Below are 72,089 nucleotides of genomic sequence, written 5' to 3' on the forward strand. Positions count from 1 at the left end.
AAGATGGCTCGTTAACTGCCAGACAAGTATTTCAGAGACAATGTTCAAATTCCAGTAAAAACAGCCACAGCTAAAGCTATCTCTAATCTAACTGGACCAACAACACATGTAGAAGAAAAATTTAGCAGCTCTTGAGATAAATCAATTGCAAGAACACCCTAATTTTTCCTTACTACACTCAGCAAACAATCATTGCCTGAAGCCAATAATTTGTCTTAGACTAAACAGGCTTTACTTTATTTTTGCATTGTTACCACATTATCCTTACAGTTGTAAATCCCTGTTAAATAAACCATAAAGTTTGTCACTGGCCCAAGAGTTAGACACATAAGCAATCTATACAACATTATCTAGATTTTTTTTAACTATGGCATAGGGCCTGAGGCCAAGGAAATTTGGAGCTAAACTGGCCCAGTGTGAGGGAGGATGGCATTTAAGGGAAGAGTGTTGGCAGAGAAGTAGGATAAATGTGTACTGTAGACCTACTTCCCTAGAACCCAAACAGCTGAAAATTCAAATAACGAGATTTTTGCTCTTAGTCAAGGATCTCTGCTCTTCATCCTAATAAAGAAAAAGGCATTTCAAGAGTGTGAAGTAGTGTCTGAATCACAGTAAAGCTTAGATTTTGCATAATTTTGTCTTGAGAATATTTATCCTTTGAAAAATAGTGCTTTATGATGAAAACTCTCAATACATCAGGCAATTCAATTTTCTAACCTACAAGCCACCTTATAAACAGGGACTATATAACTTTGTTCATCCCAATATCTAAACACAGGCCAAACACAAAATGTACTTAAATGTTCATTGGAATAAAACAAAAATGTGCATTATGATTCCATTTTTAAGAAAGAAAAGAATCCCATAAATATATACATACATGTATATATATATATATATATGTGTGTGTGTGTGTGTGTGTGTGTGTATGTATGTATGTGTGTGTGAGTGTGTGTGTGTGTGTGTGTGTATATATATATATATATATATATATATATATATATATATATATTCATATGAGCTTGAAAAAATGTTGCCAGATACACACTAAACTATTACCAGGGAGTAAACTTGAGGCAATGGAGAGAACTGATGTTTTTCTTTAATATATAATATAGTAGTTATGGTGATAAACTCTGGAGTCAGACAAGGTTCAAATGTCATTTCTACCATTTCTCATTTCTCATGTGTCACTGGGCAAGTTCCTTAACCTCTTTGTGCCTCTTTCTCTCATCTGTGAATGGAGATCACAATTGTTTCTATTTCATAAGGTTAAGATGAAGATTGAGATAATACATATAATATGCTTAAGGATATTTAACCCTTAGCAAATACTTGATTAATGTGGGCTATTATTTTGTTTGTTTCAAAATAAATAAAAGGAAAATACTTTATGGCAAAACAGTTGAAGAGGAACCATGTTATATTACAAGAAGAGGAGAAAAAAGAAACAGAGAGGGAAAATAACTATCAATTTCATCTCAAAGAAACTTCTCTTTCAGCCTTCTGACCATTTGATCCATGCTTGGTGCACAACTCTTATCTCAGGTTTTCCTTTCACCTTCCCCTGGGGATTTCTTTTGTCTGTCTTTTATGCTGAATTACCTTTTTCTGTGTTTTAGTTTCTTCATATCTTTTGTTAGCTCTCTCATTTTAGTAGGCCATACCTGCCACTATCTTTTTAAAAAATAATACACGTGAGGTAAACTTCTTTGAGATTTTGTATGCCTGAAAACTCTTTTAGTATATTCTCACACTGAACTGTGCTAGTTTAATTAGGTATAAAATTCTAGGTTGAAAATCACTTTTCTTCAGAAATTTTAAGACACTGTTCCATTGTCTTAGCTTCCAACTATTCCATATTTATATTTCAAATAAATATCATTTATTTGAAACTTGAGTTTTCTCTCTGGAATATTTTGGAATCTTCTCTGTCCCATGTGCTTTGAAAGTTCATGACTGGACTAGCTCTTTAATCCATGTAACACTGAGCAGACCCTTTAAGTCTAGCAACTGTGTCCCTAAGTTCTGGGGTATTTTCACATATTTTTGATAATTTCCTCCCCTCTGTTCTTGGTATTCTTCCCTTCTGGAATTTCACTATTTTCCATCCAATTTTTTTCTTTTCTTTTCTTTTTTTTTTTTTTTTGTAAGAATTTTATTGTTCTAAAATTTTTATTGAGTTTTAAATTTTTTTCTTATGATATCTTTAATTTCTAAGAGCTCTTTTTTGTTATTGTTTTGTTCTCTGAATGTTCTCTTTTTAAGAACACATAGCATTTGTTTTCTTATTTCATGGATATAAAATATTCACCTAGATCTTTGAGAATAATAATAAACAGCTGGGATTTTTCCCCCAGTTTTTCTTTCCCTGCATGATTCTGTCTCTTTTAATTTATTGTATTGTTATAGTTTCTGTCTTTTTTATATTGAAGTCTTTCTTCAAAAGTCTGGTAATCCCTTATAAGGTAGATGGGGTGCGGGGAGAAGCTAGAAGAAGTTAAAAGGATCCCCCCTACAGATTTAAGAAGGAGTATTTCCCTTGCCACCCCTCTGATATGAGACTCTAGAACTTTGAGACAGTAAATTTCTGTTGTTTTAAGCTTTAAAAAAAAGTTGGGTGGGGCTTATGGACTCTGGAAGAGGATGTGGTCAGATCATATGACTAAGGAGTGTCTGGTGTATCTCTAGGTCTTTTCTTTAGAGCTGGCCAGAGTCCCCAGATAGGGTTTCTTCATTTCTTGCCTCACAGAGGTTTGAAACCTGAGGGTTGGCAGAGGAAGAGAACCAAAGGACTCAGCACCCAGAATATAACCTTTTAACTGATTACCCAGATGTGGGATGGTGCTCACCTGCAATAGTTGCTGGTATTATTGGACCAGAAATCCACTGTTCCTCTCATCTGTTTCTGGAGTGGGGAGATTAGAAAAGGGGAACTAGGGCTCTAGGAGCCTCCAAAAGACTTGCTAAGTATCCTTATCCTTAGCTCTTAATTTACACTTTTTAATGTATAATACCTTCAATTTCTTGGTCATTGAGTCTTTCAGAGATGTAAAAATTCTTATGCTCCTAAGATCTTTGTGCTCTTGGCTTATGGTATAGCTTTTCAGTTTTCTAAATTCAATTATTGTTCATCCATCTACTTTCCAACTTGTGGCTTTCTCCTCTCCCTTTTAGCATAGATTTTTGACTTTAAAAACATGCCTTTACTGCCATATTAGTGGTGTTTCAGAAAGGAGAATGTAGGCAATTGACTTCAACCCAAAATCTCCAACAATGTTATTTTTAAATGAGAAAAAGTCAGCAGGATTCAGTGATGGATTGTATATAAAAGGTGAAGAAAGAAATCTGATGTAATTCCAAGATTTCCAGTCTGGGTGATTAGGGAAATATAGTATCATTTAGAGAGATAGGGAAAAGGAGAGAGGAAACAGATGGGGTGGGAGGGTAGCAGATGGTTCTGTGAGTTTAGACATATTGAAATTGAAGGGATGGGAAACATCCAAATGGAGATGTTATGGAGACAATTGAAGAGGCATTAATGGAGCATGTAAAAAGGTGAAGGCTGGCTATGTAGATTTGAAAATAAGCTGAATTCGAGTTTTATTAAGGTAAGGAAGAGTAGGTAAATATTGAAGAAGTGAGAGCTTAGAAAGAATAGAAAAGACCCAGCTTGAAGAATAAGTAAAGAATAGAAGAAAAAGAAAGTTTTTTCACCAGAGAGAAAAATAGACATGGTTAGAAATGGAAGATAATCAGTATTGTGTACAATGTGGAAACCAGTGATAGCGTGTACATTTGAACAATCCGCAGGCCAGGAAGTGACTGAGTCCCGATAAAACTTCAGGATAATGCAGAAGCCCCCAAAATGTCATTTGAGATGTTAATCTCACAGTAGGAACTGAGGAATATGGACACCAATGGGACCTCCTGTGATACCAGTGCACTACAGTGAGGAAAAGGACAGATGGTATCAGAATCCTACAAGTAAGCCCAGAGCAGGGTCAAGAGCTGGAGAGAAGAAAAGAAAAGTGGTTGGTGGAGATTCCAACAGGTAGACAACAGGTGTCTCAGAGGTACAGGTACAAAGTTCAGAGATCCAAACATGGAGAAAATCAGGTCAAATCACTGAGACAAGGGCTGGGGATATGGCTCAAGCGGTAGCGCGCTCGCCTGGCATGCGTGCGGCCTGGGTTTGATCCTCAGCACCACATACCAACAAAGATGTTGTATTCGCTGAAAACTAAAAAATAAATACTAAAATTCTCTCTCTCTCTCTCTCTCTTTCTCTCTTAAAAAAAAAATCACTGAGACAGGGAAATAAACAAACAAAAGAAAGAGCTCAGACAAACAAATTACTACCATCAGAGGTGGGGCACCAGCAAAATTAGCTTACAGAGAATCATAAACAGAAAGATCTCTAACAGCTTCCCTCTCTAGGAGCATGCCTTAATCCCAGATGGGAGCTAGAGTGAGCTAACACTGACAGCTAACATAAAGGCAACTAATCTATTAAAATGTAATACTCTATAACCCAGAAAGTCTATCTTGCTATTTACCCTAGAAAAATACTCACATCTGTGTACAAGAAGTCTATTCAAAGATGTTCATTGGGACATTGTTAGCAATCAAAGATTTGAAAACAACCTAATGGCCATCCAGAGGGGAATAATTAATTAGGGGTACCCAAACTGAAAGAATACATAGCCATCAAAATGAATGAGATAGTACTCAATGTCTGATATGAGAAGATCTCCAAAATTTAACACTGAATTGAGGAGGGGAGTGGCATAATATGATGAACCATATGAAACCATTGGTGCATTTTAGGGAGAGTGAACAAGAGGGAGAGAAGAAGAGACATGACAAACATAGAGGGGTTCTGGAGGACAGAAAACTGGCAGATCATTACGGGTTATCCCCTTTTGACTCGTTGCATTCTGCAGCAATACCAAGTCCGAGAAGAACTATGAAAAGGCAACAGATGTGAGAATGTGAGAAGAAAGGAGTTGTCACTGGCCTTCAGGAGAGTGCTATACTGGCTGAGCAGTAGAGGTAGGAGAAACATTGGGGACCGGGAAGAAGATGGAAGGTGACTGATTGGGTGTGGTCTCTACACCTTACAACTTGGCCTTTAAGGTTAGCAGAGGGATGCTGAAGCTGGCACATGGAAAGGTACAATGAAGACTTTTTGACTAAGGGAGATCTGGGCATATTTGAATTTGAAATCAGTAGGGAAATGAACATTGGAAAGAGAGTAATTGCAGATGTTATAGAGACAACAAGGATGTGGGTTACAGAATGTTGGTGGTTGAAAGAGCTCAGACCTCATTTTGTCCCCATATTTTACACTCCAGGAAACTGAGGCCTAGTGAGGTGCTGTGAGAAAGATTATGGTTTTAAATCCAGACTGCATCTCTTAGTAGCTTAGAAACTGCTTTAAGGCTGGGGTGTGGCTCAGTGGTAGAGCATTTGTCTAGCATGCATGTGGCCCTGGCTTCAACCCCCCAGTACTGCAAAAAAAAAAAAGAAAGAAAGGAACTGCTTTGAGCCACTACTTTCTCATGCTCAGAATAGGTATAAAAGCTGACCACTTCCCACAGTTGTGAGGGTTTTTTATTGTTATTATTATTAATGAACTTATAAGAATCGACCATGCCTGTCATTCTTTTAAGTACTTCACAAATATGAATTAACTTAATCCTCATAATAACCTTATAAGATAAAATTATTGATATTCCCTTTTTCATGTCCCTGAAACATAGGCCTACACATGGCTAGAAAGTGATAGACCCAGGATTCAAAGCAGACAGCTGGTTCCTATGTCCAAGCTCTTACTCAAGCTACTGACTCCAATTTAAGTCATGAAAAGTCCATGACATGATGCCTCACATGTTGACGAGAAGTGAAAAAAATAGTCACATTTATTACTAGAGAAAGAGCTAGCACTAGAACTCAGGTGTCCTGGTGCCCAGGTTCATTCCTTTATAACACATTGTGTGGGTGACTTTATTCAGAACGTCCCTAGAAATAATGGGAAAATGACAAAAAGAAGCATCCACTATCTCTGCAGAAAAACCAGGCCCAAATGACTCTGAACAAGAATTTCCCAAGCACAGGGAAGGATTCATTACTTGTCGGTCAAACCCATACCAGGACATGTTCTGAGCTCCTTCATTTCACTGGAATTTGACTAAGTCGAGTATTGCTTAACCCAAGGGGATTGCAAGTCAGTGTGTGCCGGGTTCTGTTCATGACTAAAAGGCTCAGGGGTTACTCCAGTTGAACTGGGCTAACTGGGCTGTGCAAAACAACCACACAAGAGACACAAATACCTTTTTCATTGGGGTCACTGTGATGGCTCCTCTGACCTTAAGGGTCCACAGAAAGAGAGAGAGAGCACGTTCTGACCCCTTTTATTGAGGAGAAGCTATTCAAATGAGGCAAGGGGTCAGGTTTCAGGGGGCTAAGTCTAGCTTCATGATGTCCACTGTCAGCAGGTTGACTGACATCTGGGTAGGCCACACCCAAGGGCCTAAGAGAAGGGGACACACACAAGGCACTTCCATGGAAGATTCTATCCTCAACAGGGCAAGGGGTAATATTACAAAGGAACAGGTGAGCGTAGCTCTACCCTGGGGCTGTAGGAAGACACACCCATGCACGAGACACCAACTCTCGAACCCAAGAAGGGTGGGGAAAGCTCTGCCACGTTTCTGTGACTGAGCGCCTCAGCACCCAGCTGGGGAGTGTGACTCAGTCATGTGCAAGGTTGATCTCCCACAAGTGTGTTTTAATCAGCTTTTTCGCTGCTGTGACTAAAAGACCCAATCAGCACAATTGTAAAGGAGGAAGGGCTTAGTTAGGTGCTCATGGTTTCAGAGGACTCAGTCCATAAGTGGCTGGTTCCATTCCTTGGGGCTCAAGGTGAGGCAGGACATCATGGCGGAAGAGTATGGCAAAGGTACGCAACTCACATGATGATGAGGCAGCAGAGAGGGAGTCTACTCACCAGATACAAAATATATACCCCAAAGCCACACTCCCAATGGCCACCTCCTCCAGCCACACATGACGGGCCTCCAGTTACCATTCAGTCTATCCCACCAGGGATTAATTCACTGATTATGTTAAGGATATAACCCAATCATTTCTCCTCCAAACCTTCTTAAATTGTCTCAAACGTGAGCTTCTGGGGAATACCACATTTAAGCCATAACACAGTATTTAGTAACCTTTCTACTTACGTAAAGAAGTTTCACTCAGTTTTGTAGTTGCAACAATTTTATATGGTGGCAGCTTACCATGGGCATCCAAAAACATGACATCATAGCTCCAGACCATGCTGGCTTTCCATCAGACTGGTTCATGCAGCTCAGTAGCAGCAATCAGTCATCTCCGTTCAACAGCTGTGAAGTATATTGGTAGCATCACTTTAACTTCTAAGTAAGGAGGTCTCCACTGTGTGGAAATGGATATCCTCCTCAGTAGGCTCTGTAGAAGAGCCAGAGGTGGGGTAAAGGTTGTAGTGAGCAGCCAGGAGGTCAGTAAAGCACAGGCCAACTGTGGGAAGGGAAGTTGTCCCTCTTTCCGGGAAGGGCCATGCTATCTTCTTCATGGTACATTTCTCCAGAGCATATTTTGGCTTCTAAAAAAACAACTTCTGCTTCCAGGGAGATTTTCTTCAAAGGTTAGGACTCAAAAGGCTTCGGTTGAGACTTCATAATGCATGTGATGATGAAGACAATTATAAAGACAATTACAGATCGACAGCTGCAGGATCTAAAATGGCCACTACTCTTCTCTTCATTTGTGCCTGCAATAAAACTCATTAAGAGCTTAATGAGAATTTAAGGATTCTTTTCTCTATGTTATTCTGAAGATCTGGCACTAATTAGAAGCCCAGAGTTGTTTCCCCAGAGCCTGGGGCAAAAAAGAAGAGAAGTAAGAGTAAGATATCCATTCTTCCAATTAACACTTACAAGGGCTACGATAAGGAAGGTTCTGCACTAATTGTGTGGAGGTGGAGAGGGTGAGAGTATGTATAATCACTACCTTTCAGGACTTTATTTACTGCACATGATAAGACATGGAACTAGGTTCTCAGATCAGTCAAAAGCAAACCTGGATTCAATTCCCACTGCATGCACCCTGTGTGACTCTCTCAGATCCATTTCCTCACTATGAAAAGGAGGGTAATGTAGGCCTGTCCTCATAGCATTGCTGTAGGAGCTAAACAAAATTGAGTATTTAAAAAGTTCTGTGGTGTGCCTAGTGCACAGTTGGAATTCGTTATGTGTTATTGGATATTGCTATTATTAAAAATAATCCAGAGCAGATGAAAATCACTTCAATCATGAATATTCATAAAGGTAACAGTTAGGTTTTTGAATAGGGATACACTTTGAAGGATTTGGACTTCTGTGAGATTGGAAGTTTTACAAAATATTTGAAAAGAATAATATTTATGTGGTCTCCCAAAATTATGATTATTCTTCTCTTCAATGCTGTGGATATGCCACCCTGCCTCTAGACTGTCCCATGTACTGTCTACTCCCTGGGCTCTGGACCTCCATGGCCATCTTTCCTAGGGTCATCTCCCCTCAAACACAAAGCAGTTTTCCTGGATCTTTCTGCTACCCTGGCCACAGTGCTATCTATGCCACATTTCCACTCTTCACAGTTAGCCTTAAAATTTTTCTTGAAAACTCGCCTCTCTTATGCAGAACTTAACCTGTTTTCTGGAACAAACCAATGTCACAAATTAGATCAAAAATCTAGATAACGACTTTTCTCTGTCACAGATATTTCCATTTCCCCAGGAACATTTAGGGGTGGAGGAAAGAGATGTTAAGAATTCTTTGTTTGGGCTGGGATTGTGGCTCAGCGGTAGAGTGCCCCCCTAGCACGGGCGGGACCCGGGTTCGATCCTCAGCACCACATAAAAATAAAGGCAATGTATTGTGTCCATCTACACCTAAAAAATTAAAAAAAAGAATTCTTTGTTATTATTGTTTATTATTATTATTATTATTATTATTGCTATTATTATTATTATTGGCCTCTTGCTTTGTGGCATGGAGGAGTCCATGAACTTTTCTCTGGACCCAGATGTCAAGGAAATGTAGTGATGATGCAGGGGAAATGACAGGCACCACCAGAGGACCAGCCTCAGGGCCTCAGGGGAACAGCTGTACCAGCTCAGCTCCAGGCTGTCCCTGCATAGTGCCAAACCCCAGGACACACCTGAGTGTGGCAGAGTAGCAGGCCAGGCAAAGGGTTAAGGAGAAAGAGTGTGGGGGGATGTCATCAAGTCCCTTGGTGCTTTGGGATCTATTTTGCGCCTGAACCAGAGTCTCATTTGACATTAATGGAATTGGAAGCTGGAAGTTTCTTTGGTTGTTTGGGACGTGCAGCAGCTGGCATGGAAATGAAGAGGGACCCAGCATCATCTGAAATAAATCCGGTATGTGCAGGAAAGGAGGGGCTGCCCCACAGCTTGGAAGGAAGGCGGTGTCCTCCAGTAAGGAACTCTGTGCCGGCATCTCGTGTCTTGACCTGGCTGCCCAGCGTCTGCGGTTTTCGAGCCTAGTTATTAGCTTCACATGAACCTGAGGTTGGAAAACCTCCACCATCCTGGTCTGGGGAAGCAGGAAGGGAGCCTGCCTCTTCTTCATATCTTTGTAAAAGTTGGTCAAAGCTGTCTAACGTCTGAACCCTCTTAGTTCAGGCTCAGTACCCTGACAGGATTTAGCATAGCCACCCTTTAATCTGGCGTTGAAATAGTTCTATCACCGACTGGGGATGTGGCTCAAGCGGTAGCACGCTCGCCTGGCATGCGTGCCGCCCGGGTTCGATCCTCAGCACCACATACAAAGATGTTGTCCCACAGAAAACTAAAAAATAAATATTAAAATTCTCTCTCTCTCTCTCTCTCTCTCTCTCTCTCTCTCTCTCTCTCTCTCTCTCTCTCTCTCTCTCTCTCTCTCTCAGAAAAAGAAAAGAAATAGTTCCATCCCATTATAGTTGAATGTGAGATCACAGGCTTAGGGAATGTAGAGCACTCACCCAGCATGTGAGAGGCCCTGAGTTTAATCCTCAGTACCACACACACACAAAAAAAGCACAAACTTTAAAGTATCACCCCACTGGTTATGAGGAGAGTGTGCAGCCTTTCATTGGAGGGATCCACATGCCCTCCTGTTAAGCCTTTGGCCTAACTCCCAGTTTACAGCATATCCAGAGACTGGAGAAACAGGTCCCGCCAGGAGGAGCCAACCAGGCAGATCCAAACTATGGGACATTCCACAGGAGAATAATTCCAGTCTCTTCAACAAGTTAGTAGCATGAAAAAAAAGGTGGGAGGATTGCTCAAAATTTAAAAAATTGACATTTTAGAGCTATAAAAATCCAAAATCAAACCCAAGACAAAACAAGCTGTGGGGTGAGACAAACAGGGTTCACATCTTGTTTTGACCATGTAGCCTTAGACCAGTTGCACAACCTCTCTGAACCTAAGGGAGTAAGTTTCAGAGATATTAAGCAACTGATCTACTTCATAGAACTATTGTTCAGATGAACTGGGAAAATTCTGGAAAGCCTTTAGCATAGAGTGTTTGCAAACTAAGTACTCAAAACCATCAGCTCTTGGAGATTAGTGGGTTGGCCTTTGCCTGCCTGTGGAGCACCCTGGGTCTGGGGCCATGGTGGCCTACCTGCTTACATACTTACCTACTTTCCTGCTTACCATGATGGGCTTCTCCACATTGGATGCCTATAGTCATGCACTGGGGACTGTGATCTCCCCAGGCACTCTCCCCATCACATCCACACACTTCTTAGGGTGAGGCTAGAGCAGCAACCAAGGTCTGCTTGTGAGGAAATAGTAAGAACATGTTTAGCAGTCACTGTTGGGCCCTGCCCCATCCCCTGGAACTTTCCTATTTCAAGGCAGTTGCTGGCACATACATCTCTCTACCTCAGGGCTTTCTCTACCTGTTGGAGCCTTCCCTGATCTCCAGAAGTGGTAGGGAATAAACACCCCTCTGCTTCCTCCCCTCAGGAGTTCTCCACCAGTGACAGCCATTGGAGAATAGGTGTCCAACACCCTTACCCCTCTGGTGAGATATCTCTGACACAGAAACAGTGGAAATAGTGTATTCCACACTGTGTCTGAGAATTTGGCAGCAAGAGTAAGTTTTTCTCATATCCACCAACAAACTGGATACCCTCTAGACTAGCTTTATTTGCCTTCCCCTGAGTTATCCCCTACATCTGTTGCCTCTGTTTCCAGGATGATCACCCAAATAAACTACCTGCATGGAAAGCTGTCTGAGGGAACCAAAACTAAGATGGCACATACATGAGTTTGGATTGTACACTGAGGGCAGTGACAACTGATGATGTACTGACTAAACTATAGTTCACAGTGTTCTTCTAGAGATCTGAGCTATCTTGCTCTTGCCTTTCCACCATCAGTGTTAGAGTTTGAATCCAATCAGAGCAGCAAGCGCCATGCCTCATTCTCCACAGTTACTCCCAGAGCAGCACCGGGCACAGTGGGCTCCCTCCAGCCTCCCCTCCACAACAGCCTCCTCACCTTGCTTCCCACCAGGAGTGATGGCTATGAAGCTGGCACCCTAGAGGCCTTGGTTACCCAGAGACATGTTGGCTGCTTGGAAATGCCTGAAGTTTAAGCATCCAATCCTGCAGAGGGCATCACTTCTGTAATAGAAAACATCTAGAAGAGGTGAAGCTCTGGACAACACCTGACTGACTGCCTGTGAGTTCTGAGCCCGGGGATCAAAGTTCAAAGATCAAAGTTCAAAGCCTCAGCAACCTAACTTCTGCAGGATCACTGAGAAAGCCCTGGAAAAGACCCCCAAAGACTGCACTGCTTCTATCAAGAGAATCCTAAACTCTCTACCTTGCCCATGAACACCTGTGCCTATGGACATGCTGAGGAGGCCCAGAACAAGTCAAGAAGCAATAAGAACAGGCAGCAGGACAAATGGCAGCAAGGCCTTGAGCACCGCTCTTGGAACTACTTCAGAAAGAGTGAGAGTCCAAGCTGGCATTATGGTAGAAGTGGAGCCGAGTCCCTGACACTCTTGTGTAACGTTCTGCTCCCTTCTCGCGAGATGTAGTCAGAATAAACAGACTGAACACACTGTTCTATTGTCCTATATTCCTGAAGCTAGCTACTCCAAGATCTATGTCCTTTACCAGGCTGCAAATTGGTAAAAAGGAAGCAAGCTTAAGATCAGCAAACCTCTTGCTTCTGTCCTTTAGCAATCATGCAGATTTGCTTTCTTCTGCTATTAAAACACAAAAACAAAGAACTGGGGGATAGCTTAGTGGTAGAGCACTTGCCTAGCATGTGTGAGGCCCTGGGTTTGATTCCCAGCACCACCACCAAAAAAAAAAAAAAAAAATTCTATGACATGGATTGTGAGGCATAGTGGCTCACATCTATTATCCCAGCAATTTGGGAGGATCAAAGTTCAAAGCCTCAGCAACTTAGTGATACCCTGTCTCAAAATTTAAAAAAAAAAAAAAAGTCTGGGGATGTAGCTCAGTGGTAACGTGGATTCAATTCCCAATACCAAATAAGTAAATAACCCAGAAAGCAAACACATGCCAAAACTTGCCCTCCAGAACTCCAAAAGAGATCATAGAGTTAAGATTGGATGTCATCAATATAACTTCTGCCCCAAGGAAAGTAATAACTAGGGTCTGAGTGGTCACCCAAGTACACCAATAGAAGCTCAATCACAGGTCAAAGGAACCCTCTGTCCTCACTGCTTTGCCAAGTAACCTGAACTGCCGCAGTCTGGCTGGGCACAAATCAGGAGCCACTTGTCAAAAGAAACTAACTTTATTTTTAGAACCACACAAGCCAAACAAAACAGCTCCTCAGGAAAAACCCTCAGAGCCCAACTGCCACCACCGTCTTCCCACAAGCCTCTCAACCTCCCCCCACTCCTCCTGCTCTTGAGGCCTATTGGCTGGGTCGCGTGGGCGGAGCCAAAAAAGTTCCCCAATGAGCAGCTCCGTAGTCTGAAAGGGCGGGGAAACAGCCCAATGAGCATAACTGCAGAGGAGCCAATCAGCTAGATATTGCTGGGGCTGCTGTGAGCCAATCATCAGCTGGCAGTCTGAAAGTTTGCTGGGGCCCCTTCGGCTGTGGCTCTCAACACTGAACCAAGTCTGGGACCCTAGGCCACCTGAACAAAGAATCCCATTGCTAGGCAGAGGGCCAGAGTAGTAATAATGTTTTTGTTTTGTTTTGTTTTAAGAGAGAGAGATAGAGAATTTTTTAATATTTATTTTTTAGTTTTTGGCGGACACAACATATTTGTTTGTATGTGGTGCTGAGGATCGAACCCGGGCCGCACGCATGCCAGGCGAGCGCACTACCGCTTGAGCCACATCCCCAGCCCCAAGTAGTAATAATGTTATCTTGGTATTTCTTGGCATTGTATTTGATGAGAAATACAAGAAAAAACAAGGAAATGAGCTGGTCTCTTCTTTGGTGTCCTCTAAATTTCATACTGATGTGATTTTTCAAAACCCCAAAGACTTTCCCAGGGCAGGGTTACTTCCTATCTTGGATCAGCTGAAATGTTTTAAAACTCACAGCTGATGGTTGATATCTCTGGAACTCAGGAACTGGCACTGTCCAGGCTGACATTAGTTCTGTGACAACAGCTGAATCTTTGCTCTGAACTACCCTGAACTCTAGAACATCTGATTCACCATACTCCTCTCTACCCTGGTCTTATGCTCCCTTAGCAGCTAGAAGCTCATATCTCCATTTCTGGGTCCACAATTTAAATTTACCAAAAAAAAAAGAGAGAGAGAGAGAGAGAGAGAGAGAGGCAAAAAATCTGGCAGGCATTAGTAAGAGGAGAATTTTTCCTTTAGGAGAAAAATACATATTAATTATATGCTGAGTGACCATTAGACCAGATAGAGACCATCTACTAAAGGTTAAATTTCAGTGTAAATGAGATAGAGGAGGAGAAGGAGGAGGAGGAGGAAGAGGAGAAGGAGGAGAAGGAGATAAAGGAAGGCAATTTTCTAAAGACGTCTTAAAAAGTATTATAACTAGATTGATATTCCCAATGGGAGAGAAAATATACAAAAAAATTCTTTCATCTAAATTAATCCATTAGCAATGCATTTTAACAAATTTATCCACTGACTGTATTCAGAGTAGCATAGGCATGTGACAGCCTGATTTTAGCATTTAATTCAATGATGTACTTGCAGAGTATATTTAAAGGGAAAAGATACAGATTTCATTCAACAGAACTTTATTATTCTCATTATTATTGTTACTATTTGGTACTGAGGATTGATCCTAGGGGCACTCTACCACTGAACTGCAACCCCAGCCTCCCACCCATTTTTTTTTTTTTTTTTTGAGACAGGGCCTTTTAAGTTGCTGAGGGCTTCATTAAATTGCTGAACCTGCCCTCAAACTCCTGCCTCAGTCTCTCAAGTTGCTGGGATCACAGGTGTGTGCCACCACACCAGGCTCAATTGATCTTATTTGGCAGTTTATACAAGAAGCTTCAGAATGTTTTTTTTTTTCCACCTGCTTTGCTTCAGTGCTTCTAAACTAGATAGGTCTGCTGCACTGTCACCTTCACACCCAATGTATAGATAAATACAGAGAAGAATAATCCCTGGAAGGAAAATGAAGGTTCACTGTGCTTAGTTTGCATCCAAACACATAATTCACATTGATGAAAAGCCTCCAGTGATTGCTTATCCATTACAGATCAATTGCAGATGAGGCTTTAACTTTATTAGAAGCATAATTTAGGAATCCTGTAAACACTTAAGATTTAAAACCCACCGATGGAAAGCATAATCATTAACCTATGTGTGAAATTAAATCTAACCCTAAGGAATATTTATGTGCACATTGAAACTCCACCTGAGACTTTTCCAAGAAAATTATATACTAGGGGAGTATAAGGCAATTTAACCAACCTGGCTCCTGGAAGCTACCATCCTATCCTAAGGAGTGTCACCTTAGTGTTTGTCATCTGCTTATTATAGTTGGCTGTGGGAGACCCACTAGCACATGACTGAGTCCATTCCCCTAGGGTTCGCGTGTCTGTGTCTTCATGCCTGGGTGTGTCTTCCTACAGCCCCAAGGGAGGAGCTACGCTTACCTATTCCTTTGTAATATTACCTTGCCCTGTTTGGGATAGAATGTTCCATGGAAGTGCTTTTTGTGTGTCCCCTTCTCTTACTGTGCCCTTGGGTGTGGCCTGCCCAGATGTCAGTCAACCTGCTGACAGCAGACATCATGAAACTAGACTCAGCCCCCTGAAACCTGACCCTTTGTCTCATTCGAATAGCTTCTCCTCAATAAAAGGGGTCAGTGCGTGTTCTCTCTCTCTCTCTCTCTCTGCGGACCCTTAAGGTCAGAGGAGTCGTCACAGCCCACAAAGAAAAAGGTATTTCTGTCTCTTGTGTGGTTATTTCTCACAGCCCAATTAGCCCAGTTCCCCTGGAGTGACCCCTGAGTGTTTAAGTCTCGAGCAACCCGGCAGTTGGCCCTCAGTATCCTCAGGTTGTGCACCCACAGATCCAACCAACCATGGATCGAAAATATTTTTTTTAATTGTCTGAATATGTATAAACTTGTTTCTTGTTATTATTCCCTAAACAATATGGTATAACTACTCTTTACATAACATTTATATTATATTTATATCATATTGTCCATTATAAGCAATTTTGACATGATTTGAGGTATAAAACAGCACACATGTAGATTATATACAAATACTATGCCATTTTATATCAGGATTTGAGCATCCATAGATTTTGGTACTAGAACCAATCCCCCACAGATATAAGTGGCAGCTGTATAAAACATCCAATGTGGTTACCTAGAGCCTATTTCAAAAAGAAACTGATCCGCCCAGTATTAGTTTGTTTAAACTTTAAGATTTATTACTATTAACTCTCAAATGGTTCTATGGTTATCTATATGTAGCTACTTACAACAGAGTGCTACTGTGGTACTGGTTCCCTGTTTGATTCTCACGGTAGCTGGTGAGCTATCAAATAAATTGGTCTTTCTCTACCAAAAGGCACATTCTTTACCATAGGCAACCACCTTACAAGGTGTGGGGCTAGAAGAGTGTGGATGACTCTGAAAGTCCATCAAAACCAAGGCAAAGCAGCTAAATCACAGTCCTATGGACAAAGGTAGGCAAATGTTTATACCCAGCAAGAAAAACTCCTCTCTTGCTGGCTTTGACTAGATAATTAGTCTATAGAAGGCTTTAAGGAAATTTCGAGAGCACCTAAATCTCTCTGTGATACCAAACTCATACCTTAAAGCCCTGGATCTTGTCTCTTGTCCTTTCAAATGTAAAATTTTCTTTTATTAGAAAGCAGGAAAATCCACATATCTCATTATGAATGTGTATTAACTTTCTATAGAATCTAAATCCACTAAACAAGATGACTTAACAGTTTTGCCCCAAGGCTAGTTTGGAGTGAATCAAAAACAAAAGCTGAGATTTCTGACTGAGAAATCTGACTTGTAGCTTTTTGCCTCAAAGCTAGGCTCACCCTGTCTTGACGGAGGGCAACTCCTTATACCAGGTGAGACAAGTCCCAGCACTCTGAGCTTGTGCAAGGCAATTCTATGGGAAGTGCCAGGTCATGCTGCCTGTGGAGCTGCGCCAGGCTGGGGGTTTACTGTCCTCACATGTGGAAATAGCACACAGGGGCTGTTAGCCCCTGCTCTCCCCCTTCCCTCTGGGGTCTCACCACCTTCTCTTTTATCTGTGCTTTTGTCTTAATAAATTTTACTCTGGGTACTATCTTCAGCTTCAGAAAAAAATGTGGCTAATCCTTTCTGAGCTTCATCTTGAGACATTTATAAACTTGTATTCTCATTCCATATTTGTGAATTCTAGTACAAATAACACCCTGTTTATTATTTTTGCATTTAATAATGTGTATTTATAGTCATTCTTGAACTGCAGGGGAGTGATTATTATAAAGGATTATGGGTAGTCTTGGGAATGGTCAGGTTTGGGTAGATAAGAGCTTTTTAATGTTAATGTGTGCCAACTCTAGTGGTTAACGAACTACATCTATGTCTAAGTCTATAAGTGAGATTAAATTCTCATTTTTCTCTTAATGGAATTAAAAATTTTAACCATGATGCTTATAAAATCCTTTCAACAGATGAAATTTTTTAAAAATGATAGTTCTTCAGCACTATTGTTTATTCAGGTAAGTAGACTCAATTAATTAACCCTCCTTTATCCTCACTGGATTTTCTATACTTAGGTGTAAAATTCTTTTTACACATAGAACATATCTATTTCAATGAATTTCTGTCAATGGGCAATCAGGACTATCCCATGCACATGTGGACATACAGCAAATCTTCCTTAGGAGGAAGAGGACACTGGTCCATGCCTTGGGGGAACTGATTACTTGCCAGGTAGTGTTCTAAGAGCTATAAATGGAATCAAGCTCTTCAATTTTCATGAATATTATTATTAACCCTATTTTACAGAGCAGGAGGACACTGAGTAATCTATGGAAGTCACAAAGCTTGGAAGTGGCCAGGAATAAAAAGAGAATAAAAAATGGCCAGAAACACATTTTCATTTCTTTAATTATTTCCTCATCAACTAAGCTGGTTCCTCAGTAAAGACTTATATTCCCCACAAATATAATTTCCCCAAGTTTAATAATAGTAAAGCAAAAAATGAGAGCAGAATCCTTCTGTTGACTCTCAAGACTTTCCAAAAACCATGTTATCCCCTTAGCAAATGGATTTTGCAAAAATAAAAAATATATATTTTAAAATTTCTCTATGAAGACATGATGGAAACATATGTAATCTATGATCATGAGCAATTAAAATCTGACAGTGAGTCTTGTTTTTAAGTATAAAACATAAAATAAAAATCACCCATAGCCCCACCATGCATAAATCACTACTCACCATCCAGTCTTTTCTTCTGTTTTTTAAAAATGTAGTAAATAGGCTGGCTTTGAAAACAGATTTTATTTGGATAATTTATTCAAGATATTTTTCCCTTGTCTGGGGTGGGAGGATCCTATTGTCTTCCTGCCTTCCCTCAATGTAGTCCTTCAAAGGAAACTGAAATCATTGATAGAAAAATCAAATGAAACTTTGGCCACTCCACTGCTTCTTTTCCTATTTGAAAAACATATACTCTGATTCAAATTAAAGATTAGCAAAACTCTCCATAATTAGCATGCATTCCCTTATTTCCAAAGATGACTTAGCTATTCTTGATGACTAGTCCTTACAAGGGTACCTGCAATGAAAGGGTCAAGTTTAAGACTTCTCTAAATCTCTGCTCTCCATCTCTGTTAATGTCCTTCCTGGTGTTAGACATTTGTTTAATGATCAATAGTGGTTTCTATTCCTACAGCTGTGTTTTTCAGAGAGTAGCATAACCAAGTCAATGTTTAACTGGATTATTTGACTCTGGAATGGCAATGCAGGAGGTAAAGGGAAGTCTCCATGGAAACCAACCTTCTGGGAAGTAGCCAGGGGGTTAGTATGTGGTGAAACAGAGCAAGAGAGATGTTGTGAGGGAAACCACTACTTTCTAAAGCTGGGGTCAGCTTCCAAAATATCTTTTTTTTTTTTTTTTTTTGGTACTAGGGATTGAACTCAGGGGCACTTAACCACTGAGCCATATCCCCAGCCCTTTTTTTGTATTTTACTTAGAGACAGAGACTCACCAAGTGGCTTAGGGTCTCCCAAACTGCTGGGATTCTGAAATATCTTAATTAAAACAAACTACGTTAAAGACCCCCAAACTACCTCCAGCATGGTTTTCCTTTGAATCTCTTTCATGGGAAATGGGCCGGAGTCACTCTAAGACTCACTCTCGGGTCACCAAAGTAGCCCCTCTGGAAAACAAAGGAGCAGACACTCCTTCAGCTGGCCCTATGGATTTTGCATTTAATCAGAACCTAGAAGAAAAGAGCTCATATTCGTTGACAAGACTACAGGACCGGAATGAAATTCTGAATGGCCAGCTGCCACCTCTGCGAGAAACCTGGTATGGAAGATATTCTACAGGTAAATGCAAAACTCAGCATGGGATTTATGTATCGGGACCTAATAGAGCTGTCGATAGATTGACCCATCTCCGTGATCTCAGCAAGTCTCTAATTTATTGAGATGTAAGGAAATATGTGGGGATTGAACATTTGTCAGTTGAAGTAGGAATTGAATGTCTGTCAATCAAAGGTATTCTGGCACCTTAGAATGGGAGTGTAAACTGTGTACAAAGGCATTTTTAACATTCCAAATGAGAAGGAAAATCATTTTGTTTCAGCTTAGTTTATAGTGCTTTCCATGTTTGTACTGAGCTTTGCCAGATCATTAAAATTATAAAGGCACTGATGTAATGAATGATAACAATCATGTATTTCAGTTAGATTCTAAATTTAAATCATCATCTCCAATACAGTTTAATGCATCAGGCTTTGTGGTTTTGAAAGCAGCACTTTAGGAGTGAATCTTCTCTAATGTGACTTTTGAAAACACCCCAAACAAAATTGATTTATTGTAGAACAGATGAGTGGATGAGTCACCCCTTCTCTTCATGGTCATCTTCAGGGGAAATAATTTTTTCCATTTGATTGGAAGCTCTCAGCCTGAAGTGGCTATAAATTATTCTGTGATATTTTATAAGACATGTAAAATATGTTGTGATGATCATCGAGATAATGAAACAGATATTCTAACTTGGGAAGAGAAATATGTTTGTAAAGTATATGCAAGTATATATGTATGGAATTTTCTCTTTTCTTCTCATCCTGGATCAGACACACAAGTAAGCTCCCCTTACTGGAAATCTTGATCAGAATGCCTGCATTCTCTTTTGGAACCTAGCAGAACTTGCCCACAATGATTTGCATGAGTGTCTTCTGTAGAATTGACAATGTTAAGTAGTTCTATACAGCCTATTTTATTTGTTCTCCAACTTCTTTAATATCTGAATGGGAATTTTCCCCTTAGTTGCACTGAAAGATTCTTTTTTTTTTTTTTTTTTTTTTTTATCCAAACTCTTTATCCAGAGTTTTAAGATTTTTGTTAACTGGATAGTGAAAGCTGATTTTAGTGCTTTAGAGTTCCAACTGGAAATTTTTATTTTTGAGAAGACAAAATCTCATTGAATATAAATAACAAGGCATTAGTGAGCATGCTGCAGGCTAATCCCAGTTCCACCAAATACCAAACCAGACCATCTTGAACGAGTCACTTCATCAATTTTCTTCACCTATAATCAGGGGTGAAAACAACATGCCATATTGGGAAAAATCTAACTAAATAATGGGGTTATATCTTTCAAATCACAGTATAAAAATAAGAAGTAGTCAGACTTCTGAAAAAATTTTGCCAAAAATATTTACACTTTTAAATCCAATGTTTTGTTGTTGTTTCTGTACTCTCGATGTGGTATCATCATTGAAACAAAATACATCATTTTCAAACTACTAAAAGTTAGAGCAAAGTCATTAAAGTGGTCATTAAAAGTCTTAAGGATGGAGATGCATAATACTCCTGGAATTTTCCATTTCAAATGTGAAGTGAGAGTATAGGATGGTCTATTTAACAATCTAGAAATCAGATGCATCCATATTGCCAAGGGAAAGGACAAGGATTTCACTCGTGCTGTTTGGTCTTGGCAACAGTACAAGAGCCCAGGATTATAAAATTCACAATAGACCTATTGAGCCTCCCTGTTTCCTAGCAGAGGCTTAACTCTGTAGCCCTGGTTTGTTTTCTCAGGAAAGAATGTCAATATGTTGTATTACAGTAGCAACTTGGAATTTCCCTGGTTTGAGAGAAACTATTTAATTGTGATCATACAAGGCTAAGCATTGCATACTCTTATTGGAAGCTCGTATTCTAATTCTGAGTCACCTTTCTCTGCATCTAATCACCTATTACCTATTTCGAGTTCCAAAAGATAGATAAGATAGATTTTTTTCATTTGTTAAATATATTTTTTTCTGATTTCTTGTATTTTTGGGGAGGAGATTCATGGAACTAAAACAAATAAGTGAGTTTCTATGACTTTCCATTACATAGGCCAAATTCTGTGTTTCAGTTGCATTTGTAGTCCATGCATTGTTAATTTTGCAGATCTTCCTCTAAATATCTATCAGAGAAGGAAATGATGAAATCAGAAATTAGACTAAAATTTTATCATTCACATTCAAGTAGGGACCCTGTTCCATGTGTTTCATCTCCACATTCAATCTATGGGTTAAACGTATATAACTGAAAAGGTACAAAATTATGTTAACAAGTCTAAAAACTAAGGATCATCTTTCTAATTTAATGGTAAATTGTTTTAATGGCTTATTCTCATTTCTCCCCCAATTCTTCAAGCACCCAGGGCCATGTATTTTGACATCCCACTGGAACGGGGAGAAACAAGTATTATTAAAAGGCATCCACCTCGAAGACTTGAAGTAAGATGAATTTAAGAGGCTTCATAAAGAATTTCTTAGATTAAATAGTAATATCTCTTTTTAACTATCTTCATAAAAGAAGGATATTGACTAACATTAATAAGAATATTTTTAAAGATAATTTTGCCAATTGCAAGGACCAATCTACTTAGGATTTCCTTTGTAATGATTTCATTTCCAAAAGGAGCAAGTATACTAATAAGTACATGGGTAGGGGGACTTCGGGGCCTGAATCTAGCACTGACTCATTGAGTGTCTCTGGGAAATTATAATAAATAACAAAAACAATGACTACCACTACTATTCAATTACCACCCTTCTACAAGTCTGATACTATTCTAGACAACTTAATCTATGGCATTCATTTAATCCGCTAAGCCTCCTATTAGAAAGGAAGTCTTGCCCTTATTTTATACATGTGGTCAGAGAGCTAAGTAACTTGCCCAGGGACACACAGAGACTGAATACCAGCCAGATATCAAAGTCCTTACTCCTAATCATCAGTCCAAACGATCTCTACAACTTCTAACTTTAACTTTATTTTCCCAGAAAATAAACTAGTTGTTGAAATTAGGAACACTAAATCTCAACAAAGCAAAAGCATCAAATGTATTCACCTTAATAAATGTTTAATAGATTCCCTTTAGAGGGATACAAATTCTAAGAGCGACAAAATCCAAAAAGTATTATCCTAGAAAGGGAAAGAGATCAGAGTGGGTCCTTGAAAATGAGCAACAGCTAAAAGGAGGGTTTGGGGCTCTCTCATGAGCAGGATCTACCATTGACATTTGAGAAACGGGATTATAGACAAATCCCACCTGCTACATAATTCACCCAGATGCCTGGGCTATCCCCAGGGGTATAGAAGCTTATTTTTGAGAATTATTTCTGTTTCAGTTGGTTTTTATTTGTCTTCTCCAGAAGCTCAAAATTATCATTTGAAATGATTATAGGCTTTCATTCAAAAAGAGCATCTTTTCCAAAATTATTAGAAAATATTCCAAAATATTAAAAACCTCAAAAATATTGTTTAGCTCAAGAAAAATAAAGTATAAATGTAATGAATTAATATCTAATTTCAAAGTTTTTGAGCATATCTATGGATAAACTGAATAACTTTAAGACTTGTTTTATTCCTAAACCAAAGTTTCCTTTCAAATGGAGTGTGTTTAATATTCTCTGTGAAGCTGACTAACTCAAACAGAAGAAATTATAGCCAGTGAAAAACATCTGTGTAGCACTGTATAGTCCACAAAGTATTTTTATTATCTATCAAACCTATGGAAGACAAGGTCAGGTTTGGGTTCTCCCAATAGTCCATCAAGCTCAAAAGAGGACTTTGATATTTCAGCATCTAATACTACATCCCACACACTAACCAACCACCTTAAAATTAAAGTCAAGAAAAATATATGGGCTCAGTGTTAGATACTTGTCATCCTAGCACCTTGGGAGGCTGGCTGAGGCAAAAGGACTGCAAGTTCAAAGCCAGTGTTTTAGTCAGCTTTTTTGCTGCTGTGATTGAAAGACCTGACCAGAACAGTTGTAGAGGAGGAGAAGTTTATTTGAGGGCTCACGATTTCAGAGATCTCAGTCCATAGACAGCGACTCTATTTCTCAGGATTCAAGTGAGACTGAACATCATGGTGGAAGAGTGAGGTGGAAGCAAGCGGCTCACATGATGTGAGAAAGCAGAGAGGTGTCTCCACTTACCATATATAAAACATATGCCTCAAAGCCACGCCCCCAGTGACCCAACTTCTCCAGCCACACCCCATCTGCCTTCAATTACCACTCAGTTAATCCCATCAGGGAATTGATTTACTGATTGGTTTAAAACTCTCATAACCCGATTATTTCTCCTGTAAACCCTCTTGCATTGTCTCACACCTGAGCTTTGGGAGATACCTCACATCCAAACCATTACAGCCAGCTTCAGCGACTTAGCAAGACCATAAGCAATTTAGTAAGATCCTGTCTCAAAATAAAAAAATTTTAAAAACTGGGCATGTATTTAGTCATTAAGCGCCCCTGGATTTAATCCCTGGCACCAAAGAAAGAAAGAAAGAAGGAAGAGAAAGGAAGGAAGAAAGGAAGAATGGATAGAATATGTGAGTACAAAGGCTATGTCTCATTTAATCATATATCTTCAGCCACTAACATTGTGTGCCACAGAAAAGTCAGTTGGTGAATGAATGAACATCATGTCGGCTGGGGGAAAAAAACTCAAAGTGCACTCCCTGCTACTACAGACCTGGAGCATCCCTGTATTAGAATCTGCCTACCCAGAGCAACCAATATGGTTAATATAAAGGTAGAGGAATGTTTTATTGAACCTCAGAGCAGGGAGACACCTGTCGGCAACTGAAAGGCAGAACTCTCCAAGTTTCTCCCCCAAGCTCTCTTCTGTCTGTGTGCTTAATGCCTCTGCAGATCATCCTTCTCTGCTCCTCGGGTGCACTTGATGAAATATGGGCACCCTGGGATTGCATCTTATAGTTCCAGTCAAATGGACAGATTGACCTGATCCTCTTGGCTCTGATTCCAAATTCCTGGGAGGCAAGATATGACTGGCTAAGCTTTGCTCATGATTCGAGCTCTGATCCAGTGAGTTATAAGCAGAGGACATGTTCATGCAGTAGAAATGTGGGTGGAAGAGTCACCCTCTAGATTCTGGAATCAGCTCCCAGAAAGAGGGAAATCACTAGGAACTTGGCAGACACTCCCAAAGATATCAGCTATAATTATCTTCACAAATGAGGCTCAGCACATTTTCCACCACAAATGGGTTTTTGAGAGAATAATAAATGCTGGGTTCCCATGACATGCTAATTAATAGCCTAATCTCTGCCCAAAAAAAAATTCTAAAAGTATTTTTAATTATTAAACCAAATATAATTGCATCCTAAATAATTTGAGCTGTGTATTTGGCACTCTCCATTTCCTGAACATCTACTCCTCAAGGATAGAGCAGGTCATGAACTAAGGTTCCTCAACTTGGAACTGAGCTCTGAGAGCCTCTGCCAGGACAGTGAATCAAATGTGCCTGCCCCATGGAGAAGAGTTGATCAGCAGCACCCCCTCTGGTCTGATTAGCTTCTCCTGCAAACGTCTAAAATCCAGCCTAAGTTGGGAAGTTGCTCCCACATGTACTACATCCCTGCTTGGATAATTCCCTCACCTCCAAGGATTTGTTCAAATGTCACCATCTTCAGAAGGCCTACCCTCCTGACCAATTTACTGACAATAGCAACCCTCCTCCAATCCTTGTGATTCCCTCCGTCCTTCACTGTCTTGTCTTTTCCCCAGCACATCTATTTCCATCTAATACACCAAACACATTATTTACCTATTATGTTCATCTTGTATTTTCTTCACTGCTCCCTTATCTCTCTCATGCTAGAATACAACCTTCATAGAGCCAGGGATTTTATTTTTCTGCTGTTACTAATGTATCTGAATATCTAGAAGGGTGCCTGGCACATAACACATGGTCAGTAAGGATGTTTTGGTTATTGAATGATTGAATTGGAGACGAAAGAATGACGAGTGTAAATCTGCTGGTGAGGAATAAGAAGGATGGTTCTGCCTTGGATGATTTCAACGTTGTTTTTGGCCTTAGACAATATTGAGTCTACTGAACCGCGAACGTGACATAGACCTTCATTTACTCAGATTTCCTTTTAGCTCTTTCAATAGCGTTTCATGATTTCTCCATGGGAGTCTTGTGCAATTTTTAAAGTTTGTTTCTAGGCGCTTGTAACAGTTAGGGTTCAACCAGAGAAGCAGAACCAGCAGAAGAAGTTATCTATTAATAGACTTACAGCAAGGAATTGGATTATGTGATTGTGGAGTCTGGCAAGGCAAATCCAATAACTACAGGGCAGGAAAGGCAGGCTGGAACTCTCAGGCAGAAGCTGAAGCTGCTGTCCATTGGCAGAATTTCTTCTTCAAGGTAGCTTTAGTTTTATTCTTAAGACTTCTCAATTGGCTCGGTAAGGACTGCAGTGAGAACCTTTCAGAGCTATCCATTCTCACATGTGCAGGCCTCCAGCCGGCAGCTGCTCTTTCCTGTTGGATGAGCGCTGAGCCCTTTGTGGGGAAAACATGTCAATGAGAAACAGAAATTTTACATGGAATCTAGTGACTCTAGAAGTTTTCAGATCTGTGAAAAATCTAATATGACTTTTTCCTTTCTTTCTCTCCTCAGTTTAAACCATTCTCTTCATTCTCAGTTTGCAGGAGAAATCTTAACCACAGGTTGTTCCTGACTTTTCTGTCCCTAACTCACCAGAATCCTGGGGATCCTTGGGGACGTTTTCTGTAGCACCTTCTCCCTCCATACTCTGACAATGCTCTCCTGAATAGGACTCCTCACACACAGAAACAAAAGCTGTGAGGTGGGGCTAATTTTTTATAGGTTCCACTAAGTCATCCCAGAGCCAGCCAGGGCTGCTATGCAGCTGGCTGACTTGGTATGATGACTTGCTGTCCAGGTACTGTCAGATCCTCAAGGCCATTTACTGCAGACAACACCTGCAGAGATGGGTCCCTCCCTGTGTGTCTCCCCTAAATGGCAGAACTCCCCAAGGCTTATCCTGGCCAATGAGAATACACCATAGGGAAATAGATTCCATTTAACCAGTCAGTGGCTCTTCTATAACCAGCCCATCAGTCAGTGGTAGAAGAGGCAAGGAGAGAAAGGAAGGTGTCATTTAATCAGAACACATTTCTAGAGGTATAGTAACAAGCAGGGGGAATTATATATTGTCAAAGTGAGATTTTCAAAATGAAATTGTCAAAGCCTTTGTATTATAGGTCTGCAAAACTCTACAGAAACCTTTAAAACTACCTTATATATACTGCAAAGTGCCACTTCACTCACTGATAGTGATACAAAGGACTTGTCAGGGACGCACAGTAGTCCCCATTTATCATCACAAGAAATCTCTATGGATTATGATGGCTTAAGATCTCACTCAGTCCATATAAATTATCCAAAATAATCCTCATTAAATTCAACATATTATGGACCTAAATCACATCCTCAAAATATTTCACAGTAACACCTAGATTAGTGTGTGCACAACTGGAGACCATAGCCTAGCCGAGTTGCCACATATAACTGACCATCAGATATGTTATAGGACTTTTCCCCTACCTATTGCGAATGAGGTCTTTTTTTCCATTGAATCTTCTAAATGATTATTATTAGTAAACAAGAAAGCTATAAATTTTTGTATATTGAAATTTGTGTTTCACAACTTTATTCACATACCTTGATAATTCTCATGGTCTGTAGATTCTTCTAGATTTCTGTAGAGGCAATATCATCTGTAATTTTTTTTTCCTCTTTCTTCCCAATTCTTATTCTTTGTACTTGTTTTCTTGACTTCTGCATCAGCTAGAATTTCTTTGCAATGTTGAATACAGGCAGTGATAATGGGTATCCTTGTCTTATCTATGACATTAATGGGACTAGTTCTAAAACTAAGTACAGGTTGAACATCCCTCAACTGAAAATCTGAAGTCCAAAATGTTCCAAAACCCAAAGCTTTCTGAGCACCAACATGACGCCACAAGAGGAACATTCTACACCTGACCTCATGTGATGGGTTGCAGCCAAATGCAGGTGCACTGAAAATATGACATGAAATTACCTTCAGGCTATGTGTAGAGGAAGCATAAAAAAAAACATTTTGTGTTTAGACTTAGATCCCTTCCCCAAGATGCCTCATTACGTACATTAAAATATTCCAAAATCTGGGGGAAAAAATCTGAAATCTGAGGCAGTTCTAATTCCAAGTATTTCAGATAAAGGACACTCAACCTGTAGAATATTTACAATGGGATTTTGATAGGTACTGGTACCAGTCAGATTCCCAAAAGGAAACAAATGTCACAATCAAATTACAATAATCCAGGAATATTTTTCCTTATAACTATCTACGTATAGAGATTTGGTCAAGAAAACCACAAAAGATATTGCAATAGCCACAAGTGGCCTCTGAGGGTAACCACAGACTGAGAAAGGGAGAGATTTCTGGAGCCTGGAAAGAGAAATTGGGGAAGAGGGAGCTGCTTTGAGAGTAACAGGGACCTTCCTTTGAGAGACAGAGTCACCCCAGTATAGCTTTGCAGGAAGGGATATAGAGGAACAAGCACCTCGCTTTCTTGTCTTCCCCACTCTAGTCTCCTGCCAGGTCCCCCAGTGGCTGTACTGGATGTGAAGTCATAAGCAGGGAAACTGCTCAGCCCTTACAGACAGAGACCAGAGCAGAGAAGCGTGGCAAGTGAATCCAGAAAAACAAATGAAAGAGAACTGGCACAATGCCATTTATTTTAATTATCATCTTCCCCTTTATTCGTCAGTGCTAAAAGTTTTCCTCAGGGCTGTGTTAAATTTGTTTATTTTTCCCTATATATTAAAATAATTATATGGGTTTCCTTTTTAACCAGCGAATAGATTATAAATTTTATGATGTTGAACTAGACTTGCATTCCTGGCCTAAGTCCTACTTGACTTATGAGATACATATATAAATATACCACTGAATTGGGTTTTCTACAGCTGTGTGTATGTATTTTAATAAGTGACATATTTGTATGTTTTTTCCAGTTTTGCTGTCGAGATTAAATTAGTCTTGTGAAAGGAGTCAATTACCTTTCCCTCTTTTCTACTCTCTGATTCATTTGTTATAACACAGGTGTTATCTGTTCCTCTAATGTTTGGTAAAATGGGCCTTTAAAACAATTTTTAGCCACTGGGGCTTTTAAGGGGAGTAAGAAATTTTTTACTAAGAATTTCTTTGATGGTTCTTAGTTGATTTGGGTATCTTATTTTTCTTGCTAATCCATATGTTTACAAGAAATTTTCCATTTACCTAAACTTTTAAATTTGCTGTAGCTCAGTGGCAGAGTGCTTGCCTAGAATGTGTGAGGCACTGGGTTCAATCTTTAGCACTGCATAAAAATAAACAAATAAAATAAAGCCATTCTGTCCATCTACACCAACAAAAAAGTTTAAAATTACAAAAGTCTTATATTCTTTATATTTGACTTTGATAATACTTATAAAACAAATCTTTCAGCTTCCCTTTAGATTCTGCTATTTCATTTATTTTTCTCAGTACTGGGAATATTACCCAGGACCTCACACGTGCTAAGCATATACTCTACCACTAAGCTACTCCCCCATCCCTGTAATTCTTTTATAAGGTAGGCTGATGGAAAATAATTCAGCCCCTAATTTCAATCTGTGAGTCTGATTCTGATTTCCCATTTAAATGGACCATTTTTAGATCCTCTTTAACCAATAGAAATAATAGCCATCAAGGCCACTAAGTGCCTTATAAATCAAGCTTCCCCTAAATGTTTGTATTCCTGTTCTTTTGTCTGGTCTAAGGAGATATTCGTCTTAATTAAAGCCAGGCCATATCTTTTTTTATTTTGCATTTTGTTTTTTCATTGTTAGCTGTGTGGAGCAAACATTGTTGAACTAGGAGCTCAATGCAATGCCTTAATCAGAAATTCCTTTTTGGCCTTATGATTTCTCACTTCAAAGGTGTCCTGGATACCTTTCTCTGCTTCCCAGAACCTTAAAAAACACAATCTTAAGTTATGGTGCCAGATAGATTTTACATTTTCATTAAGTTGCTCTAGTCCATGTTCCTCTTCTTGTTGGAAAAGGTTAGTGTTTATCACCAGGTTCAGTGATTTGGGGCCTATGGTTGATTTAATCTTGATTCTTGAATCTCCTAGCAGACATTTCAACTATGCTGGCCATTTGTTTTGTTTGAGAAGCCAATAATTCAGAAGCCTTTAGACAAATAATACATATCTTGATATTATAAAATGATTTTTAAGAATTGTCATTTTACCCATTTTCTAGTAATTCCTTCCATTAGGTTCTCTTTGAAGATGATGAATTGAAGCATCTCACTTCACAGGCAGGGAAAAGGAACATGCATACGAGGACCCAGAATTCTAAGGCAATGTTGTTTGACTATTTAGATGAAACCAATTTTCCAAGCAATATTTTCTGTAACATTTAGGAGGCCAAGAGCAAATGACTTCAAGGTGGGATCCCATTTGCAATGTCAGTTGCCGCCATCTAGTGGCTTTCCGCAGGAATCGTGTGGTTCTTTGGGTTTTTTCCAAAGGCCAGGAAAAAAGTAATTGCCTGGAAGAATTCCTGAGCTTACCTACCACTTAGCCCTTATCAGAACTAAGAATTTGCCAGGCGCAGTATCTCACCTCTGTAATCCCAGCGGCTCAGGAGGCTGAGAAATGAGGAACACAAGTTCAAGACCAGTCCCAGCAACTTAGGGTGGCCCCTAAGCAACTTAGTGAAACCACTTCTCAAAATAAATAATGAAAGGGTTGGGGATGTTGCTCAGCTTAACACCCCTCTGGGTTCAATCCCTGGCACAAAAAGAAAGAAAGAGAAGGAGGGAGGGAAGGAGGAAGGAGAAAGGAGGAAGGAAGGCGAATTTAAGTTGAAAGACCAAGAATAGAAGGATCTGTTATTACCCATATCCTTATAAAAGCAAAAACCTGGCCCTAAGAATTTGTGGATAGATGATTTAAAATGAATAAAATAGCCTGACTTCTTCAGACTCAAGTTTTCAGTAAGACTTTGCAAACAAATCCTTTACAGCATGTTTTGATGTAGTTTCTTTACTTACTTGAGGCAATGAGGAGGCAAATGGACCCAGTCTGGAAAGAAATCATCAGAGTTCCTGGGAGAGGAGATATATATATATATATATATATATCCTTCTATTGGGTTCTCTTTGGAGATGATGAATTGAGGCATCTCACTTCACAGGCAGGACATACTCAGATCTACTGAATCTCAATCTCCAGTGAGTTGCCCAGGAATTTCTTTTTTAGTTCCAGGAGATTCTGATGATAAATCATTTGGGGAACAAGTAGGAAAGAACCTGGTGTTTGGAACTGGACACACCTGAGCTTGAATCCTGGCAGTGCCACTTTCTTTTCTATGCAAACTTGGACAAGTCATTAACCTCTCTGAAATGGGGATCCTCATAATTATGCAGAGGATGCACCTAAGGATTGAGTGAGGTGACAAATTTCTACCTAGGTGTAGCGTGCAGTGGCTGCAAAATCCTACAGTCTTCATTGGAGAGACCCAAATCCTGAACCTTGTCCTAGTGTGGAGTATGGCACAAAAAATTTTATGTTCTTCTGACCTCCAAGAGTTCCCTCCTGTTGTTGCTGATCCATCCTCCCACAGGTGTCTTGAGGGTCCCGTCTGTCTTGGTTTCCCTTTCCCTATCTTGTCTTCCCTTCTTTCAGCATTCTGACTCAATCCTTTGCTGCATCCGGTGCTAGCAAGATTCATTTGCTTGACATTTTCATGTCCCACAAAGTTGAGAGCTAGGGAAACGAACTTCTTTTACTACTATTGATTATTTTTCATTACATTTTTGCTAAATTATGTTTAAAAGACCACTTCCTTATTGGATATGAAAATGGAACAGAAAAGTAGTTCCTACCACAAATGCAAAATGCCTGAAACATAAAGAGGAGCTCCTTGCCCTTAAGTCCCTTCCCTGTCTCCATATCCTTTGACTTTTTTTTTTTTTTTATTCCTTGCTAGGTCAAATTTGAACTGCTCCAGCAGAAAGGCTGCTGTCCCAAAAACAGGTCAAGTTTAGGACCAGAAGCCAGGAAATAAGTCCACAGAAAAGTGGATACTCGGCATCTATTTTCATGGTTCTGTTGTCTCTTTTTACCCTAGTCACCTGTCACAACTCTCTCACCTCTCTCAGGTGCAGCCATTAATTAAGAAGATACTGGACTGTGGGTGATGGGGGATAAAGAAAAGACAAACAGACACACATAGGGAGAATAAGCTGGGGCCAGGTGGGTTACTAAGCTCTGGTGAGGCTTGGTTGACTCCAGAACTAGCTCAGCAAGTTTGTTGTTCAGATTTTACCATCAAAAGGTTATTTGTGGGAAAGTTTCAGTGAAGCAGGCAATCTTAAAGACACAGGACTGGAGAGACATTAGGGTCATCTTGTTTTGCTCAGAATTCATTCTCCCTGGGAGAAGGTATTGAACTCAAGGCCTCAACTGATGATGCCATATGCCTTTGCCCATAGACACCCTTGGCCAGCGTTACCATAGCAACTGGGGCATCTTGACCTGTACCTTCGAACAAGCAGCTCCCAGTGAAAACACAGCCATGAGAGTCAGATGGGCCATGATTTAGACCACTGCTCTCCACAGTCACCTTAAAAGCCACGCTGGCTTCCAGGTCAACTTTTTGACAATGCAACAAGTCACACCAAAATGAAACAATTTTTAAATAAATGATCATTTGTCTTTGGTGTTGGTTAATGTGGGAGTGGTGCTCACACTGCGGCCTGCAGCTTGATGTTCTCAGGGTTTTCCTCCTACTACTTGAATCATCACTTCTCAGTCTCCTTGGCCAGCTCATCCCCATCCACCAGTTTCTCAGTTTTGGAGCTCAAATCTGCTGTCCTTGGCACTGCTCTTCTCAGTCTTCACCTTGCCTTTGACCTTGGTTTCAGTCATGCTCTCCCCAGGGATGATTTCCAAGTGTACAGCCAACACAGACCTCTCCTCTGAGCTCCTTGCCTAACTAATTACTACTCAACACCTAAACTCATATTTCTCAAAGATGTCTCCAACTCAACCTTCTGCAAACCAAATTTTTATCTTTCTTCTAAATCCCACCCAAAAGAGGTCTTCCTCTAGGGTCCCCAACTCAGTAAATAACACTATCCATCCTTTGTTCTGGGTGTCATTGGGAGCCTTGGCTCTTCTTCTCTAGTTAGGTCTATATATTCATAGAGCCATCAATGTTCCTCTGTCATCTTCAGTCCATCCTCTTTGAAACCTCAGTTCATCATTCTTTGTCCTCTTCACTTTTCTCCCCACTTCATAGTTACTCTTCTCTAATATCATTTCCACACTGCACCCAGAATTATCATATTTTTTAAAGCAAATGTAATCATGTCACTACTGTGCTTCATACTGCCAGTGGCTTCCCATTTCCCTTAAGATGGACCAGCATTAGAATGGCCTGCTGGCCCTACCTGAGCTCTCCAGCCCCATTTTGAGCTTCTCTTTCCCTCACTTGGAGTTGCAGTCAACTGAGCTCTTTCAGTTCCTTAAACAGATAATGTTCTCACCCTGCCTTGGGGCCAGAGCACAGGCTGTTAACTCTGCCCAGAACACCTTAGTTCCCTAAAAACTCCCAATCTTCCAAATTCTGCTAGAAAATTACCTCCTCAAGAAACTATCTTGGACTGCCTTGTTAGCCTTTCCCCCCAGCTGGCCTTCTAAGGTTTTTATAGCAAAGCACAACGAGCTGTGTGACTACAACAACATAAACTTATTATAACTCAGTGCTGGGGGAAAGGAGTCTGAAATCAAGATATCTATATGGTTGGTTCCTTCTGAAGGCTGTAAGGGAGAATTTGTTCCATGCCTCTTCTGTAGCTTCTGATCATTTGCTAGTGATCTTTGACATTCCTTGGCTTGTGGAAACAAGACATTCCTGGTCTTTGCCATTATCTTCACATGGTGTCCTATTTATAAATGTGTCTGGGTCCACATTTCTCCATTTTATAAGAAAACCAACATATTAGGTTAGAGGCCCATCCTATGGTAGTTTATTCTATCACAACTAATTGCCTCTGCATTGACCCTATTTCCCAATAAGATCAGATTCTGAGGTATGAAGGGTTGGGATTTAAACATGTAAATGGTAGAGGGCACAATTCAACCCATAACATGCCCCATTCACTTTCAAGGTTGGGTCCTCCAGTTATATGTTGTCAAATACTTTTTTATTCAAAGCACTGATCACAATTTTTAATTATCAGTCAAATAATTACGTAAGCAAAAGTCAACCTGTTGCCCATAGATTATAAGCTCCACTAAGGACATGTCCACTTTCATTGGCTATTGCATCCCCATGCCTGACATGCAGCAGTCATTCAGCAAATGCTCACTGGGTGAAAAATTAACTCTCCAGGCCCCTCATTGCACATCACATTGTGAAGAGACCAGCTTCATCTCCCAAGTCTGCTCAGTCCCTTCTCAGTGTCTTGCTATTCAGCTTGTGGAACACAAGGACATCTGAGATTTTTAAAAGGCTATAGGCAGACCCAAGGACATGAGTTACCACCCACTCTTAGTGACCCCTCAAAACTCAAATATGATGTTCTCCATGAAGCCTAGACTCTGTAGAAAAAGACATCACTAAGGTTTGTTAACACATTGCATTTCACTTTAAATGTTTCTCCTAATTACCTGTGATTGTCACTGCAGGAGTCTGAGTGAGCTTCTCTGGAGATCTTAAAAACAGGACCCTTCCCTAAGGAGTCGAATAGGTCAGCTGGGTGGTCAAGAGATTAGTAAAATAAAGTAACCTCCAGGTACCTCTTTGACATCTAATATTCTAAGAACTTGCTATTTGATACTTTGAACATGCAGTGCAGACAGAAAACAATTTAGTCTCTTAACTCTCTGACCAATATTTCAATTGGTAAGTCACCAGCAACAGTGCAATAGAAATAAAGAACCCAGATAGGTCAAAAAGCCTTTGGCACAGATAACGACTGTAATGCCATTGAGATCGCCTTCCCTATGCAGGAATAAGTGCTACTGCAAAGTGTTCAGATAGTTTAATGACTGGCTTTTGTGTTTCATCATCTCATGGCATGAGGAATGCTGAATACTCTAATGTTGGACTTCTAGAAGCTTGAACCCATTGACCTGCCACAAGTAATTACCTCCGAAAGACTCCTGAGCCAGCAACAAACCTGGACAAGGCACAAAGCAAAGGTGAGCTATGGGAGTCACCTGAGGGGGTGGTTAGCAGGGGACAGGCTGCATGGGAACAGGGCAAGTGGTCTTTCTCATGTCCTGTCTGCACTAAAGAGTTCAAAGCCAGATCAAACAGATAAATCCTTTGCAGTGAGAACCTTTCAGAGCTAGCCATTCTCACGTGTGCAAGCTGCTCTTTCCTGTTGGATGAGAATACACCATAGGGAAATAGATTCCATTTAACCAGTCAGTGGCTCTTCTACAACCAGCCAATCAGTCAGTGGTAGAAGAGGCAAGGAGAGAAAGGAAGGTGTCATTTAATCAGAACACATTTCTAGAGGGATAGTAATAAGCAGGGAAAATTATGTATTGTCAAAGTGAGATTTTCAAAATGAAATTATCAAAGTTTTTGCATTCGAGGTCTGCAAAACTCTACAGGAACCTTTAAAACTACCTTATATATACTGCAAAGTGCCACTTCACTCACTGATAGTGATACAAAGGACTTGTCAGGGATGCACAGTAGTCCACATTTATCATCACAAGAAATCTCTATGGATTATAATGGCTTAAGATCTCACTCTGTTCCAAGAAGAATTTAAGGTTGTATATTGCAGTCAGTAACAAATTACCCTGTACTAATGACTGTGTCATCTTTCATAGCAAAAACTGGAAAAGAAAATGCAAACTCCAACATATACTTCTGGGAAAAGACAATATTTGCATAAAATGCAAATGCTGGAAATGAACCATAGAAGACAAGAGGTAAATATAAGAAGAATGTCATATTTACCAAATGTATACCACATAATCACTGCCCTGGCACATGAATATAGTAAGTGCACATGTCTAGTCCTGACTTAGTATCTTAAAAGTCATTGGAGCTAAAGATTCAACTACTGAACCTGGGAAGACAGGAAGATCCCTTCTGCTAACAACCCTACTGACTCTGTTCTCTGTTTTCAGTCCCCTTGAAAATATATCTATGCCTCAAGTCTCCCTTTTTTAAAATAGGTCACTTCTCTGACATTCTGGCTCCAGCAGGAAAATGGAGTAGATCATTTTTCTTTGTTTAGTAAAAGGAGTGGGGGGGCTGGGGATGTGGCTCAAGTGGTAGTGCGCTCGCCTAGCATATGTGAGGCACTGGGTTCGATTCTCAGCACCACGTAAAAAAAATAATAATAATAAAGATATTGTGTCCACCTAAAACTAAAAATAAATAGTAAAAAAAAAGGAGTGGGGCTGGGAAAGAGTTGGTCTTTATTCCGACACCTAGGCCTCTTTCTCTAAATCATGTTGTACAATTCTCCTATAAGAAACACCTTGTCTTAATCCATTTTCTGCTGCTGTAACAGAATATCACAGACTAGGAATTAATAAAGACAAGAAACTTAGCTTCACAATTCTGGAGACTGGGAAGTCTAAGATCAAAGTGCTAGCATCTCGTAGGGGCCTTGCTGCGTCATAACATAGCTGAGAGCATCACACGGTGACAGAGTGTGAGAGTGAGAAGACAGGAACGAAAGAGAGCTAAGGCACTAAACTTGGAAACAAACCCACCCCTAGGATCCTGGGATCACAGCCTTAATAAGGTTGCCCTCCAAATACCATCAATATATGAATTTGGGGAGTAAATTCATTTATTAGGAGACACATTCAAACCATAACAGATAATAAACCTTTTTACCAGTGATGTCCCATAACTGTCATATTCTAAATTCCTGCCTCTGAGGAATGAGCCTGTAGTAACTGACTACAATTCCACAGAGAAAGGCTTCTACAATCATCCTCGCCTTAATTGAGCAATACTTTTAGACTGTGGGCACATTCCCCTTTCTCCTAACAAGCCTGAGAATAAAAAAATGTCACCACACCTTCTAACAGAAAAAGAAAATTTTATTGTGGTTAAGGGACCACAAGATGTCTGTGGACAATCTACAACTTGCACAGTGGCTAATCTGCTGATCTATTCCTGCAAGGATAGCTTGAAGAGAACATTGACCATTTATTGCTGATTTTCAGGTCCAAATGGAGTTGAAGAAGAGTCTTCATAGGGAAGAAAGAATTACTAAGCAAAACCTGAGGGACCATAAAGTCAAGAAAATTCTTCAAAGCATCCCAGGGAATGAAGATGATGACCTTCTAACCACGTTATCTGATGAAACCATGAACAGAGGCCCAGGTGAGTCATGTGGCATTTTTAGTAAAATATCTCAAGCATTTTTAAAACTTCATCAAATATACTCCTAGGGTGGGGGTTTGAAGGAGAGTGGGAAAACAGCAAACATCCTTGGTTTCTTGCTGATGTTTTACTTCTCAGATGTAGTGGGCATGTTGTTATATAATTTTGGGTAGCTGGGGGGAAAAGACAGAAGCTTAAGCTCTGTAATAAGATGTTTCTTTCTTTTTTATGGGTGTAACATGATTTATATACCTTATTAGAATCCTCACCCCATCCCTAGGAAGAGAAGAGGTCAAACAAAACAAAAAAAGCCTTAAATTATGGTTAGAATGAAGCATGTGGAAATATTAAATAGCCCGCAGCCACATAGCAAACTTGCATTAGCTGGTTTGACATCATATGCAGAATCCCTGTCCCTTCTGCAGATCAGCTCTCCTGGGCACACACAGAAGGCCTCAAATGTATCCATCATCATTGCCTTCCCCAAGCTGGCTCTTCTTGCAGAACCAAGACACTAGATGAGGCCTCCATGCCCAGTCTGTCTCAGGCCAGAGCCCTGGTGCCCTCTCCAGACTTTCTTCTCCTTCTCCTTGTAGCTGGTCAGTCACAAAGTCCTGTTGAGGTCACCTTATGCTGAAATCTGTCCTCTCTTTTGTTCTCAGTGGTGTCACCTTAGGTCAGGCCCTCAGTCTGTCACACCAGGGCTACTGCTATAGCACCTAACCAGGTCTCCCCCTTACATCTTACCCACCTTCCAGCAACCCTCCACTCCAGTGGTTCTCAGTGTGGTCCTCAGGCCAGCAGTATCAGCATCACCTGAGAACTTGCCCAGGCCCCAGAAACAGTGGCTGAATCGGAAACTGCAAGAGTGAGGCCTGAAGTCTAGGTTTGACCATCTTACAGGTGATCCTGATGCCCCTAAAGATTGAGAAACACTGAACTTGAAGTATTTATTTACTCTGCTCAGTGATCAAAGAAGGACCTCAGGTCCAGCAGCATAGGCACTGCCTGTGAGTGGCCTAGAAATGTAGAATTCCAGAGCCCCCCAACCTACTGAATCAGGATCCACTCTCAAGATCCCCAGGTGATTCTCATACACACTGAAGTTTTAGAAGTTCTACATGCAATCATAAAATGCAAATCTGATCATGTCATTCTCCTGCTTAAAAAAAAATTGTTCTGTGAGTGTTCAAGACAAAACTAAAGTCCTCAACATGGGGTTCTAGGCCTTTCTAGCTACTGCCCTCCTTCCTAGCATCATCTCCTGCCAATTTCCTGTCCAACCAACCCAAATTACTCTGTGAACTCAGATTATTCATAACTTTCTTAAGAGACATATCTGTCCTCAACCTCGACACTATGCTGCCCCACCAATTAGAGCCCCATTCGGTTTTCCTTGCCCATATTCCCCAAGGTAAACCTGAAGTTGAAAGTGAACATTTTTTGTTTGCACAAGCAGTGCTGACCTGTGGGCCAAACCCCACATCAGTGCGACTGGCCACGGAGAGAGCTGCAGAAACATTGACCATGTCTCTGGAGATCTAGAACTTCTAAGATGCAAAATCACCTGCTCAAAGAGACATGGCCCCAGCTCAGAGGAACAAGATGCTTCATCAATAAGTTAATTAAATAAGAAAAGGCTGAATAATTGAAAATCCACTTGGGGCATCCATTTAACCTGTGCTCCCAAATCTCAGAATGAAATATGCTTTGTGGCACAGAGATAAACAACCTTTACAATTCAAAAAATTGGGCACAAGGGCTGGGGATGTGGCTCAAGCGGTAGCACGCTTGCCTGGCATGTGTGCGGCCCGGGTTCGATCCTCAGCACCACATACAAACAAAGATGTTGTGTCCGCCAAATACTAAAAAATAAATATTAAAATTCTCTCTCTCTCTCCCTCTCTCTTTAAAAAAACAAAACAAAAAAAAAACAGACACTGACCAATGGATTGGCTCACTGAAGCTGGCAAGATCTATCAACTCTTAAATTATCACATTTCCTCCAATATTTCTCCCGCCCTTTAAAAAAAAATTGGGCACAACAACCAAGAAGAGAGCCTCAGTGAAAATTAGACACTCCAACAACTCATCACTTAAGACCTAAAAGGAAACCAACATTGGAAAAGGCTTTGGAATACACCCCAAGACCTGGAGGGGCCCAGGAGAGACTGTGGCACACAGAAAAGGGGGTTTTCCTCTGCTGTCCTGGGCTCTTTTAAGTGGTTCCATTTTGTTGAAGTTGAGGTTTGTTGAGTGTGCATGATAAACCAGTCTGTGCTCCTCCCTTAACAGATATTGTCTCCTTTAATTTGCATACAACTTAGAATGTAGGACTTACTACTGTGCACTCCATGTGACAGCCAGGATTCAAAGTCCGGACTTTTTTACCCATCAGCTCACACAGGCTCATCAGGACCCCAAGGACTCAGAGCTCTGTGCAGACACCTCAAGAAAGCCTGCAAACCTATCAGCTGAGACTCCTCAACCCTCCCTTTTAGAAGAAGGCTGCACTCTGGGGCTTCTAAAATGAACAGAATTGACCTGCTTGGTCTCCTGCCCCTCAGCTCTCCCAGGGTGGGACAGAAAAAGTGACATGGGCAGAAGCCAAGCCATTCACCAGGCAAGGAGGTGAAGCACAGCCTGGTCATGAACTCCTGGGGAGCTTTCAAATGCTCTGATTCCTGAGTCCCACCTTCATCCTACTGAATGAATCTCTAGATAGGGGTCCAGAGAATTCTACTTTTTAAAAGTCCCAGAACTGACTTTAAAGATTAGCCAAACTTGGACTCAATAACCCTTGAGAACTCCCTCAACACTTAAATTTTATGACAATCTTTTCTTTATAATGTGTGTGTGTGTGTGTTTCCTTTGCCTGTGTGTGCACCTGTATGTGAGGGTACACATGACAAAATGAGCCTAGAAAAATGTAGATTTTGCTAGCATGAAACTCTAATTCTTCTCATTAGAATGAAATCACAAGTAATTAGAATCTCATGGTCTGCATCAACACACTTAACCTATTGCTGGAGTTGTTGGAAAGGGAAGTAAAGCAAATATCACTGAGCATTTATTCATTGATGGAGAGATTACAGTGCATGCCAGATGACCCTTCTCTTCTATGCTATAAGTCTCATTGTACACTGTACATATTAAAGTATAGAATATTGGGATAATAATGGGCAGAGCCAGTATTTAAAAGTAGTTTCTAACATTTTAAATGCATTATTGAATCCTCCACATAACAGGTCTGTGAGGTGAGTTATTACCAACTTTCTTTTACAGTTGAGGAGATTAGATCCAGAGAGGTCAAGTCCATGGTCAAGATCATAGCCTTGACCTTGCAAGTCGTGAAACTGCTCAAGGGATCCACGCTCAGAGCACCTGACTCCAGAGCCTACACACCCCACTGCACTTGGCAGATGGTCTAGCAATGAGTCCTTTTTATTTCCAGGAAGCATCTTTGCTTTCTTTCCCTGCCTTCTAAAAGTACTTAGCTTTGCTGTCTCCTACAAGTGGGGCATAGCCAAGATCCTACATGTACTTGAGCATCCTGCTTGTCAGCATTTGGCCATTAAGGTTCCTCTGTAACAGTCCCCTTTTAGTCAATGATATATTCACCCTTTCTTATTCTCCCTTTGGAAGGTGGGCTGAGAGTTTTGGCCCTCTTGTGAGAAAAAAAAAAATCAATCTTTTCTGCTGCCTCTTTAAAAATCACCTGCTCTTTGCATATACTTTATATATACTTCCCTGATAAATTACATATATAGATCATATGACCTGTATAATTATATACAACATACTTGAAGTGAGCATTGCTCTTTGGGGTGTATGAATTTTGATGTGCTTTTGAGGCGTCTCCCCTTTCCAGAAGCCATGGTTCGAATACAGTGGAGGGAAGGTGCTGGACACGGGGTCAAAGTCCTTCACTGAGTCCCAACAGAGCACTCACTAAACATAAGCTCCAAGAGAGCAGCACGTTTTCTTGTTCCTACAACAGGGCCTGGCACATACTAGCCTCTCAATAAATAGTAACTTTTATAGTTACTATAGTATTTTTCTACATGGTTTTATTCTACATACAGAATATAGCTGAATTACACTTCCATGACCTCTGTGAACCTAAGTTTCGACATCAGCAAAATGGGAATAAATATTGTCTGCCATGTAGGGTTTATGTAAAAATGAACCTTATGTGTGTAACAGCACAAATAAAATGTAAAATACTTTTTAAGCATATAGGGGAATGGACAAAACAGAGAGGATGGAATTGATATCATAGAGCAAAACAACCATATGCTTCACAGAAATGTCACCCTAAATCCATCATTTGAAAATTACTTCACAATTCTGTTCTTATCTGGCTACCTGTACTATTTTCCTGCAGACTGTCTTGTTTTGCTTTTTAAATATAACTTTGTGAAATTGTGGGTCTGGCATAGTAGTGGTACACTTTTCTAAAACACATATTATAAAGCACACAACCACCAACATTGGCCATGTTCCGTGATCCTTGTACACCCTAAATCACTCCCCAAGTCACTCCCCAGGTTTTCCCCCTTGGCCTATGTGGTTTCTCCAGTTAATTTTGGAGTAGGATACACCTGCCCTTTACTCTGCTCACTCAAAACCCATTTAAGTTCTTTAAAGTTATGGTTTTGTTTTTGTTTTTGTTTTTTACTCTTTTTAAGTCTATAAACCACAGAGAACCAAAGATCTTATAGAAATGTAAGAAGTAATAAAACATCTAGCTCAGAAGGTCTCAACTTTAATGCTAGGTACACAGAACCATATATTTAATACAGTGTCAGTGATTGATTTTCAAGGATAAAACTGAATGTGTGAATTTTGCCTCATGCAGTAACTTTAGATCTGAATTATCATAGCATCAACAGGGCTGTGGGATTGAAGCTATCATTAATATTACATTAGATCACACTACTAACAAACATTTCCTTCCTGTTTCAAAGCTCCTGACTCTACTTAGATGTTTTAGAAAACTCATGTTCCTAGTCTACTTAGATGATGCCTTGAATAGTTTTGGCTCATTTGCAGAGCAGAGATGACTGATACCCCTAAATCCCAACGAATGAAGTCTTTCCCAGGTCCTAATTACCACTACTTCTCACTTTCTCCTAAAATTTTCTGATCATTCATTGATTCATTCACTTATTCACTCACTCACTCAATGGGTACTTACTGATCATATAACAGGTGCCAGGCATGGTGTGGTAGATTTATTCTATGATAGTGAGCTAGGTAGATGTGAATCTTGGCTTCTGGAGCTTTCATAGTATACCCAATGAATAGGGAGATGTTCAGGGAGAGTATAACTGGAAATTAAAATAACCTGCGAGGTCAGATTTCTGTAAAGAAGTAACATTTAGCTGAGACATGAAGTAACTGGAAGAAAAGGCTGAAATGCCATGAGAATGAGAACCAGGAATGCTGGAACGTTCAAACTGTAATTACTACCAGCATGTGAAAAAGCCCTGTGGTGGGAAGAAGCTCAGTGGGTTCTAGATACTTGTCAGAGCAGAGAGGTTCTGAGGCATCAACAGGGCCAGATCAACCCAGGTATTGCACGTAATGTCAAATAAGAATTCTGAAGTCTATCTTAAGATCAAGAAAAAGCCATTGATGGGAGTGGCATGGTCAGTTTTATATTTTTAAATATCACTCTGTCTACATTGTGGAGAAATGCAAAAGGAAATGGAAAGGAAATGCAATTGTGCATGTGGTTATAAGAACACAGCAGTAACACAGGTGAAAAATGGTGTGTGGATGGGGAGAGTACAGCGAAGATGAGGGTGGAGAGGGTTCAGATGAGAGAATTTTGCAGAACCTGGTGATGTTTTGGACATAGGTAAATGGAGAAAGTAAGAAGGCCAGGTAGATTCCTGGGTTCCTCTTGAATAACTGAATGAGTAATGGGGCAAAAGTGGTACCATTTGTGGGATTAGGGTAGCCAAGATCTGAGCAGGTTTGTGAGACAAATAGACATCAAATAGACATCAAAGTGTAACTGTCCAGTTTTACCATAAAAAAGGCTTGTAGCTTAGAGGAGAGGTCAAGGCTGCAGAAATAAATTAACTAGCTATCTATCATGGCTATGTAAATAAGCAAAAAATAACAATGATGATGGTATTCCTCCAAAGCCCTTTGCTCAGGCAGAAAGAAAACTGGTATGTCACAGGCATGAATCCTTACATTGCAATACTTGATTCTCAACTCACCAGGCTGTAAACATTAAATATGTACATACTGGTTTTTGTATGTTATCATACCTCAATAAAGTAGTTTTTAAGAATATGAGGCATAGATGTCAGGCGCCGCACACGCCTGTAATCTCAGTGGCTCGCGAGGCTGAGAAAGGAGGATCGTGAGTTCAAAGCCAGTCTCAGCAATGGTGAGGCACTAAGCAACTCAGTGAGACCCTGTCTCTAAATAAAATACAAAATAGGGCTGGGGATGTGGCTCCGTGGCCAAGAGCCCCTGAGTTCAATCCCCGATACCAAAAAAAAAAAAAAAAAAAAAATATATATATATATATATATATATATATATATATATATATATATATATATATATTGCATAGAGGAAAAAAGAAACACTTGATTTTCTTATATAATAGTAAAAAACTTCAGATATTAATGATTTAAATAAAATATGCCAAAAGATTTAATAAGCGATTATCATTCATATGACTCAATCTGCTCCATCCAGACTGGTGGAGACTTTAGACTTTGACCTAGGATTATTTTCCTAGCTCAGAAGTGATTGGGAAGATTTTGTTTTTTGGAAAGCCAGACTTACTTGGGCAAAGTCCACATTGCTCTGTGCATTCTAAAAGAAGGCTGGGTACTGCTTAAATTAAAAAGCTAAAGTAAATATATATGAGCACATAATCAAACCTCACACATAAATTAAGTAAGAAAGAAAAGAAAAGAAAAGGACAAAGTCTGACTTACCGAGCTCCCCAGTTCCATAGATCTGCAGTGTGGTCCGGGCATTTGGCATTACAGCCTGCACAGGTGATTCTGATACGAAGTCAGAGTTGATGTGAAAGTTTAAAAAAGCATCATGTGCCTAACACACAGTAGATGTTCAATATCCTTGTCCAAAATGTTGAATTTAACCACAAGGAAACAATCAGAAAAGCCTAAGATTGGTCATTATGCAAAATAATTGACCTGTACTCTTTAAAATGTCAGTATCATCCCTTGGGCTTAATCTCTAATACTGCAATAAAAAAAGAAAAGAAAATGTCAGCATTGCAAACAATGAAGACAGAAGAAGCAGGGGAGAAGGAGGATGAGGGAGAAAGGAAGTGAGAGGTGAGAGGACCTTATGTGGATAGGCTAGGGGTTTTTTTGTTTTGTTTTGTTTTCTTGTGGTGCTGGGGCCTCATATGTACTAGGCCACTGCTCTACCACTACCACTGAGATACACTTCCAGCCCCAGGATTCTCTAATTAGAGATGAAAAGAGAAGAAAATAAAATAGAATGCATGATTCTAGACTGGATTCTGGGCCTAAAAATTAAAACATGAGCCAGGCACAGTGGCACATGCCTATAATCCCAGGAGCTTGGGAGGATAAGGCAGGAGGATAGCAAGTTCAAAGCCAGCCTCAGCAACCTAGTGAGGTCCTAAGCAACTTAGCAAGACCCTGTTTCTAAATAAAATATTAAAAAGGGCTGGGGAATGTGGCTCAGTGATTAAGCACTCCTGGATTCAAAAAAATAAAAACAAAACATAAACAAAATGTTGCTCTAAATAGCACTATTGGACCAACCATGGATATTTGAATATGGATTATATATTAGAATAGTATTAGATCAATATTAAGTTTCCTAAGTATAATAATTGTATTATAATCATATAAGGAAAATGTGCTTACTCTTAAGAGATTTGTGGTGTATTTAGGGGAAAAGTGACTCTCTAAGTAATTCTTACATGGCTCAGATGAAAGCAATATGTGGCAAAGTGTTGTTAAAGGGTTGGAGTACATAGGTTGATTTTCAGGAGATTTAAAACTTTTTTTTTTTTTTTTTTAGAGAGAGAGAGAGAGAATTTTTTTTTAATATTTATTTTTTAGTTTTCGGCAGACACAACATCTTTGTTTGTATGTGGTGCTGAGGATTGTACCTGGGCCGCACGCATGCCAGGCGAGCGCGCTACCGCTTGAGCCGCATCCCCACCCCCAGATTTAAAACTTTTTAAAATAATGACTAATATTTTATTAATGCTTACAGAGACACCACATGGAATTGTGTGTGTGTGTGTGTGTGTGTGAGAGAGAGAGAGAGAGAGAGAGAGAGAGAAAAAGAGAGAGATCTCATACTCACACACACACTCACACAAACACACAAACACACACACCAAACAAAATACCAAGCAGATTATTCTGTGTTCACAAAAACCTAGGCATTTGAAAAACAAACAAACAAAAAAGACAATGTTGGGAAAAACATAAATTAAAAGAGTTTTTCATCTTTTATAGGAAACTCACAGGCTGCAGAATTTCTGGACTATCAAGCAAGGAATGAATATTGTCACAGAAAAATTGGGAAAATGGAAGCATGGCTCCATGAACGAGAGGCCCGGGGACAGATTCTCTGGGACATTTCCAGCTCAGACTCAGATGAGCAGGGAAATGATGATAAGAAGCCACGAGCACTGGTGAGGACCAGGACAGAGAGAATCCCACTTTTCGATGAATTTTTTGATGGAGAATAAGAGTGTCACTCACTCAGTGAGATAGTGGGGGCACTGAAAATTTGTTTTCCTATCCTTCAAGTTAGATTTTTTTATTGACTTTGAGGAAAGCAATTCACCTTAATAAACAGGACACTATTTTGGAGTCTTCTGTCTAGAAGATCTATCATATATCTGATAACTATTGCTGTAGAACTACCTGCTGCTCAACACTGAGGGGCTGAAACTGTTAAGGTCGGACGAGCGTCAGAGGAAGAGACCACCAAGAGACTGTCTCATGCAACAGCAGAGGATTTATTGGGGGTCCAGCATGCTGGGGCTCAGAGCTCACTTGAATGGAGCAGAGAGCCCCCGAGAACAACTTAAGCAGAGCTTATATACATTCTTTGGAGAGGGCAGGGACTTTACATACATCACAGCATCCCTTAGCAAATCATCACATACCGCGGGAAAATCAAATAACAACTCTAAAACATGATTAGCACATTCACTGGTGGGAACAAGTTGGGTAGGGGTGATTGGTCAGCACAAACAAAGGGGTATATATTTGAACTGGTTGGATTAAGCCCTGAGGTGTGTACGTGCTGAGCTGCATGGTCTCTGGGAGGGGTTGTTTTTACAGAGTGACCAGATGGTCAGGAGAGATTTCTCAACATACATTTACTGGGCTCTCTGGAAGTTGTTTTGACCCCTCCATAAATTTCAGGTCCCAGGAAAACAGAACTTAAAGAAATTGTAACTTAACAGAACTTAAAACAAATCTTATCCTTTACATTTTAACCTTTCATTTCCCACTCCTTTTTCTGACTACTTTTAATCTTAAAAGTGATAAATTATTGAGGGGTACCACACTCTGCTTCTGCTAATGAGGTATATTGCTGTCTGATTACCATAAGTTTAACTTGTCCAATTTGAGCTTGGATAAAGGAAATTACACAGTTGAGCACACAGGGTCCTATGGACACCATTAAAAGTAAACCCAATAAAGGGCCTAATAGGGGAAGAAGGTAGGGTAGAAATCCATTAAGCCCAGTCCAGAGGGGATTTTCAAATAGTTCCCTTCTTCTCTTTTCTAGATCTTCTTGAAGCTGCTTAATTTTAGTGCGTACTATGCCTGGTTGGTGGCTGCTAGGGGGCTGCTATGGGTCCCCATCTACCCTGACTGAGTCAGGGACACCTGGCGCAGCAGATCTCTCTGTTATTTGTAGATAAATAACTTAGCAGGGTGGGAATGTGCTTAGGAGTGCTCTGTGGGTTTTTCCAAGGACAAAGGCCATGTCCCTTCCTTGGACAGGTTTTGCTCTGAGATAGAGGCTGGTTTTTCATTCCCCCCTTTGTCTGGAAACTTGGGAACCAATCATGGTTTCCTCAGTTGGGGGCCTATTTGGGCAGGCTCTACATCTTGGTAAACAGTAATCCTCAGGGGACAGTCTTCAACTTCCCAAACTCACTTAAAATTGGCCTTCTAGATCCAACCTGACTCGATTTACCTATCTACACTGCCTAACCATTTCTGGCTTTATTTCCCCTAATTTTAGAAACTTTATTGCTGTAAGGAGAAGGGGTGAGAAGGGGCGACATCTCGTTCTGGCTGCTTCAGGCTGAAAAGGGGTGTCGAACATGAGGGGGCTCGATGACATGGGGGACAACAACATGGGGGACATGAGTTCCCTTTTAGAAGTCAGTCCCATTTGAGGTCTGGTTGGGGAAAAACAGGTTGTCATCTGGGGATGGGTGCTTCTATGAGAGAAACAAAAAACATGAGTACTGAATAAGTGTTGCAGCAGCTGGAACATGTCACTGTACATAAGTTCCCTCACCAGGCTTTAACATCCCCAGTTATCAGGACTGTAAACATAACATTTAGCTTTTAGGGTTACAGATGTCCTTCCCCTTAAGATACAGTTTAATAATTTAATGTCATCTGATCTTGCAAAGTCCTTTTACTAGTATGACCTGTGTCTAATAGAGAAGTCTTTAATTCTGTTACTTAGGGCTGGATACTCCTACTAGCAAACACCAAGCCTACCTGTGTAGGTTAGGAATATCTGTGGGCCTTAAACTAAAACTACTCTGGCAGTTTCTTTTGATAGTTATCAGGCATTCCTACCTAAGAATCTCTTTTGCAGCCTCCAGTTTACTTATTCATGGAAGTTACATTTAACTATTATTATTATTATTATTATTATTATTATTATTATTATTATTATTTTAAATGCCCAGGAATAGCTGTGTTTTGGCTTTGACTGTCTTTGCTAAGTGTTTAAGATGAAGCAAGTCAAACTGACTTTTGTTTCTATCTATTGTTAACAGTCAGCTGAGTTTCCCTGGGAGTCCTGGGGGAACTTATAGCAGCTTCTCAGTTCCGCTAGTGCCATTTGCGCTAGGATGGGTCCAGGCCTTGCTTGACCATGTGGCTTCCCTTGGAAGCATCAGGGATATCTCCCTTCTTTGATGACCCTACTCTTCATAGCAAACACACTGATTGGCTTTCTGTCCTCCACTGGTCTCATTAATCTTCCTGATCCAGGAGGTTATGTGGCCCAGAGTTGCAAATCTCTTTGGAGAAGTCCCCTATTCCCTGATTCAGACTGACTCAGAGGGCAAGAGCCAAATATTGGTTTTCTTGGCCCTTTAATTTAACTTTAATTTTAAAACTTAATCTTAAACATCCAGCAAATAAGTTTCAACAGCCTTATATTAAGAGTACTGGGCTTTAATGTCTATCTCTCTATCCTGTAGGTGATAACTCCTTATCTTAAATTAACCCAGGTTGTGTGTTCTTAAATCAGCACCTCTGCAAAACATTAACAGGCAATCTTTAGATCATTTATAAGAAAACTACAAAATAAAATTAACTAGGGTAAAAACATATTTAGTTTACGTAATAGCTACCTTGAATTTTGGCAGAGTTATACATTATAATCCCCTGTTTGAGATCCTGGTAATCGTGACAAAAAACAACTTTTGGACACAACTTTAAATGTACTGAAATCTGGTCTACTTCTTTCATAGTCACTTTCACATAGAGCCTTATCTCAAGTAAGGCGGGGTTCTTCATAAATCTTAAGTACTGTGGTTCTGAAACTGATCTTTGCTTCTTAAACATCATTTTACAAAGCCTACATAAATTGTTGCTCAAGTTCACATGAATATTAGCTAACACAATATAATATCACATCTAAAACATGAATTAAAGAAAGGCTGAAAGCTTTTAACCTTTTGTAGAAAAGTATCAAAGTATTTTTGTGTTTTACAATAAAACCTTCACACAGATTAGGCTCTCATTAACTTAAAAATACATTTAAATTGTATCCCAGTGTAAAAAGTAACATAGAACTTTACATATCTTATTGATAACAAGTCCAGTTATAGAACACAAATGATATAAATAAATCTCCAACATGTTGTTTTTTTAAACCTAAAATTACCATACAACTTTAGAACATCAGCTTGATATAATGCTCTTTTGAAGCTTCAACCTTACAGACTTGTATACCTGGAAGATATGAGCACATTAATAGCATCACAATTACATTGATGTTTCTACATTAACCAAGTTTAGCTTTTAAAGAAATGGCAGTACAGTGCTCTAAAATAACAGTTCTTATTTAACCAGTTGTTTAATTTTTATGGTTGCTTGCTCTAGAAAAAACTAAAACTTAATAAACACAATGTTATGGGTAAACTTATGTTTTAAGAAATTTTTGTCTCTTTAACACATGACTGATTTTTACAGTCTTATACAGACCTTAGTACAAACTTATACAGACCTTAGTAAATCAATCAGATATCTAACAAAAGTACTCATGAGTAATCCCATATCAAATTTACTTTACTTATTTATCAAAATATTAGACAAATGTATTGAACAGTGTAAACCATTTTTTTTTGTTGAAGGAAAAGTCCTAGAACCAAGGCATATTAAACATTTTATAGACATTAATATTTTATTAGATTTTTGAACACTTAGAAAAACTTGTAAGCTTAAATTTAAAGACATTTATTTTTATCTGTTTATCCAATTTAAATTGAACCATTTAAATCACGTGAATTAAAGATCTTTGGATCCATTTTTTAAAATTTGTTTTTATGAGCGCTCCTTATGTATGTTAATTTGTATATCATATATATGATATACGGACATATGTATATATAGACATACAACACATAACAAAAGTGTGCACACATAACAATAGTAAAGGCCTTGTAGCTTTTCGCAGGTGATATCTCCATTGCAATGTTTCAAAAACTCCACAGTTGGTCAAAGATAGAACTGAGCAGAAAAACATTAACCTATGTCTGTAGGATCAAAATCATGAGCTCAAAAAAATACAGAATCTAAGGAAAAAACAAGAGTCCTAGAAAAAATGACTGGCCAGTAATTAGTAAATACCATACAATTTACCTTTTTTTTTTTTTTTTTTAGGCCACAGATCAGTCTCCTACTGAGCTTGCAGGCTTCTTTCATTTGCATTTCAACATAAGTCCTGGCTGAGGTCTGGAAGGAGCAGGGAAAAACTGCTATTCTGAGCAGACACCTCAGGCCTAACCATAAGTCATAATTTTCAGGTTCGGATGTTGAAAATTATGATACAAGTTTAAGATACAATTCATAAAATTTTATATCTTTAGATCTTGTTTTGTCAACAGATACCATACTATGATTTACTATCCTTGTCCAAATTAATGCACTGGTATACACAGTGACATTTTCCCAGGCTACCCAATTCAAAATTGGTGAAAACAAACACTGAATGATTGGGAAGTTACTTGCCAACTTGAAAGTAGAGTTCTTTAGTTTCCATCATAAGTATTTAAGTTCTCTGGCATGAATTTTCTGAGATCATAAACTAAACAATTACCTAAACCCAACTTTTAACTGCAAGATTGTGCAATGCTTCAAAAACCCATTCAGATACCAGATTGTTACAATAAAAAAATCATCTTTTAGATACACATTCAGCCAAGATCATCCCCAAGAAACAATCTATAATATCAACACATTACTGCATTCATTGTCCCTTTTTTAAGTAGACAGAGGTGGAATAATCCTTAAAGTGTAGGTAAGGAAGAGGGAGTTCCCCAAAGCAAAATCGCTTTGGCAGCTGCTGGGAGTCTCTCAGTCCCCCCTTTTACTTACAGGATTAGTTCCTCTGGTTTGGTCTGACCCCAGGCACCAGGCACTCTCTATATCTCCTAACTTTTCAGTAGACAGCTCCCAAAAAGTTCATCCTCTGCTTGCAGTTGTCTCAAGTGCTAGGCTTCCCCAAGAAGGCAGAGTGGGGACTCCTCTAAAGTCCCCTCTGGGGTGCCAAAATTTATGACTGAAAGTTCAGTTCCCATCCCCAAAGCCAATTAATGCCAATTTAATAATGAAGACAGGGTTTTGAGAAAAGTTAAAGCGAGATATCAAAGTTCTTAGATCCCCAGCAGGCATTTCCCTCTGCAGTGGGTGCACTCAAGCCATCTACGGGAAGAAAAGGAAACACTGCTTCCCTAATCTCGCTTAACAAAGGGGAGTAAAGTTTATCAAATTTCTTTAAAACACAGTTAAAAGGGGTGTAAAAGATGAGAACAGAAAACCTGGCGGTTTTATTGACTTTTGGTCCCTTACAGGAGAAGCATACTAGGGACAATTTAGGCTAAAATTTAGCTAAAGTTACCTCCACACATCTAAGGCAGATTGGAACTTGGGACTCTGCATCTGTCCAAAGTAAAACAATGCCATCACACTTAACAGAGACACAGACAAAGACACACAAAGACATAGATTCCCTTTTCAGATTGTCAAAAAAACGAAAGTGGGTGCTGGCCCCAAGCCAACTGGGGCCTTCCCTTCAGACAAACGGATTGGGGGAGCCTCCCCTTCAGATTGGGTCTGACGACCCCAGATTGGGAGATTAGTTACACAAACAGTGAAAGTAACGACACAGACAATAAAGATAGACAATAGACGTCCAACACGAGTTTGAGACAGAGACCAAAACTGAGTAGCCGGCAAAACCTGACGGGCTGGCAATAGTGTCACCGAATCTGAAGCAAAATATAACCGAGTCGAGGAGACTATGGTTCCTCGACCTCCTGAGTCCTCTGGGGCGTCCCCCAGGGACGTGGCCTGTGGCTCTATGACACGTCTGTCAGCCACCGTCGGAGAGAGCTCACGCTCTTTACCGACAGCCACCTTGCCAAGCCCCAACCTGAAAATCATGCGAAAAGAGGCACCTTACTTACCCCGAGAGGAGCCCATTGGTGTCTCTCATCCGCCGCTGCCGGCTTCCCGGCCAACGCACCAAGATGTTAAGGTCGGACGAGCGTTGGAGGAAGAGACCACCAAGAGACTGTCTCATGCAACAGCAGAGGGTTTATTGGGGGTCCAGCATGCTGGGGCTCAGAGCTCACTTGAATGGAGCAGAGAGCCCCCGAGAACAACTTAAGCAGAGCTTATATACATTCTTTGGAGAGGGCAGGGACTTTACATACATCACAGCATCCCTTAGCAAATCATCACATACCGCGGGAAAATCAAATAACAACTCTAAAACATGATTAGCACATTCACTGGTGGGAACAAGTTGGGTAGGGGTGATTGGTCAGCACAAACAAAGGGGTATATATTTGAACTGGTTGGATTAAGCCCTGAGGTGTGTACGTGCTGAGCTGCATGGTCTCTGGGAGGGGTTGTTTTTACAGAGTGACCAGATGGTCAGGAGAGATTTCTCAACATACATTTACTGGGCTCTCTGGAAGTTGTTTTGACCCCTCCATAAATTTCAGGTCCCAGGAAAACAGAACTTAAAGAAATTGTAACTTAACAGAACTTAAAACAAATCTTATCCTTTACATTTTAACCTTTCAAAACAACAGCCATTCTATTGTCTCACCTTTCTGTGGGTGGCTGGGCTCAGCAAGGTGACTCTTCTGCTGGTTTCTTTTGAAATCTCCCATGTAGTTAAAATCAGACCAGAGTCTGGACTAGAGTCATCTGGAAGCTTAATTAGCACACTGGAATAGCTGGGCCCTGCCTCCTCTCCATACAGTCTCAGAGCCACTTCCCATGGCCTCTGCTGCTGGGTGGAGACATTTTCTATGAAGAAAAGGGATATCAGCCCTTTTTTTCTATTAGCCAAGGGCTCCCAAAAGCAAATGTCCCAAGAAGAGGAAACAGAAGCTGCCAGTCTCGAGGTCTCTAGTCATGGAACTGGCTCTGCAGTACATCCAGCACATCTGTTGGTAAACAGGAGTCAAATGCCAACAGAAGTGTCTATGCAGGGCATGAATGCCAAACCATAGTAATTTGGAGTCCCTCTTAGAACCTTGCTACCACACCATGCTTTTAAAAGCAAATTATACCATATAGAATAAATAGATGAGAGAGTAGACTTGATACAAATGAAAGTGAATTTCTAAGAAAAATCACAATTATGCTATATTGGACACTAAGCTTGTTTAGGTCACATTTTTGTGAGTTGACCATAACAGAAAGGCTTCAAGAAAGGAATGGAATAGTGTCAGATGTGAAAGGTCATTATGAATTAATAATAGCTCAAAATTAAGAACTCTTAGATTATGATGTTGATTTTAGAGCTCTTTGAAACTTAAAGAATGGGCCTGGAATTGTAACTCAGTGGTAGAACACTTGCCTAGCACGTGTGAGGCCCTGGGTTCGATCCTCAGCACTACATAAAAATAAATAAATAAAGGTATTGTGGCCATCTACAACTAAAAGAATTTTTTTAAATAAGTAAAATAAAACCAAAGGAAATCTTAGAAATGTTCAGTCCAGAAGTTGTTCTATTTGTAAAAATTATATTTTCATGCAATTTTTATGAACTTCTTTTGTATATGATTCAGCTCCATGTCTAGCATAGTCTAAAAAAAATAGCTGAACTGTGGGCACAGAGAAGGATGAAAGCACCAAGAAAGGCAGATGAGAGAGTGGAGACATACTTAGCCCCCTTCAGGATTTGGCAGGGGAGCAGCAGGATGAAGCAATCCAGAAACTTCCAAGAATCTAATAAAATTTTAGAACAGAATAATAATAATAAAAAAAAAACTCTCTTGAAACCTTCAAATGGAAACTTCAAAAAAGGAAAAATAGAAATTCGACATTAAGTCCATCCAGACCAATCTTACTACGAAGACAAAAAGCCTGATATGTCAGGGGATGAGCATTCAGATTTTTCCCAAGACAACCCCATCCCTGGGCAAATCTATTCCCAGCACTCTGTGAGTACTCCTCCTACTATTTTTGTACTCAGCAAGAAGCTTATTTCCAGCAGATGAATTTATAAATTGTTTGACCAGCTAGATTTTTCAAAAAAGATCCTTGAGAGGATAAATAAATGCAGCAACCTCTGCATAGTGTCCTCAGATATTATGGTGAAACTGGAAATTTTAAAGTAGGACTGGAAACTCCCAGGGGCTGAAGTCAGAGGGGCAAAGCATGCCTTTATTGCTCTGCTCTGTCACTTGAAATTGGACAAAGCTCCCTTCTGCAAACTCACCGGACTGTGAGCTTCATGAGGGTACAGACCATGTCTTCTCCCTGTGGTATCAACACTTCCTAGCACAACATCTGTTGCAGAGTTTACTATTAAATGTTAGCTGGATTAATTAATGGATGTGTTAACTAGTCAATTAGAGAAGCACTTGTTTCTCTCCAGCTATGCAGTTGCTTACACTCATTTCCATCATTTCTCAAGAGTCTTATATATTCAAGGCTGATTAGACAGTAAAGAAAAGGACTTGTTTCAAAAGCTCTTGGAATTTGTACATTTAAATGGATGGCCTAAATTAAACATCGCCTGGGGTACACAAGCTATACCCAATGTAGATGAAGATGCAAAAAGCTCAAAATATTTCTCAAAACTCTATCAGAATGTGTTAGCTGCAAAGACAATCAATCATAATGCCTTATCTGAGTATATCTGCTTGCTCCATGTGGAACTCTCCCTCCCCGACTGTAAATTCAAGAATTGAAGCCATAATTATGATCACAGTAACTGCCAATGTGCATGGGCTGCCTCTGTATGCCAGGCACTCTTCAAATGCTTTACATATTTAATCCTTGCAACATTTTGTGTTTTGGTATTAACATCATCCCCATCTTATAGATGAGGTAACTGAGAACACAGAGATTCATTTTCCAAAGTCACCCAGCAGAAATCCCCTTTGGGGTAGAACATTGTTTACCAAAGGTAATCTGCTGGGACCCAGGGTCTCTTCCTTCTTTCCCAAATTTTATTTCTAACACACCAGCTTCATCATGTGGTATTCCACACTTATTTTCTATTATATGGTGTGTTTTGTTTCATTTTGTTTGAAAGGCGTAACGGTATACAGCAAAAGGCAAGAACTTTGTGGTATTGTTTTTCAAGAATGTAGAGTAGCTACACTAATCACTGAATTGTGGGCACAGAGAAGAATGAAAGCACCAAGAAAGGCAGATGAGAGAGTGGAGACCTACTTAGCCCCCTTCACGATTTGGCAGGGGAGCAGCAGGATGAGTAGCCCCACCAGAAAGCACCATCCAGGATGGAATTCAGCTAAACACTGTGGCAAGGGCCAGAGGACATCAGTGTTCAATGCCGGCCTCAGTTAAAATTACCTGTAAAGTGATCAAAAAAGTAAAAACAGTCAAGATTTCTGGGTCCCCCTTTTGATTGGGGGTTGGGAGTGGTAGAGAGCTCTGGCTCTAGAATGCTTGTTTGCTTGTTTGTTTGTGTTTAAGCTTCCAAATGGATGTAATGTTGAAAACCCAAGCTTGGCCCAGGCACTGATGGCGCATGCCTATCATCCTAGCCACTTGGGAGACTGCGGCAGGAGGACTGCATGTTCAAAGCCAGCCTCAACAACTTAGTGAGAACCTAAGCAACTTAATGAGAACCCCTGTCAAATTAAAAAATCAAAAGGGCTTGGGTGCAGCTCAGTGGTAAGTGCCCTGGGTACAATCCCCAGCAAAGGAAGAAAGGAAGAAAATTCTAAGCTTGTCTAAGATTGGAAATCACAGCTCCAGCAGCATAAATATTTTATTTTACCAGAATATATCAATGTCTATCTAAAAGCAACAACTTCTGAGGTAATTTTTTCCAGTTAAGGGCATGAGGTCTATACCCCCCACAGAAAAGGGATGTTCATTTTTCTGGTATTATCTGAGAACACCCAGCCTATAGTTAATCTTGAATTTGTTCAGGGCAACATACAGCCATCATAACACAGATGTTGCTGGTGAAAACTATAAAATTCAGCCTGGAGGCACAGTTGTCAATTTTCTTCAGCTGAAAATCTCTCCAGCTTTGGAAAGAAAAAGGGCTTGTCTATGACCAAATGGATACTTATTTTGTGAAAACAACATTTTTCTTCTTGCTCTGAATTTTTCATGAGAAAGAGAAATATAACAACCCCCCCCCACCCGCAACAATATGCTTCTCTCAATTATTTCTTTTCTTTTTCTTTTTTCAGGCGAGGACTGTTTCCTCATCCCTTTATTTCGTTACTGTCCTGGGGTTTAACTAAAGATGACTTTTTCAGAGATCATCCATGAAACAGCCTTGTAAGCAAACACATAATGTTTGTTGCTTGCACAGAGCCTTTAAAAACAGAAAACAGAATGCCAGCTCTTTGTGCCACTCCCTTTTTTACCATGGAAGCATACTGTCTTCAAATTATAATTATCATCAACTACTTCCTGCCTTGAATGAACAAAGGAAGCCCATTTCTATGGATTACTGTAAAACCACACTGGTTTAGAATACTGCCAGAGGGCTTGGGAGAAAGCACACTAAAGGGTAGTTTAGGGAAGATCGACCATTAAAAATCTGAATTACATCTCATTTTTAAAGAAATACTATTTTGTTTAAATACAGAAAACTAAGTTAATAGTCAAGGTTTGTTTTTAGTCATATAACTTCCTAATATGTCTGCAATTCATTCATTTATGCATTTAATCACACATTCAGAGAATGAGTTTAGAGTAGCTTCTACACACCAAGCACTGTTCCAGATGCTAAGATTACAGTCTTGAACAAGAAAAGTTCCTGTAGCCGTTGGTTACATTCCCATAGGGAGGCCATAAGCAGATAATCTAGTATATAATTTCATGCAAGTTTAAGCACTTGGAAGGAAAGAAAACAGGCACTGATGGAGTAGATCACTGAGGCAGGACACTCAGGGAGGGACACTCTGAGGAAAAGCCCTGAATGAAAAGAAGGTATATACCATGAGAAAGCCTATGGGATAGCTTTCCATATTCTATAAGACTATATTCAAAGGCCTTGAGGTGAGAATGTGCTTATAATATCCAAGGGTCAACAAGAAATGTAGTGTTATGTTTGGGTCTGAAATGTACCCCAGAAGCTTATGTGTTGAAGACTTGATCTTTGTGTTAGCTTTTTGGGGGGTGGTGAGGGGTAGAGGGTTTACCTCTGATTAAACTCAGAGGCTCTTGACCACTGAGCACATCCCCAGCCTTATTTTGTATTTTATTTAGAGGCAGGGTCTCACTGAGTTGCTTAGTGCCTTGCTTTTGGTAAGGCTGGCTTTGAACTTGTGATCCTCTTGCCTCAGCCTCCCAGGTTGCTGGGATTACAGGTATACACCACCATGCTGGGCGTTAGTCATCTTTTTTTGCTGTGACCAAAATACTTAGCGAGAACAGCTTAGGAGAGTAAAGTTTCATTTCATCTCACAGTTTCAGAGATTTGAATCCATGGTCAGCTGGTTCTATTTCTTTGCGCCTGAGGTGAGGAGAACATCCAGTCAGAAGGGTGTGGTGGAGGGTCTCAGCTTGTGATACCCAGGAAACAGGTAGTGGGGTGGGACTGGGGAGAAGATAATCCTCCAGGGCACTCCCCCAGTGACCTGCTTCCTCCAACTAGGTCCCATCTCCCAGTAGTTCGTTCAGCTATCAACGAATCCATCAAATAGACTAATCCACTGATAAATCCTCATGATCCAATCATTGCCTGAAATGCCCACCTCCAACCTTGTTGTACTGGAGACCATGTCTTCAACATGAGACTTTGGGGGAAATTCCAGAGCCAAACAATAAAATCACCAGTGCATCCACCATGATGGACTGCCTCACCCATAGGCCCAGAAACAATAGAGCCATTCAGTCATGGACTGAAACCTCTGAAACTATGAATCAAAATGAATCTTTCCTGACACCTATGGGACTATCCTTGCTGTCATCTTTAGAACTGTCATTTTCAAAATGCACAGAGCTCAGTTTTTACTACTTCATCCATCCTAAGATATTTTCCTTTACTCTCAAAGTGTAGATTGGAGCCTCCTATTGCCCCTGCATCCTACCTTATATGTGCCCATGTCCAAACACTGATTGTCCTTGATTTTAAATGTCTACATTCCATATTCTAGAAACTCCTTTAGAGTAGAAAACGTGTCTGTCAGAGATAACACTGTTTCTCAATGGGCCAGCATCACTGTCGGAATGCATTTAACCCAAATGTTCATAAGAAAATAACTCATGGGTTAAAAAAAAAATGAATCTTTCCTCCTTTAAGTTATTTTTCTCAGACATTTTGTCACAGTGATGAAAAACTGACTAGCACGCTATAAAAGGTAGAGCGAGCAAAGAAAAATGTACTAAGGTCCTACAGCTATAACTGTAGGCTTATATACTGAGGCTAGGTACTTTATTTTAAAAAGAGATTTATTTAGCTGGCCACAGTGAAGCACACCTGTAATCCCGGCAGCTCAGGAGGCTGAGGCAGGAGGATCAAAGCCAGCCCCAGCAACTTAATGAGGCCCTAAGCAACTCAGTGAGACCCTGTCTCTAAATAAAATACAAAATAGGGTTGGAAATGTAGCCAGTGGTCGAGTGCCCCTGAGTTCAATCCCCAGTACCAAAAAAAAAAAAAATTAATGGTCTGGGGCTGTAGCTCAGTGGCACTGGGTTCAATCCTCAGCACCACATAAAAATAAATAAAGCTATTGTGTCCAACTACAACTAAAAAAATTTTTTAATTTAAATTAAGATTTATTTAGATAACAATTTTGGAGGCTAAAAGTCCAAGAGGAACCCCCATTGATTCAGTTTCTGTTAAGAGCTCCCATTGCTACATCATGATGTTATGGGGAGCTACTTCAGAAAACACTCAAAGTCCGAATTCAAATCAATGAGAGCTTTACTTACCTGGCCAGGGTCGGTCACCTACCCATAGAGAATGAAGCTCTGTGGGAGAACAGCAATTTCCTGGCCTATATCCTGGGAACCTGAAGATGAAAACCACATCTCAGTGGATTTCCTTAGCATCATGCAAACAGGCCAATCATAGAAGCTAAGACAGCAATTAGTACAGCAACTCACAATCACATCTTGGGTTTGAGTGGGTGTTAGACAACCGTATCCTGAGTTCAAGTGGGTAGTTAGCAGGGGCAAGAATCTTAATCAAAGTCTTGAGTCACCAAGACTACCATAGCCTGGGCTGAGTACATTTTTGTGGGGTACAAAGTACAGAAAACTATATATTATAAGAAAATAGCTTTCATTTAAGTTTCTCAGAAACAGCTCTTGTAACAGTTTTTTTATAGAAGGCAGCAAAATGGAGCCATAGGCCTGTCTATGACAGTCTTGCTTTATAATTATCTTATTTCACTTATCAAAATCTTATATCTATAATCTATACTTTTTACTAATCCATAACCTATAACTTACACTCTTATTGGTTGTATTTATCAGTACACACCACAAAAATGACATGGTGGGTGGCATCATGGTAGAAATGTGCACAGAAGAGATCATATGGTAGGGGACACAGTATATCCAAACCAAAGTAGAAAGATGAACAGGGATGTCATCAGAAAGGAGATCAGGGCCCAGAATGGAGGACCCTAGAGGGCAATAGCACAACAATGGGTTGTAGGTGTAACAGGGTTTTAGAGATAGAAGGGGCTAGAAGTCTAGACTGGCATCTCCAAAGTGAACATGAACAAAGGCAAACAGACTCTCTGAAGCCACATGGCCATGGATGGCTACCCTGAGGCTGACCTGGGACCCCCTGAGCCAATCAGAAGGGGCCTCCTTCTCTGCTGTTGGCAGTAACCTCAGAGAGGGCATTCAGAAGCAATGGGTGTTGGAGATACAGAGAACACTTAACATCAGTAGAGAACTTTGAACAGCATGTCTGCTCCTCATTCCCAAGTCCCTATCAAACCCCGCAGTTTTCTGTCCTTCCTTCCAGGACTGTATCTCTATAGTACATTCCACATTCTACTCAGGCCATCTTTAGCTGATTTCTCTTTCTTAAAACCAGACAATGCCTTAAGCAGTAACCACCTGCTTGAACTGGGGTGGAACACCAGAGGCTGCGATATACTGTAACTGGCTGGAATAGTCAGCTCCAGATTTGAAGAATTGTGAGGATCTCTTCCCAATTCATGTTCAGTGATGCCATGTCAGCTGTAGTGGTAGTATTTACACCACAAAAAATAGCAAATGTTGGGCTGGGGATGTGGCTCAAGCGGTAACGCGCTCGCCTGGCATGTGCAGTGCGCTTGGTTCGATCCTTAGCACCACATAAAAATTTAAAAAAAAAAGAAAAAATGAAGATGTTGTGTCCACCGAAAACTAAAAAATAAATATTAAAAAAATTCTCTCTCTCTCTCTCTCTCTCTCTCTCTCTCTCTCTCTCTAAGTTAGCAAATGTTATGGATTAGGGTTTTTTCCAGAAAGTTGGATGTGACATCATCATGGTTTAGAATACGTTGTCCCCCAAAAGTTCATGTATAAGATAATACCAGAAAGTTCAGAGGTGAAATTTTTAGATTATGAGAATTGCAATCAGTGGATTAATTCTACTTATATGAATTATAAGTATACAAATTATTAATTCTACTTACATTTATTAACTGTGTGGTGACTGTAGGCAGATAGGGTATGACTGGAGAAAATAGGACACTAGGGGCATGACTTTAGGGTTTATATTTTGTCCCTAGTGAGCAAAGTTCCCTTCTGCTTCCTGGATGTGATGTCCTGAGATGCTTTCCTCCACCACACCCTTCTGCCATGATGTTCTGCTTCCCCCTTGGCCCAGAGCAATGAAGTTTGCCAACCATGGACTGAACCTTGGAAAATGAGCCAAAATAATTTTTTCCTCCTCTAAGTTATTCGTGTCAGGTCTTTTGATCACAGCTACACAAAGCTAAAGCAAACATTTACTGGTACCCTCAGCTAGAGGCAAGGACCACCAGGCCAGAGAGTCAGAGGTTATATCCTCTGCACTTCCCATCCCAGGTAAATTAAGCTCTCTGGCCAGTGTCTTCATTGTAAAATGGGGATAAGGACAGAGTTTATCATGGTGTGTCATGACAATGAAATAAGATAACACATATGAAATGCTTAGAAAAGTGCCTTAACGGATAATAACATATCAGATGACTTAATACACATTATGTACTAGTTAATACTGCTTAAAATAATATATAGTATTATTCCTATTGAAATCAGGAATAAAACTGAGAATTTGTGTGTGTATGTGTGTGTGATGATTAATTTGAATTGTCGACTTGATTGGATTAAGAGATATTGAAGATTAAGAGGCCTCTGGGTGTGTCAATGAGGGTGCGTCTAGGAATGATTGGTATGTGGAATAGCAAATTGAAGTGGAGACCCGCCCTCAGCGTGGGCAGCACCATCCAATAGGTTGGAAGCTTGGATGGAAGAAAAGTTGAAAGAACAAGGAAACTGCAGTAGATGCAAGCTTGATTCTTCCTGAACAGGTTCTTGATTGCTGTTGTGATCACCTGAAGATATCAGACTCTGGCTCCTTCACTCTTCCAAAGTGGACTCTGCCAGTAATTCTCCAGGGAGTTTCCAGAAGCCTTAAGTCTCCATTGATCCCTCCTGTTCTGAGGCTTCAGCATCTTGGACTGTGCAGATACTGGTTCCTCCAGCTCTCCAGCCTTCAGTCATTGTGGACTATCTCACGTCTGGTTTCGTAAGCCAATCTAATAAATACCCTTTTTATAATCATACTTCCTGTTGGTTCTGTTCCTCTAGAGAACCCTAATACAGTGTGTGTCTGTGTGTGGGGGGGGGTGGTGTATGTGTTTCTAGAAGTCTAGTCAGTACAAGAAGATATAAAATGATAGCCAGAAATACATAGTAAAGGAAGCATGAAAAAAAAATTATCAAGATTCACAGATAAAGCTGGGCATGGTGGCACACGCCTGCAACCTGAGCAACTCAGGAGGTTGAGGCAGGAGGATTTCAAGTTCAAGGTTAGCCTCAACAATTTAGTGAGACCCAGTCTCAAAAAAAGGGTGGGGGCGGCTAAGGGTGTAGCTCAATGGTAAAGTGCCCCTGGGTTCAATTTCCAGTACCAAAAAGAAAAAGAAAAGATTTATAGATGAAGTTATTATATATTTAAGCTACCCAAAAGACTCAATTGAACAACTTTTAGACCTAATAATGAAATTAAATAGGTGTTGTGGGAAGCCGTTCTTGCACGTGATTTGAGCTACCTCCCTGGCTGGGAGTGAGGCGCTTAGACAAGCTGTGTCAGAGCCTTCCCCACCCTTCCCCAGGTGTGAGGGCTTGTCCGGGTGGGGGTGTGACTGACTGCTGACCTGAAAACCAATCACTGACCCTGACATTGGAATGCTGCCTGCCCCCCTGGACCTTCATTGGATTGAATTTTCCCCTCAATTTTTTGTTCCCCAATAAAAGCTCACTCCCTGGCGCGCTTCTCTCTCTCTTGCTGGTCTCTTGTGTAAACCTCGCTACCGCATCAGGTGGCTAGAGGCAAGAGCTGGGAGAAGCCGTCTCTGAGCTGGGCAAGAAAAAGGTAATTTGAGAGTTATGTGTCTTTAATTTGAACTCGCTAGTTAGTTTCTATGTTTCAAACCTCTAATATGAAGCTAGCGTGCTGGTCGCGTGGCTGAAGGTGTTTTTATTAAAATATATATTTTTAAATCAATAATTTTTGCAAGCCATTTCTCAGAATTTATCCAACAGAGCTAAAAACACTCATGTGGGCATGGGGCTGTAGCTCAGTGTAGAGCACGAGCCTGGCACACATGAGGCACCAGATTCATTCCTCAGAACCACATAAAAATAAAACAAAGGTATGTGTCCATCTACAACTAAAATACATACATATATATATATATATATATATACACACACACACATATATACAGATATATGTGTATATATATGTGTATGTATACATATAATGAATACATATATATTATATATGCATAAAATGGTTTGATGTTTAAAAAAAGACTCATATGCAAAGACAAATGCTCAATGATAAGTATAGGGGTTACTAAGTATAAGGAAGATGTCTCAGGGTATACTATCTTAGAATATTCTTTGCAATCCTAGCTTTGAAACTCCCATATCCATTACTAGTCAAAACTGTCCCCTTACTTATTTCAGGTACTTTAGTCACCCCAGGAATAAAACACAATCTGTTCAGATTCTTTCCCTCTTGTTTTTCTCTCCCCAGTCAGGATCCAGGTTTGGGGGAAGATGTACAGGTCTTGCTATGACCCCTTGCTGGTGGGATGTGGAGAATATCTCATTTTAGTGATGTCCTTCATCCCCATCTTGAGGCCTTGAATGCTGGCTGCCATCTCCTGAGCATCCACCTCAATCTTCCTAGCTAGTGTTATTTCCTACCATACTCTTGGCATTGGCCTAGGATAGTGACTGCTAAGGAGGAAGCTCAGTGGTTTTCTCCTCCTGACTTGGGCACCACCTCAGTCTGCAAGGTGCTGCTCATCTCCAAGAATCAATAATATTCTTTCTGGAGCCTCTGGGGTAGGCTGTCCGTCCTGCATACTGTACTGAGTCTCCATGCCTCTCAATTCTCAGTTCTCTCCCATCCTCTCTTCAGAGATTTTGGAAATTTTTCAAATATTCTTCATAACCTGCAGAAGTCAAACAGATCTGAGTACAGCTATTTCAGGGCTTCTCTACCAAAATAGGTCTTGTTGCCATAATTGGTGGGCTGCAACCCCCAGAGGTCACTGCAAAACAGGTTGCAAGCTCTCTCCTGGAGTGGCCAACCATGAAGTTCATGGAGCTTAAGCTTCACAACTTCTCATTTGCACAGTCCTTTGTCATGGGAAGTGCTCTTGCAATTCATTTCCTTGAGTTTCTGTTACAGCACCCCAGGAGCAGACAAGGACTGAATGCTGCAGTTGGTTAGGAGATGTTCCCAGGAATCACCAGAAGGGGAATGGAGAAGGCATTTAGGGAAGGCAGCAGATTGAGGACACAATCAAGAAAATTGCTACTCTGGGTGGCTGCAGAAACTATTCCTGTAAAGTCAGTCTCACAAGTGGGTTTTACGCACCTGGCCTGAGCATCATGTTGCATCTGACAATCTCAGAAAGACAAGTTGTGGAGGCACACAAGACCCACATTGGTGGTGCCCAGGATTCCCCACCTCCTCCAGGCTGAACAGCCAGACTTGCTCTCACTGGAAAACAGACTTGTATTCGTGCATTTACCACTGAAAACTACAGACAGAAATTAACATAGAAGGCAATATAGACCAATTTTCTCCTTTCTTTTTAGATAGAAGATAAATGAACAAGATCTTAAAAGAATTTTCAATGTGCATGAACAATGAATAAGTCAGTATGAATTAATTATGAATCTCTATCCTATGTCCAAGTCCTTAATGGTCAAGATTCATTTTCTCCCCTTTTTTAAAGGGTAGCAGTTATCTTTTGAGCCTATGAACTTTTAAAAGGTGTCACAATTTTATGGTCCTCACTTTTTTGTCTACTAGGAATGTGGTTGTAATCATGTTTCTAATTATTTGGGACATATTACAAGACAATGAGATAGTTTAAAATTACCTTTCATGTTTGAAAAGCCTAAAACTGTTTGAGCATCCAGTGATATTTAAAATAAATGGCACATGATTTTTTTTTTCAATTTTTGACTTTAAGTTCTTAATTAAAATAATTGGGGCTGGGGTTGTGGCTCAGCAACAGAGCGCTTGCCTAGCATGTGTGAGACCCTGGGATCGATCCTCAGCACCACATAAAAATAAATAAATAGAATAAAGATTTTTTTTAAATTACTATAAAAAGAAAGTTGCTACTCTGTGAAACAGGAGCTTAATCCTGTTAGGGAATTCTGTGTCTTGTGTTACTCAGCTGAGGGCAAGTGAGCTGGGGTTACACACAACCTCCAGTCAGCTATTGATTGATGATGCTAAAGCACAGGGAAGACAAATGAATTATCTGACATTTCTCAAATGCCATTAAGTTCCCACATCTACCTGCCATGAAAAGTTCTCAGACTCAGATACAGGTGCTAGCAAAGCCAGGCCAAATTAAGGCCAGAGAGGTTTGGATGGAGGACCTAGAGCTTATTTCTACTTAGTTATGTGTTTTTGTAAAATGTGAAGAAGTACCTTTAAGGCAAAATTAAGGAGACAATAAAAAAGATAAGTGGTCACCAGGGACTGGGAAGGAGAAAGGGATGAATAGACATAGCACAGAAGATTTTTCCGTTAGTGAAACTTCTTCATGAAGTACCAAAATGGTGAATAAATATCATTATACATTTGTGGAAAACCCATAGAAAGTATGACACCAATGGCAAATCCTAAAAAACTAAAGGCTTTGGGTGATGATGTAGGTTCATCTGTTGTCATTAATGTGTTGCTCTGGTGAGGACATTGATAATGGAGGAGGTTGTTCATATGTATGGGCGGAGGCTCTTTAGGAAATCTCTATACCTATCATTCAGCTTTGCTGTGATCTAACACTACTCTTTTTTTAAAAATATGTTTTTTAGATGTTGATAGACCTTTATTTTATTCTTTTATTTATATGCAGTGCTGAGAATCAACCCAGAGCCTCACTCATGCCAGGCAAGTGCTCTACCACTGAGCCACAACTCCAGCCCATAACACTGCACTTTTTAAAAGTCTAATTCTTAAAAAGTAACTTTCCTTTGTAAAGGGTGTCATATTTCCCCTGGTTTCCTTTCTATTATACTTCCCTCCTAGCCAAGTAGGGTGGGGAAAGCACCAGCATTCTGAGAATTGGGCTAACAGGAGGTTAGGTTGGGGCTACATTAGTTTGGTTTAGTTGGATATGTTTATATGACAAACTGTCACTTCTGTATAAGGGTGAATTACTGCTAACCTGATGACAAAAGAATGGTTTTCAGGAAAATGTTGGATTCTTATTGACTCACTCAGAGATACCAAACGCAAGGCAGATAAATCAAAGAAGTGTTCCATGTACTGTATAACCACCACTAAGAGAAAAAAAAAGTAATACTAATAACTAATAAGCCAATAGGAGGAAATAAAATCAAATCACTAAACCCCCCCCCCCAAATAAAGCAGAAACAGAGGAAAAGAGTGGTAAAAATGACAGATGCAAAAAAATAAACTGTAAGGTGGCAGATGTAAACCCAATTACACCAATAATCACATTCAATGTGAGTAGTCAACAACACAATTTAAATGTAGAGACTGTCAGATTGGAGATAGGATCAGAGAGAAGCAGCTGAATTCTATCTACAAGAAACACAGTAAGTAAAAAGATGCAAATAGGTTGGAAATAAAAGGACAGAACCAGATACATAATGTCAACACTGAAAGAAAGCTGGAGTGACCGTATTAGTATTAGACAAAGTAGATAGGCATGATCACCTTAGCAGGCAAAGGTATGTGTCCTTCCAATTGAGCAGGAACAGAAATAAAAGATCATATTTCATGTCCCCCCAAGTATGAAAATTAATCCTCCAAAGAGGATCTGGTGGCCACAATGGTGCACTTTTCCACTTTGGGAAGGCAGGTCCATGTGACTGGGAGCCTGCTGGAATTACATGGAGTTGTGCCGCAGCCCAGCTGGCTGGGCAAACTAAGTGGTGGTGGGGGGGGGGGGGGGGGGTAACGAGGAACTTGTGTAGATTGATACAGCAGGAGTGGGAGCTGTTTATTGTAGGACAGGAGGGGTATATATACATTCCACACAGCTTATCTTAATTAACATAAACTAGATACAGCAATAAGTCAACCAATAAGGAATCATGGCTTGCTGGTGTTACTTCACTCCCTCTGGTAAAATGCCAGGCACCATCTTGACTTGTTTATAGACCCTAACAGAGTTGGGGATGGTCAGTTTTCCAAACAAAGGATTCAAGGATACAATAGAAGCAACAGATGTTCATAACCAAATGAGAGCTAAGACTGGTTGTCTTTCCAACACATCACACATCCATAAAATATAGCAGTGTCAGGGTTCTATCCAATCATGATAATGACAGAGGAAACCAAGAGGAGAAGGTTAAAGGGCTAATTAGTCTAGAAACTGTTTATTCAACTATTCAAGAGTTCTTTATATACCCTAGAGATTAGTGCTCTAATGTGCAAGTGGTAAAAATTTGCTCCCAAGATGTAAGCTCAATGAGTTTACATTACAAATCATTTTTCTCTAGAGTTGCTCATAAACCCTAAGTTTGTGGACTCCAGAAATAAATAAAAAGATGTTAACATCAAATTCAGGTTTATAATGAAGAAAAAGAAGGTGATTTTTATAATATTATATTCTTTGCATCCCAGTAGACATACTCAAATGTTATTGACATCCTTCAACATTTCTAAACCGGGGATGTAGATCAGTGATAGAGCACTCATCGAGCATGCATGAGAAGACCCTGGGTTTTTGATCCCTGGTACCACACACACACAAAAGTCTTTCCCCAAAATGTAATCCAAACTTATTCCACATGCCAAGCCTCTCTCCATCTGTTTCCAGTTGATAACGTATTGGGAGTCTTACTGAAGGAAAGTTAGATCAAGGCCGAACACTGAAATCACAGATTGCTAGAATTGAAGGGGAATTTAGGAAACTTGCATTCTTCTCTCCCTCCCTCTGGGCTAAGATAGCCATAGCATTCACAGGTGACCTTCAAGAGATTGACCCACTGATTTTGATGCATATTGATTTAGCTAATTGGTAACTATTCATAACTATTGGAAAAGGGCATTCAGTGTGTTTAACAACACACACACACACACACACACACACACACCAACCACCACTCATCCTCTTTTCCCAAAAACAGCAACAAGAATCCTGGTGTTTCCCTTTGTGGGAAGTACCAATGTACCGGTGCAGGGCTTCTTCCTCTCGAGGATTTGCCACCTATTGGCTTTTGCTGAAATGCCTTATTCTGCACAAAATAGGGTTTATAACTCAATACTTGTGATATACTTTGAGCAACTATTTTCCAATAAGATGAAAAGGCTGGGTTTTTTTTCCCCTTTAAAAAGAAATAAATTCCAGGGCTGGAGATGTGGCTGAGTGGTACAGCACCTGCCCAGCATGCTCCAGGCCCTGGGTGCCATCCTCAGCACCACCAAGGGGGGTAAAAAATCAATAGAGAAGAGAACCAAAAACTCAGACACCACATGAATACTAAACAATGTTCTGAGGGCCCTCTGCTGGCCATTCTTATTACATGTATGCCTTCGTTTTTTGTTTGTTTTTGTTTTTGTTTTTAAGGTGAAATTAATCTCAAAAAAGTTGGGAACAGAGATTTTTTTCTCACATTTCTGCTACTGGTCCTCTCAGCTCACTCCCACATTTCTTTCCTGCATGCTTCCTTCCGGAGGATTCCAGGCATTCCTTAATACCCATTCTTGGAAAGCTGGTAAGCAGATCTGGCTCTGACCTGCCTCATTCTGAGCTGCTTTCTGTCTTCCATGATGACTAGCAAAGTTCCTATTTCCTAGTTTATGACTGCTTATCTGACTTAATGGTTCAGAGGTGGTCCTAAATATAGGCTATAAAAGGTATACCAACTCTTTAAAATAAGATCGAATTATCAGTAATTAGAGGTAGTCACAGAAAGCCTGAACCAGCAATTACACAGCCATCTAAGGAGTAGACTGTAAATGTGTCAAGACAAGACACACATTCGAGACATGAATTCTGAAGGCAAGAGCTGTCTCCACAAAGTATTCTCCTTTCCTCACTTCCATTTTTAATCTTTTTATCATTTCTATTTCCTCTGCATAATCTGTTGGGCTACTCTGCAGGCTAGAATCTTCCCTGTAAACATTTGAAATGTAAACAATCTGCCCATATATCAAAAATTATATAATAGCAGAATGGCTGAGATGGATGGGGAGTTAGACTAGACTTCCAAAATCCCTTTTGGTCATTTGATTTTCTGAGGATAAATCAATCTATGTGAAGTTTATCTGAAATATCAGCTAGATGCAAATGAACTAGAAGGGTTTCCTGACCAATGAAAACTGGTTAATAAGGATTGTCTTACCTCTTACAGGAGTTGTCAAGCATTGAGGGATATAATTATGATAATACAACTGATCATTAGCAAAAGAACCTGAAGATTCAAAGGCCAAGAATGGATATTGCAGCAGGTACAGACAAGAAAAAATATCACCAAGGCCAGAAACTTTGAATCGAAGGTAACTCTTTCTTACTCTAACTAAAAAACAACAGAAGTTCTTGATACAGCAAATCAACATAAAACCATGAGCTGACTGTCCCAAAGGGCACCTGGGCACATGAGAAAGTAAACAGGGCCCAGTGACCAGAGATCAAGGCGGCAGGAGGGATGGGTGGCTTCTTCCACCTCCTGCTAAGGTGGACTGATCCTCACTCACTGTTAACCATCAGTCCAGAGGGCCAGAGTGCAGAGATATGATTTGGGGCATCCTGACCATCCTGGTCCTGGATAAGTGTGAATGCAGACTGGTAGGACGGCCCATCCCATCCTTGCCCTTCCCTCCCTGACCCAGGGCATCAAGATGGTACCACCTGCCGGGCACAGTGGCCCACGCCTATAATCCCAGTGGCTCAGGAGACAGAGGCAGGAGGATGGCGAATTCAAATCCAGACTCAGAAATATAGTGAGGCACTAAGCAACTCAGTGAGACCCTGTCTCTAAATAAAATACAAAATAGGGCTGGGGATGTGGCTCAGTGGTCTAGTACCCCTGAGTTCAATCCCCTGTACCCCCCTGCTGAGAGCCATTGCCAAGTAGGAATGACGCATGGCAATTTCTTTGTCAGCCTACCCAATGTTGCTTAGAGGGAGGACTCTCCATTGTGGAAATGGGCTTGCCTTGGACCCAGGTCAATTGCAGTGACATTGCATGAATGTTTGAGAAAGGTGACCCTGCTCAAGGACCAGGGTGGATCCGGGTTTAGGGAGGATCCTGCTGGATTAGGGTGGGTCCAGGTTTAGGGTGTATCCTGCTGGGAATAGGGAGTATCCTGCTGCCTCAGGCGCCCGCCCGCTCCTGGAGTTCCCGTTGAGTTCTCGCGGGATTCAGAGAGTATTTTGGGATGCAGAGCCGAGTGGAGGTGGATTTTTCCCAGAACGTGCGTGTAGAGTGCCGGTGACAGTTCGAGAATAAAGAGTTGCTGTTTGAATCTACAAGGCTGTGAGTGTCTCGTGATTTTGTGCCCAGCCAGACTGCGGCACCCCCCCCCCCAAAAAAAAAAAAAAATTAGATGGTGCCACCTAAGAACATCCTCCCCTCCCAGCTAACCTGGTCAGTGAACCAGAGGAAGATCCAGCAGGAGTGTGTAAACGTAACGTAACAAGTCTTGGCCATACCTGTTTGTGGTTTGGCCTTGTATATAAACAAATAAAAATAGGAAATAAACTTGAAAATTATTTGTCATCATAAAAATGAATCAATGAAAAAAGAAATATTTCTAGTCAGGCAAAATAAATAACATAAATTAATAAATAAAATGTAAGTAGAGACCCACTGTTTCTGGTTAGAGATTTAAGGTTAATGTATATTTGTCCTGTGGAACACAATCCTCAAAATCCTGAGATAGTTGCATTTTTGTCATTGTTAAAACTTTCCCCTATTTTTTTGCATGTGAAAGCTCAGAGCTATTATATATAATATGAATACAGAAAAATTAGAAAGAGGAATCATAGGTAGTTGTCTTTTTCCTTAACCACTCAAGATCACTTTTGAATTCTCCTTCATGGGGAGTCCCTGAAGAAGAGAAGGGAAACACAGCAGTCTGGCAGATAAGGAAGGAGGGGAACTACAAAGAGTATCAAGAGACTTGCTGTCCAATATAGTTCCATGGGGATAAGGGTTCTGCCTGGTGTGCTCAATACTATCTGCCCAGCATGAGCCTAATACAGGGGTTTCACAAACATCTGTTGAATAAATTAATATGTGGCATGAAAATACCACTTCAAGTTTTGATGAAGTTCAATCCATTATTTAGAGGATTTGGACTTGTAGAAATAAGTTTCCATAGTTAAAAACTAATAAAAAATTTTAAAATGCAAGAGTTTGGGTTTCCAATTCATCCTAAGTAGGGAACTTAGATTCTTCATTTTGTCCTAACAATGAGTAAAATTTTAAACAAACTGAAAAATTAACAACTCTTCTTAGATTCGTCAAAGAAGTGAGGTCATAGGAACCACTGTCCTAAAACTTGGAAGGACAGGTAAACACAGAAAATTCCAATTTACCAGAGTAGAAACCACTGTAGGAGCTGGTGCCAGGGTAGGAAAACTTAAACAATAGTTGACAAATTGCTGGAAGCTCAGTGTCGACAATCTGAGAATTAAAATCTCTAGGAGAACCCAGTCCTAAGAAAACACCCACATTTTTGCATGGTGTTTTACCTCTAAAAGCTCTGTCAATCTTCACAATGAATATCAAAGGAAAACCCCCTCATGCTTCTGGCAGGGGCAGGGAAAAGTATTACAGAATTCCATTCTCCTTAAGAAGGCCCTGCCTTCAGAAGAAACTATTTTATCAGAACCTAATCTGCTGAGGTTTTATCAGAACATAAGCAACCTGGGGGAAGGAAAATACCCAATTCTAGCCCCCTCTAAATATTCTATCTGTTATAGTTTAGATGCGAGGTATCCCCCAAAAGCTCATGTGTGAGACAATGCAAGGAATGTTAGAGGTGAAATAATTGGGTTATGAGAACCTTAATCTAATCAGTACATTACTCCAATTGAATGGGTTAACTAGGTGGTAATTATAGGCAGGTATGGTGTGGCTCCTGGAGGAGGTGGGTCATTGGGGGTGTACCTTTGGGATTGATATATTTTGCCTGGGGAGTAAAAGCACTCTCTGCTTCCTGGTGCTATGTCCTGAGCTGCTTTTCTCCCCCTTCAAACCTTTCTGCCTTGATGTGCTGTCTCATCTTGGGCCCAGTGCAATGAAGTCAGCCATCAATGGACTGAGACCTCTGAAACTGTGAGGTCCATATAAACTTTCCCCACTCTGAATTTGTTCTTGTCAGGTCTTTTGGTCATAGCTGTGAAAAGCTGACTAAAACAATGTCCCACCTACAGGGTAAGGGGAACTGCAAAGTGCTAGTGAAGTTCACAGTCTGAGAACACAGACTCACCAAAAGACTAAAACCCAATCATAGAACTATAGAATGTGCCCCCCATACCTTACCATTGTTGTAAGTAAACATATGCATACTAACCTAACTACCCACATAATTAAATACAAGTAAAATTAATGACAGCAATGATACAAAGGACAGGTGGGAGGAATTAGGATTATTTTGTGAAGCAGTATAGTATTGTTTGGCAGTAGATGTGGATTAGTTATAATTGTGTCTAGTGTTAAGCTCGAGTTCAGGACCCCCAAAAGACCACCAGAGACCAAGATCGATGTAAGCAGCAAAGAGGTGTTTATTGCGAGCTAGCTCTGTCCTCCAAGCACACAGCAACTGGTGATGCTGAGAGGCCTCAAGCCCAGGGTTTGCAGCAGTTTTATACACTCTTTGGGGAAGGCAGGGACTTCACATACATCATAGCATCTCTTAGCAAATCATCACACAC

General features: G+C 40.3%; 1 protein-coding gene across 1 annotated transcript; it reads left to right on the forward strand.

Moving 5' to 3' along the window:
* Positions 1–18,894: 18,894 nt before the first annotated feature.
* Positions 18,895–45,275, forward strand: Ccdc198 (coiled-coil domain containing 198). The gene is made up of 6 exons (XM_027929383.2): positions 18,895–19,117; positions 21,443–21,525; positions 34,285–34,371; positions 35,017–35,118; positions 36,376–36,535; positions 45,040–45,275. The coding sequence occupies exons 1-6, from the start codon at positions 18,895–18,897 to the stop codon at positions 45,273–45,275; spliced, it is 891 nt and encodes a 296-aa protein (XP_027785184.2).
* The last annotated feature ends 26,814 nt before the right edge of the window (positions 45,276–72,089 follow it).

Source organism: Marmota flaviventris, chromosome 2 (genome assembly GCF_047511675.1).
Source record: "Marmota flaviventris isolate mMarFla1 chromosome 2, mMarFla1.hap1, whole genome shotgun sequence".
NCBI lineage: Eukaryota > Metazoa > Chordata > Mammalia > Rodentia > Sciuridae > Marmota > Marmota flaviventris.

Bases quoted from the DNA above. Each gene is read 5' to 3' on its own strand.
- Ccdc198 (XM_027929383.2), top strand. From the start codon at position 18,895: ATGGGCCGGAGTCACTCTAAGACTCACTCTCGGGTCACCAAAGTAGCC. The intron at 21,526-34,284 runs GTAAGATGAATT...TTGGACTTCTAG, and splicing joins ATCCACCTCGAAGACTTGAA to AAGCTTGAACCCATTGACCT. The intron at 34,372-35,016 runs GTGAGCTATGGG...CATCTTTCATAG, and splicing joins GGACAAGGCACAAAGCAAAG to CAAAAACTGGAAAAGAAAAT.